General features: G+C 41.3%; 2 protein-coding genes, 1 non-coding gene and 1 pseudogene across 3 annotated transcripts; all 4 read right to left on the reverse strand.

Moving 5' to 3' along the window:
• Positions 1–3,194: 3,194 nt before the first annotated feature.
• On the reverse strand, positions 3,195–39,756 carry ERP27 (endoplasmic reticulum protein 27). The gene is made up of 7 exons (XM_058282355.1): positions 39,663–39,756; positions 39,198–39,298; positions 37,332–37,469; positions 19,146–19,262; positions 14,739–14,864; positions 12,898–13,095; positions 3,195–3,329 (listed from the first exon to the last, which is right to left on the reverse strand). The coding sequence occupies exons 1-7, from the start codon at positions 39,754–39,756 to the stop codon at positions 3,195–3,197; spliced, it is 909 nt and encodes a 302-aa protein (XP_058138338.1).
• A 2,117-nt stretch (positions 39,757–41,873) lies between these two features.
• On the reverse strand, positions 41,874–59,754 carry ARHGDIB (Rho GDP dissociation inhibitor beta). Its single transcript, XM_004460311.4, has 6 exons — positions 59,679–59,754; positions 50,396–50,579; positions 49,640–49,723; positions 47,400–47,476; positions 44,339–44,402; positions 41,874–42,573 (listed from the first exon to the last, which is right to left on the reverse strand). The coding sequence occupies exons 2-6, from the start codon at positions 50,571–50,573 to the stop codon at positions 42,374–42,376; spliced, it is 603 nt and encodes a 200-aa protein (XP_004460368.1). The 5' UTR covers positions 50,574–50,579; positions 59,679–59,754; the 3' UTR covers positions 41,874–42,373.
• Positions 47,949–48,057, reverse strand: LOC111764599 (U6 spliceosomal RNA). Its single transcript, XR_002797173.1, has one exon. It is a non-coding gene; the product is annotated as a U6 spliceosomal RNA (small nuclear RNA).
• Positions 59,755–71,081: 11,327 nt separating the features above from the next.
• On the reverse strand, positions 71,082–71,859 carry LOC111764590 (phosphatidylinositol N-acetylglucosaminyltransferase subunit C-like; annotated as a pseudogene).
• Between the last annotated feature and the right edge of the window lie 230 nt (positions 71,860–72,089).

Genomic DNA, 72,089 nt, shown 5'->3' on the forward strand with positions numbered 1-72,089 from the left:
TGTTTTCAATGTAGAAAACAGATTGGACAGGGGCAAGAGTTGATGCAGTGAGTTCAGTTAGGAACCATTGCAGTAGCCCGGGTTTGAGGTGATGGCAGCACAAACTAAGATAACGTGGATGAGGTAGTTTAAGGAAGAGGGATAGGAGACTTATTTAGGAGGTTAGTGAACTAAGGAACCTAAGGGCAAAGGTCTGGGGTCAAGAATGGTCCTTTGTTTCTGGACTGACAATTGGTGCTAATCTAACACAGGACACAATTTGCAGGGAGAAATGCAAGGATGTATAGTGAGTTGAGCTGTTTTTGAGATATCTAGATAGAAATATAGAGTAAGGGGTTAAAGTTCAGTGTCTGAAATTCAGAGCAGGGATCAGAATTGGAAATACAAATTTGGGCATCCTCAGCCCATATCAATAAAACATTTTTATTTTTTAAAATAAATGGTACATCTTCCCCTAAATCTCCCTGCACAGAGCCAACTATTTTGAATTCAGAGATGAATGAAAGATACGAGTTCTTAGAAGTAAGTGACTGAATGATTGTCATTTTCTTGTCTTTTTTTTTTTTTTTTAAGATTTATTTATTTATTCCACCCACCCCCACCTCGTTGTCTGCTCTCTGTGTCCATTCACTGTGTGTTCTTCTGTGCCTGCCTGTATTCTTATTAGGCGGCTCTGGGAACTGATCTTGGTACCTTCTGGGGTGGGAGATAGGTGATAACTCTCTTTTGCCACTTCAGCCCCTAGTTCTGGAATGTCTTCTCATTTTCTCTCCTCTGTGTCTCTTGTTGCATTATCTTGCTGTGCCAGCTCTCTCTGTCGGCCAGCATGTCTGCATGGGGTGGCATTTCTGTGCTGGGTGGCACTGACACACAGGATGGCACTCCCCCGCAGGATGGCATTCCCGCACGGGCCGGCACTCCACGTGGTCCAGCTTGCCCTCACCAGGAGGCCCTGGGCATCGAACTCTGAACCTCCCATATAGTAGACAGGAACCCAACTGATTGAGCCACATCCATTTTCCAATTGTCATTTTCTATTGCTTACTTTTTTACTCCTACAGTGAGTAATAATAAAAACAAGTAATATATTGCACAATCTCAACCAAATTTAGATATATATGGAGAGAGTTTAAGCCATATAAGTCCATTGTGACTTGCAGAAAGTTGGCCATCAAAATGTTTTTTTTTGAGCAACTCACACTACAAATATTGTTAATACTTTTTTAAAGATGGATTTTATTTGACTACATTGTAAGAAACATGACTGTGACCATAAATACTTGTATCTTCCTCTTTAAGAGGACAAGCCTCTTTCACCTTGGATAGGCTGACTTTGGCTCCATACCCAGTTTAGTGACCTAGCATAACCTCACACCCAGAGTCTCAATCCGTCACTTAGTCCTTGGTGGACCCTGTGCCTTCTCAGCTAATATAATTTGGCAGACACGAAGTGTTTTATGAGAAAGGCAATGTGGAAAGAACACTGTAATTTTGCAAAAGATTTGCCAATGTTTTTAACTACTCACCTTCTCAACTACCCTGCTTCAGGCAAATACATTTACAAATATCTTGTATTTTCCACATCTTTTTCCATTTCCTCTCTAGAGACTAAAGAAGACTTGGCATGGATCCTAGACTTCATGGGATCAGGGTGAGTAGTCATCTGGAGGGACCAGAAAGAGATACAAGTTAAGGAGCAAGTTCAAATTATTGCCAAGGAAGAGAGTCAAGGAATAGAACTAGAGGAACAATGTTATAGGTTGGGTCCCCGTGTAGAGTGTGAGGCTGAAGTCAGGAAATTTGGCAAGAGGTCAAAAATTGAGATCAGCAATACTTCTCCAGGCCAAGAAGCATACAGAATGTGGAGAAAAGATCCAAAATATAGCCCTGAATAAAGCACGGGTGTCAGAAGTTTCTTTTAATGGGGTTGGAAAGGTGGGGCGCTGTAAAAGGCTGAGGATGGTCTCAGACACCTGGGCCCCTTTGCTTTGGACCACTCCATTCCTTTGGAATGCTCTTCCTCTCCTTTGCCTACCCAAAGCCTTTCAATTTTCCATGACTTGTGTCTTGAGTGACCTCAGCTAGAGTATAATCAATTGGCCTGAGAACAATTTGAGTAAAAGTAAGTTGTTCAGCCTTGTAATTTGGTCAGTTTTATAATCTATTTCATAGTTACAATGCCAAATCACTATAGTTTGTTTTAGGAGGTAAATGTTGCAAACTTTAATAGGTTTTTAAGCGTTTTGCCCCTCTTCCCCAAAAGTTTTAGATAATTTTCCTTTTCTTTGGCTTTTGCAAAATTTCAAATTGACTTCTAGGAAATAATGCCTGAAATGTATTAATTTGTACTTTTCAGTTTACACGTTTATTGCTTATGGACCCACTTGAAATTAGAAATGTTATATTGTTTTATCTACTTTGTAAGGCTAATAATGATAATTATAATAATAATGTCTACTATTTTTTAAGTGCCATTATATTCCTGATGCTTCACCTATGTTATTTCTAATTTTCTTAAAAAACCTTTTAGGTATGTGTGTTATCTCCATTTTAGGCGAGAAAAGTTAACTTGCTCAAAGATAGACCCAGCTAATGCTGGGGTTGATATCGTAAGTCAGCTTTGAGCTCTTTCCAGTACCCCAAATTGCTGTGAAATGTCTGTTGATTTGATTAACCTGAATTTTTGGTTGTACATTTTATGTCCCTGTCCCCTAGAGCTTCTATGACCAGCTCCAGAGCAAGAGTACACAGGAGTCACTCAGTGAGAGAAAAAGAAACTCACTAGAGAAGGCCGAGGCCCACGCCTGCATGTCCATCTTTCTCATGAGAAAAGCTCTAGTTTCTTCTTTTTTTAGTTTTCATTTTTCTTCTTTTTTGTCTTAACTCTTCTTTATCTTTCTCTGGTTCACAAATATATTTATATATTTGTTTAAGGTTACTAGGGTTCCTTAAGTTATGCTTCAATCCTTTCTTCCATTTTCTTAATGTAATTTTCCATCAGTAAATGCCTGGTCTAATCCACACCTACAATTTTCTGAAGACTTTTTTTAGATAATTAGCAAAATTCTAAAAAGTTAATCTGTTCAGAGCACGCTAATTTGAACCAAAATTAGTAGGTTCCAGCAAATTCATTACCTGGAATCCATTAAGCTAATTTTCTAACCTGACAAGCTATGCAGAGTCACTTGAATAGATCAGATCCAGTGCTGCGGCTTAAGGCCCTGCTTGCTGTCCTCCAACGCCGTGCTCAACATCTCCTCTAGGCCCCAGGCGGTGCCTGTGCTTTCTATTACTCGCTCCACGTGTGCACTTTTTCTGATCACTATGAACTAGGTGGCAAACAAAACAAAACAAAACAAAGCTAATGAGAACAGATTTTTGGATGTATCCTAGAGATATTTAAACTTGAGTTCCAAGTATATCCTAAATTAATAGCGCTAGTAAGATATGATCAAGTCTATATTAGCCATCGTCTGAACAGTGTGCTAGGGAGCCTGGAGGCCGGAGGAAGGCTCCAGAGAGCCGTGATGAGGGGTTGCCAAGTGGAGAGAGTGGGGTGGGTATTCTAGGTAGAATAAATAGCTTGTGCTTAGCACAGAGCAGAAAAAAGGAAAAACAAAGAAAGCTTGTGAAGTGTGTGAACTCTGACCACTTCAGGATATTCCTCAATATAATAATTGCTGCTTGCTATGTGCCAAGGGCAGTTCTAAGTGCTTAACTTTTATGTTATTTCATTTAATCTTCACAATAAACCTGTGAAGTTAGTTCTATTATTATTCCCGTTTTACATTGCGGAAACTGAGGCGAGAAGAAATCAGAATTTTGCCAAAGTTCCCTTGAGCAACTAGAAGGAGAATCAGGCTGTCTGGCGCAGCCCTGTGCGTCCGCCATGTTACATTGCCACCTGCCGTGGTTTCTCTGAGAGCGTATTAGAGAACAAGAGAACATTCTTCTTGGAGGCCCCTGGGATACTTCACTAATTATAACCTGCTATATTTACTAGCACGTCACAAAGTCCCCTGAGGAGAAATGAAGGAGACATACCCAAAAGGAAAGGGGAACCCTAAAAGGTGGAAGGAAGAGGACTGAAAACAAACTCGACCTGGATTTGGTCAAAGAGCCAAATACCCTGTTGGGACAGGAAGCGAGGAGGGCCACCATCCTTAATTAAAGCTGGAGGGGCAGCGAGTGCCAAAAAACATGGAATGTAAGGTTCAGACAAAAATGTGCCAGACTTCATAAAGGAGGATAAAAGATCCTACCAGGGTTCAGGTAATTAATTTCTGTCATCTTCATCTTGAATTACGGTTAGCTGACTTTAAGAACTTCTTGTATTCTTGGCTTTATTTTTCATGAAAGGGTCAGGTTTCCTGCTTGGATATGGGGAACCCTGGATTCCAAGGGCTTTTGGGAGCAGGATTGTGAAGAAAGAGTGAAAAGGGAGCTAGGAGGAGGATGTTTATTTTTAATAAACAGACCCTGCCCTAACTTCCTGAACTAAAATCAGTCTAGACCTGTTTTTTCCATTTTACACAATGTCCGCAACAACAGAATAAATATATTAAACCCAAACAAACTGGGGGTTGAGTTTTGGCACAGAAAGTCAGACAGAAATAGAGTCAGCTGCTTTTGAATGGAGTCCAGTGACTGATTTACAAATCAGTGGTAGACCAGGGCTGCACTGGCCTGAGCTGAACCAAAGTCATTTTCATTATGAGCAGACAATGGAGAGGCAAACTGGCCTGATGCCCAGACTGAGCTAGTCAGTCTATCAGCTCTGCCTCCTTTTCCTTACATTTTTAAAACTCAAAATGTCAAGAGTTGGAAAGAACCCTGATAATCATTTTTCCCATCACCTTATTTTGTGTGGAGGAAAATGGACTCAGAGAAGGTCACTGCCTCTGACCCCGCCCCGCTCCCATTCCTGACATTAGAACAACAAATCACAGCGTTGTCAGACAGCACTGTATAAACGGGAGGGTCAATTTTAGCCCCTATGGATTGGGAAAATAAATGTGCAAACAATTCAATTTGTACATGCTGGAGCATAAAGTCACACAGCCAACTCTTTATTAATGGGTGACCTCTGTGCCTGGGGATTTCCCAGCTTTCTCCCTTCTTCTTCTAAGCCAGTAGCTCTTAAACTTTTCTGTTCCATGGACCCCTTAGCCAGTCAGGTGAAAACCACGGACCCCTTACCAAGTCCACACTGTGCAAGAATAATGATTTTCTAAATTTCTGTTCAAGCTCACGGGCCCCTCCTTGAGAGCCCCTGGCTAAGTTGTATTAGGCTGCCTTAAGTGATGTTGGGACATCGAGTCACAGGGTGTGGGTGGAGGACTTGTGCACAGGAGTTTCTGAGTCGAGTCCAGAGCCAGTGTGTGTTTTTATATTTCAGAATGGTTTTCATTTCTCATTTCATTTTAGTCCTATATTTCTGAGGGGATAGAAAGTTAAAACTAACTCGATTTCACAGGTAGGGAAACTGAGACTTAGTAACATTCTCAAGATAACATGCTGAATTCAATGGGGGATGACAGGGTTAAAATCCAAATATCCTTTCTCATTTCAGTTTTCCTGACAGCACGCCATACTATACCACTACTCCCTTCTGCCGCCCATAATATGAATTGGAGGCAGTGTACGATAAATGGACTACTGAATGGCAATATGCTCCTACATTCACTTTTACAAACAATGCCTCTAGTTAATTTCTTCAGCATGCTGGGCTAACTTTGTAGACATATAGCATTTGGAACCACGACAGTCGCATCTTCTCTGGATATCACTGTTTTTTAATTGAACTCTCCAAGGATACACGAAAGAGATAGATTCTTTCACAAGCCTCTTTGTGATGACCTTTTCTCTATTCCTGATTCTTATAGTGGCCAATCATTTTTCCTATAAGAAAGTGTAAGACCAAGTGTCTTAAGTAAACCAAATCTTTGAATAGCTTTTTAAGTGTTGAACAGAGAAATAATAGGTCTCATGGGGGGAGAGCTGCTTGGAGTCATTACTTTTTCCTTAGGAGATTTCTTTGCTCCATTGAAGTTTCTTCGTTTTCATCCAACTGTGATCACTTTGCTCAGATTTTAGAGGTTCAGTCCCTCTATAGCAACACCTAAAACCTTGTATCTTGCAGGATATTTGAGTGTTTGTTTATTTAAGGAGTGTGATCCTTATAGAAACATAGTCAGGAATTTATAGAGGTGCATGAGAAATGAATATGAGTTCCACAAATAGAAACTGGTTTTGCTGTGGTTTGGGTTCTATTGTTTTTGGTAACTAAGAACCGTAACTAATAGATGGCCTCTTCCAAATACATCTCTTTTAATATCCTGCTTGATGATTATCATAGCTTTCCTCCTTCATCCGTCAGTTCTCTAGCAAAAAAGCCCTTCTAAGTTTATCTCTGAAATTTCTATTTCTGTTTGGAATTTGAAATATTGTGTCTAAAACCAGACATTTTGAAAACTATGTGGCAATCATGCTTTGTGGACTTGAACGTTAGAGAAATGGCTCTGCTAAGTTATAATTAGAATCACACAGACTGGAAAATGGTGACTTTTCCCTTGAGAAAGTTCTGCTGAACTTAATGCATCAGAATATTCTGTAGTTTATTGATTGGAAAATGAGAAGGTAGAAGGAGCTCTAGAGGATCATAAACTGATAACAGCCATTTTAACACCTGGTCTAGCTGGCATTATTATGTCCAATTAACCCATATTCAACAGCTACCATTCTTTTTCAAATACCAACTGTCCTCAACAGAACAATTATTCTCTAACCCTTTACCTCTCACCTTATAAATCAACATCATGTTATTGGAATTACCATTCTTACATTTCACAATTATGTAAATTCCAACCACAAACCACCGTGTCCTCCGGTGAACACCTACCATTTCCACTTGTTGACTGACCTAGCCTTCTCCAGCCCTGGGGTGTCATTAGTGGTGTTAAAGGAAAAGAGCATGAGGAGTGAATAGAATGAGCCCATCCAAGAGAGGCTGCAGATCTAAGGATTTTTTCATAAGTAATTATTTCCCATTTTTTTCTCTGGCATTTTCCCAAAGTTTGGTGGAATCAGGTTTACATTGACCACAAAGGAGTATACTTTGGGACCAATAAGATTCTGTTGATCATGGTGGAAAGGGTAGGGATTGCAGGACAGACATGGAACTTATGTCCAATGTGTATCACTTCCTCCAGATACCTCCTTCCCTTGATACTCCCCTTTGTGTTCAGCCCTGATGTTATAACTCAATTTGCCTCAACATTTCTCCCATGTAGTGGCCTGGAGCAATAATCTAGGAAGAAATGGAGATGGAGAAAGAGTGAAATTAGAGGCCATGGGTTGGTGGAAGAGTAGGAAAGGATAGACCAGGGGTGAGTCATTATTAGCAAGAAGAAGGAAGAGCCAGAAGGTGTGACAAGGAGCAAGTGGAGATAGAAAAGTAAGGCACCATCAAATTCTGAACATGAAGGAAAAAATATTTAACAACAGGCTCCATTAAATTTTTCTTGGTGTAAATAAACATTGTCGTAAGCATTTAGAGTTAAATCTATTGGTTTTTACTCAATCAAATTACTGTTCAAATCTTCACTTTCTCTTTATTGAGTATACATTATCCATGTCATTAAAACATTTGAGTATCTACTAAATGTATTAAAAATTCAGACTATTCTACAAATGCCAATGAATTTCATGTTTGTCCTACACTGGGGAACCAGATGGTGGAGTCAGCATTATGCTTTGTGTGGTCTGATATCTTTCCAGGTACACCCTTCCCCTGAGGTAGATGCTCAAAAAATACTTGATGAAGGAATGAATGAGAGTATGACTGTGAGAATGAATATTCTTGAACTGCCCCTGTCTGCTTTTATCTTTGTGTGAAGACAGCATAGTCATATGTTCTCCCCTCATCCCAACCCAATGAGGCTGCTACATACTTTATTTGATAATAAATACACCCTTTCCTCTTTTGCATAGCATTGGTGCAGTGATTAGGGTAGCTTGAAAGAAGACACTGTCCAAGGCAGGTATACTGGATTCTATCAGGGACCCCACCCTCTAGAACAGAAGGACTCTCTCCCCAGCTGCAACCCAGAGATTGTTCTCTGCTGCAGCAAGCCATCTTGACCAAGATCAAGGCCCCCTTCTGGGTACAGCCCATACTAAATGATAACTGTGGGAGTGTAAAGACCCGGTCCCCATTCTCCAATCTGGGACGATTCTGCAATGATATCTCAGCACCAACTCTCCCGATGGGATAATGAGTCTTTGTGATGTGTGCACCACAGTCCAACTTCTCTTTCTGCCCAATCCTGCTTCCTTTATTCCTTGTCAGGTTTGTGTGTGTGTGTGTGTGTGTGTGTGTGTGTGTGTGTGTGAGAGATTTTTATAAAGGGTATTTATTTGGGGTAGAAGCTTATAGTTACCAGACCATAATACATAAATTACTTCCCTAATCAAGTCTGTTGCCCTGTGTTGGTGCAAGATGGCTGCTGACATATGCAAGGGTTCGCGCTTCCTGGGTTCCTCTCTTCCTGGGGCTTATTTCTCTCCAGTCACAGCTGCTCTACTCTCTCCACCAGGGCAGCTGTAGACTATCAGGCAAACGTCTAATCTCTCTTCCTGGGGCCTCTGCCATGTCTAATCCTTCTCTCCACTCCTCTGTGTGCTTACTTTCTGGGCTCCAGCATTAAAACTCCAACCTCCCTTCTCTGCAGTGTAGTTTCTCTCCCGCATCAGGTTTTGAATCCAAGAACATTCTCCAACTAACTTCCTGCAAAGAAATTCAGTCTTCTTTGTGAGAAACAGGACCTATAACACAGCATACTGTTAACTTTAAAAATCTTACCTCACTGTAGCTAGGATTATGTTGAATCTAATCTATTTTACCTTGCTCTAGTGTAGGCTATCACCATGTTACCATGTTAAAATCAGAGGGCCTGACGTAGAAATGGAATACTGCTATTAAATCTCAGTGCAATTGTTTAGAATATTGACTTTTCAGACCCTCTAGAATTAACTTAACCCATGAATCTTTCATCACCTTTAGGCTTCCACTCCAAGTGTTACATATATTTAATCGCCCAGCCCATAAAATCAATGACCTTTGGTTTCAGAAGGGAAAGATTAAGAATGACATACTGGCCTATCTTAGAAATGATTTAAAGGAGAGTGCGTTTCCTCTAAATTTACAGAGATATAATTTTACAATTCATTTGTTTTTCTAATTTCCTCCCAAGGTTCAAAACTCAAAAGATGTCATGATTAACTTCCTCTTTTTTCTTCTCCATAGGTCTCTCCAAGTAAAAGTTCTGCAAAGAGAAGCTTGGGTGAAATTCACCCCAATTCTTGTTTTATTTTTCTCTTTTTAGAAAACCAGATACTTTGACAAGGTGACATAAATATGGCCGGTTCCAAACTCAGCTGTGAAACAAAGTTTGTCCATGATAATCTTCTTCCCTTCTGTGGTAAACTCTTTGCCTTTGTGGCTGTCCCTCCGCCAACTCTGGGACCTTCTAAGCCTCCTGACAACCTCCTGTCCACCTCCTGCACAGCATCCCATTTCCCCTTTATCCAGATTTCCCTGTTCTGCTGCTCTTTTCCATGGCCTTGACCAGACTGGTGGCTTACCACGTTGCCTGTCATTACTACAACGAAAACTTCCCTGTTCTGAAGCTCATCGCCCAAGGCCAAGTATACTCTGCCTCTTAAGAGGCAGTTTTTGCATGACACACTAGTAGTTGGTTAATAAGTTTTGGAATGAATGAATGAATGAATGAATGAATGAGTGAACAAACTACTCTCTGATAACATACCATTTAGCACCTATGCAGTTCCTGCCACCCCAACTGGAAGAGAGTGTAAACTACAACATGAATTATAATCCATGCTGTGTAGCAATGTTCCAAATGTACTCATCAAATGCAATGAATGTATCACACTAATGAAAGAAGTTGTCAATGTGGGAGGAGAGTGGGGTGTTGGGAGTAGGATATATGGGAACCTCTTATATTTTTTACTGTAACATTTTATGTGATTTATGTATCATTTTTTAAAAAGGTGTATGTATATTAACAGGGGCCTGATGAAGATGGCAAATAGGTGAGCTGGGAGAGAAACCCCATGCTAGGTGGGTGTTATAGTTATCTCAAATAGTTCTCCAGTCTCCAGTGGGTGGTCTCCTGTGCTAATTCATTTCAGAAAGACCTTGAAGGCAGCCCCTTTTTACTATAAGTTCCAATAATAAGAGAAGTGACTGTTACCTAGAAGAGGTAGTACAGTAGTAAGTAAATAAAGAACACATAAGGACCAACCTTGACCTAATATGTGTGATCACTCTGGATTCTGCAGAAGTTTGTAATACTAGGTCTAATCTATAGTGAATGGATGAGAACTGTTAGAAACTCTTTCTTTCTGAAAAAGTTCTATTCTTTGGTCATGAGTCCCCAGAGATATAAGAAATAGGAGTGGCCATGAAGAAGATAGGCAAAAATATCTGGCAGATTTAGAGAACTAAAGCTGAGAAGTAATAATTCAATTAAATAAATGTGAGAAACAACTATATAAGCACATGATACATAATAATAATAATCTGCTATGGAATATCATCAAGCAACAAAATGTACTGCAAAAATATTAAGACTTATGTGGTCAATGTTGATTATAGTTACTGAGGTGAATGATTTGAGTAAAATAATTGAAAAATCAACTCAGTTTTGAACACAAAATTGTTCCTGGAAATTTACCCTGTAGCATTTACCAAATCACTACAATGGTTTGGGGTGGGAGTCCTACTATCATACTCAAGAAAGAGGGAAGAGAAAGAATAAAGAAGTGAATCAAAGGGTTTGGAAACACGGAACTGATAAAGGATTGGATTATGAGTATGGAGTAAAGAAGATTGCATAAGGGGGCCTAAGAACAAAGAGTTGGAGGCATCATTTGGGGATGGTGACTGGTAATTTTAAGAACTTCCACGGAGGATGGGTGAGAAGAAACACACATGCATGGCTGGGGAACAGGAAACATTTCCTGAGTGTAAACATCCACAGCTCTGGCTTACGTGACCCCAGTAGGGCTTTTGGGGGATGCCTGCCCTAGGAGCATTTCTCAGCCTCCAGCAAGAAGCCTTTTGCGTGGTTTAAAGCAGCTCTGTGGAGGGACGGGGTGGCTTCCTCAGGTCTCGTGCTCCTGAGAAGCAAACCTTACACTGCTGCTTTCACAGTCTTCCTGCCAGCTGCTGCCTCCAGCTCAGAGACTGTGGAGTTTTCCCCACAGAAGGGAACAACCGAGCCTTTCACCCTCTGTGCTTTACTTGGACAGGTCTCTGGGGTGCCTCTGTGGTCTTTCAGCTCTTCACCACTTGGGCACTTTCCTTCTGAGCCAAGGGCCTCTTGGGAACAATATAGCATCTGTGTGCTGACAGTAACAGCCTGTGGGCCAGAGTCCCTGGGCCAAACCTCGCCCCCGGTCCACGTGGGCTGAATTATACACCTCACCTGCAAAGAGCCACGGTTCAGGCAGCCCCAACCCACCACGGCACCAAGTGGCCCCTCCTCCTACCCACGCCCCAACCTTTTACCCAACTCGATTCCCAGTGCCTTTGCCACATTTACACCAGTCCTAGTGTCGGATAGCCCCTACCACCACCCATCCCACCCACGGAGGGGACAATAACACGTGAGTGGCTTACGGCCTGATACTAAACACTGAAGGGTGAGGCACATGCTGCTTAGTTGAGCAACCGGGTATTTACAAAAAGGTTGGTCTACCAAGAGATGCCAGTCCTTTCCTATGACATGATTGCCTTTATTTATTACGCAGGGCATTGATTTACATGAGGAGTTGGGAACGCTAAACAAACAGGGAGTTTTTACGTGGTCCGTTTCTGCTGAGGTTAGTCACTTGGAAACATCATTTGACTTCTGGCAAGAAGACCCAATTCCAGATGCTGTTTGAACCCATTCTTTTGTTCCTGACTTCGAGTCAGAGAGGGGTCATGTGCTTATGAAACAGCAGAGTTTCAACCCTTAAGTGGCTCTAAAAGAGCAGAAACTATGTTGTGTGTTAAGTCTTGCCCAGCATACTAATTCAATATTAAATGACAAACTAGCACGCTCTCTCTCTAGGAATGTCTCTGCTTCATAGAAGTATCACAAGTATTTATCTTAAAGCCTCCATCCAGGGCTTATAGCAAGCCCTACTCAGTATGAATGCATAAGAGAAAATTGGTGGGTGGTGGGACATGAAAGGAAATGTAAAGGAAAGGAGAAGGAAAGAGAGCAATGCAGATTTTCAGGAAGCAAAATGGGCATGTCTATGTGTGTGCGGTTGGAAGCCCTGGTGATCCTGTTGGTTAGTGTCTCTGAGGCTTGAGTTGCCCCTTTCTATTCAGCATACAGTAGCTATTTGGTAGTATGCAGATGTGTCAGGGAGAAATCAGAGTTCCACCTTCGGAGCCTTGTCTTCTGGTTCATGGTTTTCTCCCTGAAAAACATCATGACTCATATTAAGAGTTGGAGCCCATTCTGTTTTAGCAAACTAAGCTTCCCCTAGAACCCTTAAATCTATCTTCAATTTTCATCTCATGAACTCTTTTATATGGAATTTGATTGGTTACCATAAATGCCCTAAATTCGATTTCACTATCCTATGGTGACATCTAAAAGTTAGCTCCTTTGAATATGCAAGACCTTTTAAAAAATGCTTTCCTATTTCTAATCTCATGACTATAACCTAATAAGCATCCTGATCACCACATCCTCACGTACCATTGATTTTAGTCAAATCCAGAGCCCAGAGAATTCTTAAACAACGGGAAATAAAAGGGACAGAGAGAGGAAGAAAGCCATTCTCGCTTTACCTGCATAGTCTCACACTTACCAATCGTTTTCCTTCTAGGAATCCATAACAGAAGTTTTGCACATTCTCTACTGAAATGTCTGCTACGGGCAATGTATCCCACTCCTCATCTACAGTGCGGTAAATTGCCAAAGCTGGCATTTGAGATGCCTTTAGGTTGAAAAATGATACCACCTTCTCATTTTCCTTCAAACTGCTGTCCACCAGAATAAAAAGAATCTGCAGATGGAGAAAGTTGAAAGAGAAAGTTCTATCAGAAATTCAGGATATTAATAGGTACCTTATGATTGTTGAAGTTTATACCAATTGAATGTATGGTCTGTGTCATACAATTTAAATCTCAATTGAGTTAAAAAGAATTTCATATTGTTTTGTGTTGCTTTGGTGTTTTATCCCACTGATCAGATTCCTTTAATTGTTTTCAATTTTGTAGAAAAATGCAAACATCACCTTTATTGTTAATATTTACACTTGGTTTTGTAAACAAAATTGGCAAAAAGTTCTAAGAGTTTTTATACATATTTATAAAAATTTCGAGAATATGATCCTTACCACTTCTGAAAAGTATACATTTTTTAAAGACTAAAAGCCAATAAATGTAGAAGTGGAAGAGGAAGACAAAAACATTGACAACAGATTATTTGAATTTTCTTCTTCCCAGATAATCTATAATATCACACGTGCTACTTACTGTTTTTGGTATAGCCTGTGAAACCCAAAAATTCTGATTTTTCTCCACTAGTCTAAAATAAGCCCAGTAAAGGGTGTACCAGTCAGCTACAGATTCTGTCATCTTCTTGTGCAGTAAGAAACTCAGTTCTTCTCTTAACTGATTTCACATTTGGTTCCAGGTTTTCTTTTTTATTTCTTCCCAATAATATTTTTACTTTCCAGTGGATTTTACCAGAAAGTAAACTATCCATATTTTGGATGTACATCCATTTGTTTCCATGTGAGGCTTAAGAGACGTAGATTCATTTAATTTTAAGAACATAGAATTGGAAAAGACTTTGGTGATTCTCTAGGAGAGGAAATATTGCCTAATGGTTTAAAGCAGGGATTTAGTTGTAGATCCCTCCTCTGGCACTTTCTAGCTGTGTGATTTTGGGTGCATTATTCAACCTCTGAAGACTCAGTTTTCTCCTTGGTAAAATGGGCTTTCTTGGGAGAGTATTAAATGAGATGATGCATTTAATTTTTTAGCAGTTTTTGGCATATATTAATTGCTTTGTAAATGTAAACTATTTTATATTATTAAGTCATCTGTAAACTTTGTACAATGTGGAAGATCATCCACATTCAGAATACTTTCAATGTTAGGGAACCAACCACCAAAAAAGGCAGCTTCTTTAAATTATTTGACAATTCTCATCATTAGAAAGGTCTATAATTCAATTCAGTAGCCTTGAAGTGGTGGAAGCCTTACAATTTCAATAATAGAAAGTAGAACTATATGTAATAGGGAAGGGACAGAAATGAACATTTGTGGAACTCAGGCAAAGGCATCAGGCACTTGATCAATATTTTATGTGAGAAACAAGGTCAGTCGTCTAATAATCCAACAAATTGTGGCAAGGTAAAAAAAAAATATGACTAAAAGGTGATTTTTATTTTTAGTATTTTTGGTCTCTCCACCAATCAATGCAAAAAAAAAAAATAGGCTCATCACTGAGTAAGATATGATTATACAGACCTTTAATAGCACAAGAAACACCTTTAAGTTCAAATCAGAGCAATGTGCTTATTATGTCCCAGATCTTGTTTTGAACTCTCTTAAGCCTACATATTCCCCTAATTTCTCTCTACTTCCCTGGCCTTGTCTTCTGTTTCCTAGTGTTCTGGTGGGGAGAGTTCAGACTCACCTTCCCCTGGAAGAGCTTAGCTGCCTTCCAGTATCTGTGCATGCTTTCTTCATACTCCTGGGAAGCCTTGTTCATCATCAGGAGAAGATGAATCTGAATCATGCTGTTGAATAGGCCAATCACAGTCTGGAAAATTGAAACATCTTGTCAGGAGAGAGAGAGAGAAAGAGCAAGTGAGAGACAGTGAGAGAGAAAGAGAGAGAGAGAATGCAAGAGGGGCATTAGTTGCAACCCAGTGAATGGGTAGACTAAACAGAAGTGAGAGCTGCCCACCTTCACCGCATATGGTAACAGCCTCCAGGATGGCTCTCAGGAGGCCTCACCTTCTAGTTTTCATGCTACTGTGTAGTCCCCTTGCATACGCAATAGGGCTTATCAGAGCAAGCAATAGGAAATTGCAGAAATGACAGTGTGACTTCCAAGATTAGGTCATAAAAGACATTGTGGGGCAAGTGGATTTGGCCCAATGGATAGGGCATCCGCCTACCACATGGGAGGTCCAGGGTTCAAACACAGGGCCTCCTGACCTTGTGGTGAGCTGGTCCATGCGCAGTGCTGATGCTTGCAAGGAGTGCCGTGCCATGCAGGGGTGTCCCCCGTGTAGAGGAGCCCCACGTGCAAGGAGTGCGCCCCTTAAGGAAAGCTGCCCAGTGTGAGAAAGGTGCAGCCTGCCCAGGAGTGGCGTCACACACATGGAGAACTGACACAGCAAGATGACACAACAAAAAAAGACACAGATTCTGGGTGCCACTGACAACAATACAAGGGGACACAGAAGGACACACAACAAATAGACACAGAGCGCAGACAACTGGGGGGGGGAGGGGAGGGGAGAGAGAGAAAAAAAGACATTGTGGCTTTTGCCCTGCCCTCTCTGGGTCACTCACTGTGGGGAAAGCCAGCCTCAATGTATGGCACTCAAGCACCCCTGTTTATCCATGTGCAGGGCTAACTAACAGCCACCACCACCTTGCCAGCCAAGTCCATTAGCCTTCCTGGAAGCAGGTCCTCCAGGGCCATCAAGGCATGAGATGACTGTAGCCCTGGCCAACAACTCAATGGCAACATCGAGAGATTGAAGACCAAGAGCACCCAATCAACCACTCCTGATTGCCTGACCCACAAGAATGGTGTGATCATGAGTGTGTTCTGTTTTAAGCAGCAGAGTTTGGGGATAATTTGTTATGCAGCAATAGACAGAATCACTAATATACCATGCAACACATTAGTCACTGTTTTCCAACTCCTCTTAATGTTGGAAGACCAGTTGGCTAGGCTTTCCTACATATTGCTAGTGCATGCTTACGGAGTGATTACCATGTGCCAGACACTGTTTTCAGCACTTTATATCTACTGATTAATGTAATCCTCAAAGTCCCAGCTTTACAAATAAGGATTTGAGGAACAGACTAATTAATTCTCTACAAATCACACAAGTAATAAGTATTATAAGTAATAGGGCTGGGATTTAGTCCAAGCAGAGTCTATGCTCTTTAACAGGATGTGCTGCTCATTTATAGCAAATGGCAAAGCTCCATCTAAAGAAATCCAGCCCTGAACATGGTTGCATTGTCTGCCTCAGCGATAAGATGGACTCTTTGGGAGACCAGAAGAATTGCCATTTCTTTCTGAGTTAGAGAAGATGATTTCCAAGGTAGTTGTCAATGGCTGAGGGGAATAGGACAGGTGCCAGCCAAAGTGAGGAGGAGAGAAGGCAAAACTGTGGCTACTGGCTCCCTTCATTTCACTGTTCTGACGTAGTCTTGCAAATCTAATTTGAACAAGTCCCATTCCCTTTGCCACTCCTTTCTAAACACAGGAATCATTGTTGTAAAAATGGCATGTACACAGGAGAATATCATGGGTTGACGAGTCATGGGGCAGAGTCCCAAGATGGTGGAAAGAGGAGCATCCAGGCTGGAGCCTTCCTAAAGCCACCTGCAGCTCTGCAGGGATTCTCCAGCTCTATGGGCTGCAGAGGGCCAAAATGTAGACAAGGCTCTCATGGCTTTCTCCTTGGAGTTCAAAACCAAATCTTTCTTAGATTTTAAATTTGGGAGATTGGATGACAAGTAATTGACCCTTATTTTATTAGATGCTGGTACTTAAGTTTTGAGCATGTGTCCCACTCTCTTAGAGTAGAGATAGAGGATAAATCTTGGGAAGAGGCAGGCATATGAGCTAAGGATTCAATAGTACAGTTCTAGCAGAAGGGATTGGACATAGCAAGTGGGATTACTTTAATACCAACAGAGACAGCCTGGTTATTCTCCCTGAAATGAAGTATTGTATTTGTGCATTAAAAGTGGGTGACAAGCCAAGCCCATGACTGTGGTTTTCTGCCCAGTTGCTACTAGTGTCAACCGCTCATAGCAGCAGATGAGAAACAGGGATAGTAGTATGGGCAGCTCTTCAGTTAGAAAAATATTATTTCAAAGAAAGGAAAAAGTCATAATAAAAATTAAACTTGCTTCTATAAAAAAATTCTAACCTAATTTCCTCTTGATGTGATTTGCCTTCACTACTACTGTGGAATTTTAAAATATATGTATCATTGTCCTATAAGATAAAAGATGGACCAAGCAAAAGAACTCAGGAAGGCCCCGTCTTTGCCCTGCTTAGCCAGTCTGCAGGACTCCAGGACAACAGGGCCACGAGCCCAGGACCATGAGATCGTCTTTTCTGGTCCCACCTATCCTCCTGGCAGCTCCATAGGTACAGGACCAAAATGACGCTGGTCTAGGAGAAGAACTTTCTCAGTTACTGCTGCCAAAACCCCAGAGGTGTAGGTGGTGGACTCTTAGCAGAAGTGAAAATGGAGTCACCACTCCCCAGAGACAAACATGGTGCAAGAGGTGGAGAGGATTTTAGTCAACAGGAAGAGGGGTGTTTTCCACTGGAGTCCTGTGGGGCAATGGAAAAACCACAGGATTCAGTCAGAATGACCAGTCGTGAAAACAGCAGGGACAAGCACATGGGACGATCTCTGAAGCTGAAATTGCTCTTGGTCATATGAACTCCCGTTTCCTCTCCTGTATAATGAGCAGTTAAATTCTCTGCCTTAAATTATGCCTTTCCTACCCATATTGTTTGACTCTAAATAAGTGGCTCCTAAGTTTTGCTGCATGTGTAAATCATGAGAAGCTAATACTTGATCACTCTAATGATTTGAGTCAGGGAAAAGAAAAGGAAGGTCATGTAAGAGAACTCAGTGGCTGTAGAGTGTCAGAGAAGCAGAATACCATGAGGAGAGGTGGCCCAACACTTTCACCCAGCCGCATGGTAAACCGGAGCAAGGCAACCCTGGTTCAGGGCTGAGCACCCTGGGGTTCTAGGCCTGTGTTAAAGTGTGGTTTGCAGGGGGGCCAGGCCAGGAACTGCTTGTTATAGCAAGGTAAGTACAGAAAATGGGAACACGCGGTTAGACACGAATAGAAATTTGACATCACTGAGACATCCAAGTGTGATGAGTGGGCTTGAATTTTTAAAATTTCATTTTTGAAATGTTTATTGTGTTTTACTAAAGTACTTGTCACTGATGCTTTAAAGTAAATGCAGGGAAGCGGATTTGGCCTAATGGATAGGGTGTCCGCCTACCACATGGGAGGTCCGCGGTTCAAACCCCAGGCCTCCTTGACCCGTGTGGAGCTGGCCTATGCGCAGTGCTGATGCACGCAAGGAGCATCCTGCCATGCAGGGGTGTCCCCCGTGTAGGGGAGCCCCACGTGCAAGGAGTGCGCCCCGTAAGGAGAGCCGCCCAGTGAGAAAGAAAGTGCAGCCTGCCCAAGAATGGCGCCGCACACACGGAGAGCTGACACAACAAGATGATGCAACAAAAAGAGACACAGATTCCCCGTGCCGCTGATAAGGATAGAAGTGGTCACAGAAAAACACACAGTGAATGGACACAGAGAGCAGACAACTTGGGGGGGGGGGGGCGGATAGAGAGGGGAGAGAAATAAATAAAAAAAGTAAATCTTAAAAATATAATAAAGTAAATGAAAAATGAACAAACAAACAACAAATGAACCTTCAGCACAGATTGCAGTCTAGTTTGAGAAGCATGGTCTCAAGGGACATGTAAGTCACATTTGCCTTCAGTAAAGGCAGCAAAACTGTCCCTGAAGTTTTTGAATCTGTCCCTTAACTTTGCAGCCTGACTTTCTTACCAGTCTTGTGATGGGTCATCTAAGTCTCAGTTTTTTTTGTTGAATAGGGCAAGTCTATCAGTCTTAAAGGGCTGCGTAAGGATGGTAACAAACAACGCACTAGGTGTTCATTCATTGGCAGTTACTGTCATTATTGCTCAAAGGATCAGAGCTCTGGGAGGAATGGATCTCTGCCATGAAGACAAGAACTCTCTGTGACACAGGGACTTCAGGGGCTGGACACAGGGCTATTGCTTACCACAGAGTTGTACTCTGTCACCAGGTGGAGGTTGTTGATCTCAATGAACCGGCTTAATTTGCTGGCATCCATGATTTCAATGTCCTCGTTCTCTAAATCCAGTTGTTCATTATCCACCTGGGTCACACAAAAGGGATAAAATAGTTCTGCCTTTATTCATTCATTGACAAATATTTCCAGATTCTACCACGTGCCAGGCACTGACTAAATCTCCAAAGCCAGAAAGGTAAATATGAAATATTCTCTACCCTCAAGGAAACTACAGTCCCATGGCACACAGCCACGTGGACAGAAACAGGGGAGTCACAGGCTGAAATGTCCCCTAAGGAAGAGCAGAAAGGCTTCCAGGAGGAGGTAATGCCTGAAAACCACCTAAGATTGTCAGATGAATGTGCAAGGGGAGGGGGTTTTAAAATATTTGCAAGGGTAAAAAGATGTGAATGAGAGGCCCCCTTGTGGAAACTGCAATCGGTTCACTGTGACGACAGCCAAGGATAAGTGAGGGTAGCAGAGAGACAAAGTTGGGGGCAAGTGGTGGCAAACTCTCCAAGGCTGCATGTACATGATTGTTTGTAACTTCACAACTTCTGTAATAAAAATAAACTTAAAAAAAAAAAAGCCAAAGATATGCTATGGTCCAGTTAGTGGTAATAGTGTTGTGATATTATCTCATAATCTGTGAAGCCGTTTGATATGGTTATGAATTCCAAAAATAGATATCAGATTATGTTTGTAATCTGATCTGTACCTGTGCATGACTGAGTTATGATTAGGGCGTTGCAAATCATGGCATGGCAAAGAACAGAGTTGACCGTTTTTGATGTTGGAGCTTGATGCCAAAAACTTAAGGTGGAGCCCCGGGAAGTCAGCACATAGAGGAAAGAGAAGCCAGCTCCAGGAAGAAAGGAACCTTGAACCAGAGAAAAGCAAGCCCCAGGAACACAGGAACCCAGGAAGCCTGAACCCTCACAGACATTGGCAGCCATCTTGTTCCAAATAGATATTGGTGAGGGAAGTAACTTATGCTTTATGGCCTGGTATCTGTAAGCTCCTACCCCCAAAAAATACCCTTTATAAAACCAACTAATTTCTGGTATTTTGCATCAGCACCCCTTTGGCTGACTAATACAATCTGTAACAAATGTTCCACAATGGTGTGGTGCGGCGGTGAAGGGGTGTTGTATAGAATTCTATACATGTGCACAATTGTTTCGTAAGTTCACAACGTGCATAATAAAAATATATTTAAAAAAAAAAAGATATTTGAAACCAAAGCAAGGAGATGTAACTCTAACCTGAGGGCAAGGGGAACCATTAACGTGATCAGATTTGGGTTTCATTTATGTAACCTTTAAATGTGAAGTAAAGCACATGTAGAGAAAAGCACAAAATGAAAATAAAAGCTCAGTAACTTATCACAGAGCAAACATCTGTGGAACCAACACCTAAGTAAAGAAATAAAATATTGCCACAACCCTGAAAACCCCCTTCTAACTGATGATTTATTCGTTTTCACCAAGGGTAATCATCCTGACTTTCATGATAATCATTTTTATCCTTTCCTTGACAGCTTGACCACTTAAAGATACACTCCTTAATGATATACTTGCCTTATCTGTTTTTAAAACATTATGTAAATGGAAACAATATACTTTTTGTACCTGTCTCATTCTTTTGCTTGACATTTTGTTTACAAGAGTAATCCATGCTATTGCACATGAAGTTGTAGTTTGCTCATTTCCTTGCTGCATGGTATTCCACAGTATGAATATGGTACAATTTATTTACTCATTCTCCTATTGATGGACATTTAGGTTAGTGTTTCCAGTTTCTGGCTATTGAAATAATGCTAAAATGAACTCTTGTTTGTGTCTCCTGGTACACATGTGCATTTGTATCTGTTCTGCAGGCCATATACCTAGGACAGGAATTTTTTTGCTTACAGGGTATATGTATTTTCAACTAGCAGATAATGCCAAGGTATTTTCCAAAGTGAGTAATAATGCCACTCTCCTACTGGTACTGTCAGAAAGACCCCACTGCTCCGCATCCTTGCTAACACCTGGTACTGTCTGCCATTTTCATTTTACTCATCTGGGTGGCTATGCGGTGGTACCTCACGGTGATTTTAATTGCATTTCCCCAACTGGCTGCTTGTGTACCCTCTTTTATGAAGTGTCTATTCAAGTCACTTGCCTTTTTTCCTATTGAGTTGTCTGTCTTTTTCTGACTGATCTGCAGGCCTTTTAAAATATTCTGGATATGAGCCCTTTGCACTATATTACATAGGTTTTCTCCCTGGGTTCTGGCCTTCTCATGGTGACTGCTTATGAACAGAAGGTAATTTCAGTGTATGTAGTCAAGTTGATCAATTGTTCCTGTATGGTGTACAGTGTTTTGTTTTGTTTTTGTTTTGTCTAGGAAAATCCTTGTCTATCCCAAGGTCGTAAAGATATTCTCTTACCTTATCTCCTGGAAGTTTTATTATTTTGTCTTCCATATTATATTCTTGAACCCACCTGATACCGAGGTTTTTTTTTTTGCTACTTAAAATGGATACTTAGATCCTCGATTTTTAGCATTTACTTTTCTCCAAAATATGCACTAAAATCCATACATTTCTCCCTAAGAAGGCTATAATTGCATCCATAATTTTGATATGTAGTATTGTTATCGTTTGGTTTGAAACATTTTCTAATTTTAATTATTTCTTGCCTAACCAACTGGTCATTTAGAAATGTATTTCTTAATTTTAAAATGTAAGGAGATTTTCTGGTTATATTTCTAGTTTAGTTTCTACATTTTATTTACATCATTTAACTTCTGCATATGCACATATGTTCTAGAAAATTAAGCAGTTTTGAATACAGTATTCCATGTAGTACATCCAGTCAACCTTTATAATTCACATTTTCTATATTCTTACTGAATCTTTTTATTAGCTTATTCTATGAAGAGAGGAGAGCTAAAATCCACCAGGACATTTTAATTGAGTTTACCCTCTTTCAATGCATTCTCTTTCCCTCCCCAAGACATACAGGAAATGACAGTTATGTGTTTTGATTCTAAATCTTACAATACCTTATTATTATTTGTTATATATACATTTATATTTATGCATGTACTTACCTTTTAGCTTCTACTCATTCCTTCCTGCATTTTAAAAAAATTTATTGAAATTTATCACTCATATATAAACATACATAAACAATAAGTGTATGATAGTTGTGAACTTACAAAACAAACATATATAACATCAAATAAACATGTATAACATCTCACCCTACCACCAATAACTTGCATTGTTTTTAAATTTTTTAACTAATGATTAAAGAGCACTGTCAAAATATTACTATTAAACAAAGTAGTTTTCCCCTAACCAATCCAATTGCTATTATCTTTATATCATTTATATATGAACATACATGAACAATTAAGTGTATAGTAAAAGTTGTGAACTTACAAAGCAAACATGCATAACATCATACAGGGGTCCCATACATCAACCCTCCACCAACACCATGTATTGTCATGAAACATTTGTTACAAACTATGAAAGAACACTGTCAAAATCTTACTACTAATCATAGTTCTTATCTTACATTTGGTGTGTTTTTCCCCCAACCCTCCCTATTATTTTTTAAATATATTTTTTTATGACAGAAGTTGTAAACTTAAAAAAACAATCATGCTCATGTGCAGAATTCCCAAACAACACCCCTCCATCAACACACCACACTGTGGTATGTCATTTGCTACAGATAAAATAATATTTTCTGTTTGTTATCATGTCCATAGTGTACATTTGGCTCACATTTTCCATATTGCCTCAGTATCAACACAGTACATCTTTTGCATAGATGCAAGAATACTATATTATTACTATTAACCACAGTCCATAGGTCACTCCAGCTGTATTTTTCCCATGCTTCTTTACATTCCCATCACCCTGCAGTAGTGATATACATTTGTTCTAGCTAACAAAGGACACTCTTGCATCTGTACCATCAACCACAGTTCTCACCCACCTCTTGGTTTACTGTGCTATCCAGTTCCTAGATTATTCTTAAGCATTCTGTCAGTTGGCATTTACATAACTAGACTATCATTTTCAGTCACATCCCCATTTATAAACTACCTGTTACTCACTGTGTGTTACCATCCACTCTATACATTTCCACAATTTTACAGTAAAACTAATTAAAACTTCTACATACATTAAACATCAGTAGTCTACTCAGTCCTCCTCTTCTCTTTTTAAGAATCGACCACCTACCACTAGGTCTTGAAGATATTTTTCAATAATTTCTTCTAGAAGTTTTATGGTTCTTGCTTTTATTTTTAGTTTTTTTTATCCATTTTGAGTTAGTTTTTGGAAAAGGTGTGAGACAGGGGTCCTCTTTCCTTCTTTCAGCTATGGATATCCAATTTTTTCAGCACCATTTGTTGAATGGATTGTTCTGCCCAAGTTGTGTGAGTTTGACAGGCTAGTCAACAATCACTTGACCATACATGTGAGGGTCTGTTTCTGAACCAAAAATTGGTTCCATTGGTCTATTGTGTCTGTCTTTAGGCCAGTACCATGTTGTTTTTACCACTATAGGTAGGTATTATGATTTAAAGTCTGGAGATGAGGGTTCATATTTCCTTTTTATGATGTTTCTGGCTATTCAGGACTCCTTTACCCTTCCAAATAAATTTAATGATCATGTTTTCATTTTTTTTCTTTAATGCTGGTGTTATTTTTATTGGAATTGCACCAAATCTGTATATCAATTTGAGTAGAATTGACATCTTAATGATGTTTAGTCTTCTAATCCATGAGCATGAAATGTTCTTCCAGTTATTTAGGGGGTTAGGGTTTTTTTATTTGTTTTAACATTGAGTTGCAGTTTTCTGAATACAAGTGCTTTACATCATTGGTTAAGTTTATTCCTAACTATTTGAGTTTTATCTTTCATATTTTATTTTTACCACTCTTTTGACACTTTTAGTTACTTTTATTGATATAATCTTCATTTCTAGACTCTCTTCCAGGCCCTTCTCTCCTATCTTTTCTTTTAGGCTTGAGCACACCCTTTAGTATTTCCTGAAAACCTGGTCTCTTGCTTAGAAATTGTCTTTTTTGAAAGACAGTCTTGCTGGATATAAGATTCTTGGCTGGAAGTTTTTCTCTTGTAGTATCTTAAATATATCAGACCACTGTCTTCTTGCCTCCATAGTTTCTAGTGAGAAATCAGCACTTAATCTCATTGGATATCCCTTATATGTTATGCATTGCTTTCCTCTTGCTGCTCTCAGAATTCTCTCTTTGTCTTTGGCCTTTGACATTCTGATGATTATGTGTCTTGGAGTTGGTTTATTTGGATTTTTTTGGATGGGAGTATGTTGTGCTTCTTGGACAGGGATATCTATGTCCTTTAATAGGTTTGGGAAATTTTCTACCGTTATTTCTTTAAATATTCCTTCTGCCCCTTTTCTCTTCTCTTCTCCTTCTGGGACACCCATGACATGTATGTTTGCATGCCTTTTGCTGTCATTTAGTTCCCTGAGACCTTCTTCAATTTTTTCCATTCTTTTCTTCATCTGTTCTTTTGTATGTTCACTTTCAGAGGCCATTTCTTCAAGCTCACCAATCCTTTCTTCTGCCTCCTCAAATCTGCTATTCTATGATTCCAATGGTTTTTAAATTTCATTGATTGCACCTTTCATTCCCATAAGATCTGCTATTTTTCTATGTATGCTTTCAAATTCTTCTTTGTGCTCATCCAATGTCTTCGTAATATCCTTAATCTCTTTAGCCATCTCATTGAATTTATTACGGATATTTATTTGAACATCTATGATTATTTGTCTCAACTCCTTTATGTCATCTGAGGCTTATCTTGTTCCTTTAACTGGACCACAGCTTCCTGTTTCTTGGTGTGGATTGTAATTTTTTGTTGGTGTCTTGGCATCTGTCTTACTAGAGTATTTATCCTGGGTGCAGTTTTTCTCTTTAGTTTAGGGCTTCCTGCCCTTTTTCCCTTGCTGGTTGTGCAGTAGGAGCCAAGCATGTAGTTAGTGCTATAAATTACAGAGGCTCAAGCTGCCCTCATTGCACCAGGGACCAATGAAGCTTCTTCCAACTTTCTCCTTTTCCAGGGGTAGGGACAGGGTCACAGCTATGTGGAGTAATCCACATGCAGGCCTAGACTGTAGTTGCCCAGAGAGACTGATGAAGCTTCACATCCCTTTTTCCCCCAGGGATGGAGCTGCAGGTGTGCGCAGCAATCTATGCAGTGCGGGTCCAAGATGACCACAGTTGCCCTGCTAGACTTCTGATTTTCAGTCTATGGCAGCCTAAATTACCTGCAGTTACCTGTATAGGCTGGTGCAGGGCTCCTCAGCCTCCTCCCTGCCAGAGGCGGGGTTGAAGCCTAGGCGGGCTGCAGGCTGATCTGCATGGAAGAAACTGGTTCCTGCCCACACTGACACTGAGAGTTTCAATCAGCCCAGCCTCCCCTCAGCCTAGGGGTGGAGTCAGAATGGTGGCTACTGGCCTCTTTCTGACTTGGGCTGGTTCACAACCCCTGTTCCCAGGGTTATCTCTTAGGAATCCAAGTCTACCAATCTGTAGCTGAAATCGGCAGCCAACCGTCTCCTCTTCCCCTGTTTCTGGGAAATGGAACTTCCAATTCCTGTCACAGGGCAGCTCCTGGGGTGACTTGTGCCACCAGAGTAAGATAATCACCGGCCTCCACAGCTTGGCTGGTAATTTCCCAGAGAGGCTGGTGCAGGTCCCCACAGCTTCCTCCCTGCTGGAGGAGGCCCTGGGGCCTAGGCTAGAGCTGCAATATGACCTGGATGGGAAGAAGCCAGTCCCCACCAGCACTGGAATTCTCAGTTCCCCCGCTTCCCCTAGTGCCAGGCACGGAGTTAAGATGGCAGCCCCCGGCCTCTTTCTGACCTGGACAGGCTCAAACCTTAGCTGTTCTCAGGATCATACTGCAGCCCACTGAATTTCCTCATCAGTAGCTGAAATTGGTGCCCAACCGTCTCTTCCTCCCCTGTTTTGGGGAAGTGGAGCTTTCAATTCCAGCCACGGAGCAGCTCCCGAGGGGGCTTGTGCTTCCAGTGGAGGATGGGCACTGGCCTTCGCGGCGTGGAGCGCTCTACTTAGGAGTCTTCTCTGCAGACGGGCAGTTTCCTCCTTCCACTCCATCAAAGACGTTGCAGGATGCTCTTCTGGTCCCCTGGAGCCCCCAAACAGGTGCTTCAGCAGCTCCAGAGAGCTCTGGGTGTTTGCTAACTGCCCTGTAGCAGGAGCTGCCTCAAGGAGCGCCTTACTCTGCCGCCATCTTGCTGGTTGTCCCCTTCCTGTATTTTTAAGCTTCTCTCTAGCACTTGCTTCCTTTTGCCAAAAGAGCACCTTTTAGTATATCCTTTAGCATGAGTTAATCTGTTAACTCTCAGTGTTGGTTATTTTAAATGCCTTTATCTCATCTTTATTTATGAAAGCTATTTTTGATGGTGTAGCGTTCTAAGTCAGAACTGAGAAAGTGTTAAGTCAGAACACTTTCCGTGCTTTAGAGATAAAATTTTTTTGTAGTCTGGATTCCACTATTTCTATTCATGCCAGCTGTCAATCCTAGTGCACCTCTGAGATTACTTTGAGGGAAATCTGTTCTTTTCTCTGACTTCTTTTAAGATTTTGTCCTTTTATTTGTGTTTCAATTATTATACTATGACATGACTAATGGTGGTTTTTGTTTTTTTTTTTTGTCTTGCTTGGAGTTTGTAGGATTTCTTGGATGTACAACTTGATGTCCTTCTATAGTTGGGAAATTTTCCAGCCATTATCTCTTTAAATATTTCCTCTATTCCATTCCATTTCTCTTGTCATTTCAAAAAAAATTTTTAAGGGAGGGAACTTTTTTCCCCTTTCTTTTTATTTCTTTTTATTTATTTGTTCTGCCCCATCCCCCAGATGACTCCCTCCTCTGTCTGCTCACTGTGTCTGCTTGTTTTCTCTAGGAGGCACTGGGAACTGAACCCAGGACCTTTTCTGTGGGAGGCAAGTACCCAACTGTCTGAGCCACATCCGTTCTCTGCTGGTTGCAGCGTCTGCTCGTCGCAGTGACTGCTGGTTGCGGTGTCTGCTTATCTTCTTTATGATGTACTGGGAACCAGACTGGGGACCTCCCGTGGGGGAGGCGGGTGCCCAACTGCTTGAGCCACGTCCACTCCCTCAATTTTTTATGTTAGGTCTTCTCATATAATCTTACCTCTTCTCTCTATTTTCCAAACTGTTTTTCTTTTCATGATATGTTCTGGATAGTTTCTTCTGACCTGTGTTAAAGAAGCTAATTTTGCTTCAGCTAAATTTAATTTGATGATGAATCCATCTATTGGGCTTTTAATTTCATTACTCTGCTTTTAGTTCCAAAATTTTTATTTGGTTCTTTTTCAAATCTTTTATTTTTAGGTAGCTCCTAGTTCTCTTATAAAATTTTCTATCTTTTCATTTATCTCCTTGAGTATAGTAAGCAAAATTTTAACCACCTGTATGGTAGTTCCAACAGTTGGAGCCCTTGTGACCTGTCCCAATGTTCATTACTTCTGCTGGTTCTCTCTTTCTCTCTCTCCACTTATTTTTAATTTAATTTTTATAATTATATATAATTATATATGTGTGTGCATGTGTGTACATGCACATATATATGTGTATACATATTATGTGTATATAATCATCCTAATCCAATTCCAAGGATTGGGGTTATTTGAATTTGTGCTGCATGCCTTGTGAGGGCTGATCTACTTATGGCTTATCCTTTTTTTAGGGCGCAGCTCTTTAGGGTCTACATGGGGGCAAAGGATGTTTTACTAGATCCACCTTTCAGTCCTCCTTGCAGGCCCTGGCCTCCAATATTTATTTTTCTGGACCCTTGAGGCTGTCAAAAATGCTGATAAACTTCACAGGCTCTCAGCTGTCTCTAGAACTGGCAAACCCTCCCACAGATGAAAAGCAGCATCAAATGCAGCATTCATCTTTTTAGGCATTCATCTTTTTAGGTTTCCATCTTCTTTTAGATTTTTTTTTTTTTTTTTTTTTTTTTTTGAGGTACTGGGGCTGGAGATTGAACTCGGGACCAAACTTGGGAACTCCCATGTACGAAGCAGGTGCTCAGCTACTTGTGCCACATCTGCTCCCTTCTTCTTGATCTGAACATTCTTCCCACTCTTGGTAGCTTTACTAATGCCTTCAGACAATTTTTTTTTTTTGTCCAGGCATTTTTAGCTATCATTGTTGGAAGGGTTTGTCTAATTGCCTTGTCTATTATCTCAGATTTGCACTGTAGAACAATCCACCATACTCAGCTGTATTAAAGATAGGATTTCATATCACCAGTCACTGCTTCTAGAGCTTCCCATTACTCTCCCCTAATCTACCCATGCCCGTAAAGACACACCTGTGCCGTAAAGACACAAGATTATGCCACCATCACCAATGACTTTTCCTACAATAGAATGACCAGGGTCAGCTCTTGAACAATTTTGCATTTCCTAAAACACCTTGGAACACTTTTGAGACCCTTTGCCACCAGCCCTTGGACACCTCCTTAGCCCTTTCCCTACATGTACTATTCATCTATTCCTCCTAATCAGGTCCTGCCCTGGATCAGAACCATCCTACTCTCTCCAAGATCCTGATACTTTCTCCAGTCTGCTTGGCAAAAGCTAAGATGAGTCTCATTAGGTAAGTTATGTAAGAGGGGATTCAGGCACAGGGAAATTAAAATTATTAACTTTAAGACTCCAAAATTGCTCATTACTGTCATCCACATGGGGACTTCTAGTGTCTGTTTTTTACTTCTTTTGTTTATCATGGGTTAATTAAAAGCAATGTAGGGAAGCGGATGTGGCTCAAGTGATAGGGTCTTTGCCTACCATATGGGAGGACCTGGGTTCGATCCTTGGGACCTCCTGGTGAAAAAGAAGAGATAGCATGCCTGCACAGCGAGCCGGTACCCATGGGGTGAGCCAGTGCCCACGCAAGTGTGTCATGCAGCAAGATGATGAAGCAAAAAAAGAGAGATGAAGGGGAGAGTCAAGGTGAAGCAGAGCAGAGACCAGGAACTAAGGTGGTACAATTGACAGGGAACCTCTCTCCACATCAGAGGTCCCCAGGATGGAATCCTGGTGAATCCTAGAGGAGAAAGACAAGAAGAGAAGACAAAAAGAGAAATAGATACAGAAGATCACACAGTGAATGGACATAGACAGTAAAAACAGCAGGGTAGGGGGAGGGGAGGGGAAGAAAAAAATAATAAAATAAAAGCAATGTAGACCGCCAAACAGCCCAAAGCACCCCTTATAGTTAATATGGTTAATTCTGGATATATCTAGTCATTCTCAGTGCAGAGAAAACTCAGGCCCAGAAGTGCTGACATTCGGGTGGATGGCAGTGCAAGCCCTCCTTTTTTAGGCTGTTTTAGATAGAATTTAAATTCATGAAATATATCAATGCTAAGGTACAGAAAATGTTTGTATTTCCAAAAAGAGTTTGGAAAACAAATCCATCAAACCCTAGGATGCTTTAAACTGTGAATTCCTTTTATATATTTAATTGTTTTAAAAGCCACCAAGTTCTGAACAGAAAGCTGGTGGCAGAAATATGAAAGTAAGAGAAAAAGTCTTTGCAAACTCCTTGCCCACCCTTTTACCCTCCCCTGCCTGCCAAATTAATAAAAATGAGTAGAGAGCTAAAATGGAAGATACAAAAAACTGGTAGTTGCTGTTTTTCAGGAACTCTGCTGCTGTTAAATACCTGGTTTGCCAGCTCTCACATCTCCTTCATACCTAAAGCTTTGCTATTGCAATTATCAAGATCATCATTATAATCACAGCAGGACCCTTTTAATATTAATATGTGTAAATGTTTCCTGATTATTTTTCTGGAGCTTGTGCCTGAGCTGACATAGCTGAGTCTGAGCCAGGAGCCCCCTCCCTCTGCTCTTTTTTCCAGGCAGTCCCTCACATTTCCCAGAAACAGGAAGAACAGGAAATGCCAGCTGCTCCAGGTGCTTCTGCATTTTAAAAATGCAGAAGATTTTTTTCCCTTCTGCATGATGTGGGTCACACTACTTCTCCCAACCTTAGTTTCTGCGTATAAAAAGTGGGATCAATAATGGTATCAACCTCTTAGGGATTTTTTTGAGGATTAAATTAGGTAAAATACAGAAAACATTGCGTTTGGGCAATCTACAAGGCTAAACACACAGAGTACTTAAAATAAGGTTAAATGTACAGGTCATATGAAGAGCTGGCAGTAAGGCTGAGCAGAAGGAGAAGATTTTAACTGGTGATAGCATTCTTTAAGAAGCAAAGAGCTTTTTAATAAAAACCACACTCCAACAGTCTGCCCAGTTTGTTGTGCTTCTCTCAATGAAACATGCCTGATTATTTCATTAGTTCTTAAACTAATAAACTCTGGAGCATTCATGTATAGGGTTCCTGGAAATGACATTTCAACAGGAAATTGCCGTCTTGTAAAGGGAATTATTTTCATAAGGAATTGGAATGGAAATATGACCCTAGAACCAAGAGTTGAGGGGAAATTTTTAAAATACATTTTTCCAGTTTTTGGAAAGAATTTCACTTAAGAGAGCATATTAGTTTTCTTCTCAAGAAAGAGACACCAGGAAGAAAAAGAAAGAAACAGAAAATCAGAAGGGTGGTCATCTAAAAACGTAAGTTTGAGGTTCCCCAAGAATATCTAAGTGAATTATTTTGTACTGTAGAAAGTATACCAAGCGATCTAACCACTCCTTTCTGTTCATTGGTATTTCAGCAATATTCTGTTAGAATTCCTATGGCTTTTTCTAATTTATAACCCAGGTTTTCATAAAATGTGTTGCAATTGTCTTGGTTTAGACCCTTGTATTGAAATACCTTGGATGACCATAAGAAATGCTTTGCTGCTCAAATGTCCTCATATCCCTAGGTTGATTTGTTTCATAAGATGATTAGCCTACCATGTGTTTCTTAGATACAATCTTTAGATAAAAATGTTTACTAAATTGTCATTTAACTTCTTGTATTTCATATCAGTTTCACATCCTAATTCATGCCTGATTCTCCAGCAGAGTACATTTCTCATAACAAGCACTCAATAAACGCTTATTGTAAAACAAATGAAAGAATGCCTCTACTGTGTTTCTGTTGTTATCCCACTGGGTCAAAGTTAGGCTAATTATATATTTTAAAATAAAAATGATTGAGAAAGCCCAAAGCAGAGTAAACATTCAAATAAGAGCTGCACTTCCATTTTAGTCCAGACTCACGGTTTATCCAACTTGGCACTTGACAAGAGTTCTGGAAGGTACAGAGGGCCTTTTGGCAATCATTCTTACAAAGGGCAGGCAGTGTCCTCAGACACAACTTACAGTTTTATGAATTTTCCCTAACTGCTTCTTTGTTTTGTTTTTAATTATTTTAAAATGTCTTTCTATTTTGAAATAATTTTAGATTTGCAAAAGAGAGGTCTTCCTGTCTCCTCAGTCTATCCCAATCTGTGACAGTTTCTCAGTCTCTCTTTGTTTTTCATGACCTTGATACTTTTGAAGAGTACCTATCAGGAATTTTGTGGAATGTCCCTGTTTGCTCATGATTAGACTGGGTTATAAATTTTGGGGGAAGAATAACAGTGATGGAACAACCTTATCACATGACATCAGGACTACATATCAACATGCCTTATCACTGGTGAGGTTAACCTTGACCGCTAGGGTAAGACAGCCCTTGCCAGGTCTCTCCACTGTAAAATTACTAATTTCCCCTTCCTATACTCTATTCTTTGGAAATGAGTCAGTCTAGCCTACACTCAAGCGGAGGGAGAAGCTGGAGGGTTTTAAGATAGGCAGTGACAAGAAAGGATTGGAGAAACAAATGTGGAATACCCTCCGCTAAGTTTGTGCAGACTAGGAGCTGATAGCCCAGTCAAAGTTATCTATGTTGAAAAAATGGCTGTCTGCATTTCTTCTTGATTATTCCCTTGGTTATCTTTAAGATGACTCTCATAACATGTAGGACTTTGCCCTGACTCAGATGTACCGCTTGGCAGGGCTTCTGGGGAGGCAGGAATGCCCTGTGCCCCGGTGACAGCCCCGACAGGCTGCTCTCTGTGCCCCTGCCACACACACCCCCCGGGGGCCTATTAAGGTGCCTGCTGCTTTTGACCCCTGGCCGCCGTGGGCAGGGCAAGCAGAGGGTATGGCTAGTGTGGTCTAGGTGTGTTTGGAGCTGGGCGGGGCAGGATATGGAAAGCAGAGCATATCCCAAGGGGAGATAGAAAGAGGTAGTAAGGCTATAAATATAAATGAGATACCGTGCAACATCACCTATTAGAAAGGAGGTGTAATGCCACAAAAGTAGACGCTTAAAGTTGATTAAAATGGGAAATTTTGTTACACACACATACATATATATATGTTACCACATTAAAAAAAATAAAATAAAAAGGAGCAGGTGGAGAATGTCCACATGTATTGTTAATGGAAAAAGCTTTGTGCAGTATGATCCCTTGTATGGTTTTAGAGATGGAGGATGATAACTAGAACCTAATTTGTTTAATGAATGAATAATATATACCGTAAGGTTAAACTAAGAACGGGAATATGGTGAGTTTTATGTTACTGTTGTATTACTGTTCGTAACAATCATGTTCTTTTAAAAGAAGATAATTTGGTTTAAAAAATATATTTTAAAAAATTTAGTACCACCTTGCTCCCTTTCTCCTAAATCTTCCAGTGGTTGTTCTTGGTGTGCCAGCTTGGTCTGGGTGGTGAATAGTTGATACTGGTGCATTCGTAGGTCCTTAGTAGATGCTTTGGGTAGCCCCACACTCTCTAAAAAGAGCAGAAGAACTAAATGGCATAAATTCCTAGACTGGCCTCCCTTTTCTCTTCTTGGGAATTGTGCTGTCACAGGCAAGTGCCTAACTGCTTTTGATATCAGTTATATTATTGGCCTGTACTACTTTTGGAGAGGAATGTTTCCATAAGTATAGCATTTGCTGGCTTCTTATTGTGCCAGCATTTCAAGCATCTAATAATATCGATTCATTTTCATCCCATTACTTGTTTCACTTGTCATTTATTCAGTTTATCACCAGATATGTTCTCATTGCAAATTCTTTAAGTCTAAATTCCAAAACTGCCTTGCCAAAATACACAATACCTAGATTAAATCTTGAGAAGTAACTCCGGAGTTTGATCAAATTATGACAGAGGGATGGGGGATAGTTTAGGAGAAAATATGAGAAAGAAAACGTTAGGGTATGGGTAGTTAGAGTAGATAGAATCTAGGGGTAAAACACAAAAGTGTTCTTCAGGATTAAGTGCTTTAGAGAGTCACTATATAGGAGAAAGCACATGCTTTATTTATAGTAGAGGAGAAAATGTATGCTTTGTTTATAGTAGAGGAGCAAGCTTATTGATATAGTATAGGAGAAAGCAGCATCTGGATGTGAATCAGGCATCTGCTACTTAATAGATATGAAACTTTGGACAACTGACTTGATCTCATGGAACTTCTGTTTCCTTATTGATAATGCATGGGTGATAATTATTATTCCATTGGATTCTTGTGAGAAGTAAATGGTAGAACATCGTAAAACACCCAGCATCATGCTTATCATAAACTAGGCACTAAGAACTAAGACACAGAACTATAGATCTAGTAATGCATTTGTAACAGACTCATGTTTCTCACTATAAAGTAGAATAGTTCTGATAGTTGTTCCTTTTTAGAAAAAATCATGCCCAACTCCTGAATAATAATCCTTTTAAAACATGTAGTAACCTTGTGAAAGTGTAAACTAAAAAAAAAAATGTTTATCTAAAAGCTGGCAAGACATAAGTTGAGCCTCTCCTGGACCTGCCAGTGAATCAGGGAAGGAACCGATGTGTTTGTGTTTGGACAGCACACAAATAACCTTGTCCGCAGAGGTCTCAGGAGTTCATCCCGAGTGGGTCTGTAACTAGTGGAAAACAACAAATGCTAAGGAGGAAGGGTGAGCTGCTCTGAGAAGTCACCAAACGGGCTTCATAAAGAATAAATTGCTGAAAGGGGACTTAGATATTATGGGGCAGGTGGAAGGAATTGTTTTGCTTGCAATTGTAGATACTCCTTGTTTTTTTGGAATGGAACTTGTCCATCATCATCATTTTGTCAGTTGTCCAGGGCAGCCTGAAGAACTGGAGAGTGGGAATTGCTGTAATTCTGCTGGGATCCAGGGTTCACTGGCATAAAACAATCCAAATGTAAACTATATACTCTGGTTAGCAGCAATGCTTAAACTGGGCTCATCAATTATCACAAATGTACCACACTAATGTAAGATGTTAATAACAGGGAAACTATGTGTGTGTGTGTGTGTGGGGGGGCAGTTATTTGGGAATTCCTTAAAGTTTTGGGGAATTTTTCCATAAATCTAAAACTTCTCTAAAAATAAAGTTTATTATTAAAAAAAATAAATAAATACCTTGAAAAGCTCATGGTTTAATGGGTTAATAAGTGAGACAGACACATAAATATATGATTTGCACTATAAGCTGATAAATGAAAAGAGAGCTATGGAGGCACAGAGGAATATTTAGGACAATTTGGTGACTCTATGAGACTTTTTGAAGGATAGGATGCCTGAACTGGTCCACTGAAATATAAATAGGAGTTAGCTGAGTAATATCTTGGTGAAAGGAGGCAGTTGGGAATGGTGGCATTGTAGGCAGAGGGATTAGCCTGGGAAAATTCATAGAAAAGTGTCACCATGCTGCATATAGAGAACGATAAGTAGTTGGGTTTTGTAAGACTAAAGCTTAGGGTGGGAACTGTGTGGAAAAGTGACTAGAGAAGCAGGTAGTGGCCATGTCATGAAATAGTTTATATGTAAAACTAAATATCTTGGATTTGATCGTGCAAGCAGTGGGCATATTGAAGAGTTTTTAAGAAGGGAGTACCATGGTCAAATTTCCATGTTAAATCCATCCTTGTGATCCCAGTCTAAAAATTGGTTAGGAAGTAATGAAGAAAGCTCTATTAGGAGGCTATTGAAATTGCTTATGCCAAAGATGCAAAGAGACTAGATGAGGAATGAAGTAGAAAGAGAGGATGAGAATATGGATTCAACAAAATAGGAAGTACAATTGGCAGAAATTAGACTTAGGACATTAGTGTTTCGGGGGGCAGGTGTAGCTCTGTGGTTGAGCGCCTGCTTCCCATATACAAGGTCACAGGTTCAATTCCTGGTACCTCCTAAAAAATATAGTGTTTCAGAGCAAGAAATATGATTTAGTGAGTACTGATGAATAATTCAGTTTTGAACATAAGTCTTCTGAACATAAGAGCTTATGAGGATATACAAATGGTGCATTTGAATCATGAGAAAGTCCAGGCTAGAAGTAAAATAGTCTAAACCCTAAGCATAGCATGAAAGGCAAATATGAGAAAAGACTTAAAGAATATTAATTGATCTATTCATATATTCATCTATACAAGAGACATTTATTTAGCACCTACTACAGGATAAGCAGTGTGCTAGGATCTGTGTATACAGCAGGGAACAAAATAGTCTCTGCCTTCGCAGAGTGTGGCTTCCATAATCTGGATTGGGAAGAGCATTGGATCAGGCCATAGTGTAGGTGGAGAAAAGATGATCTCAAAGCCTAAGGAAGAGGAAGACCAGATAAAGAAGGGTCCTAGAAGCCAGGGGAAGAAAACATTAAGGAGGAAGGAGTGGTCGGCAATTTCAGAGATGTCCTCCAGGAAAATAAGCCCTAAAAAGTTTTCATTGGATTTGGCAATATAAAAGCCATTGCTGATCTTGATGAAAAACAGTTTTAATGGAGTGATGGGGGCATAAACTAGAAAGCAGTGTATTTAGGAAATTCAAGGAAGTTGGAGATATGAGTGTAAAAGATATTTGGATGAGAAAGGGAAGAGAGAGATGAGGGGAAGGACTCTTGGTCCAGAAATCTTAAAAGCTTTATCTTCTGCCCCAATTTCTTATTTCTGGTAAATTCTGGACATCTTTGCCTTGATATTCCATCAATAGCATAAACTCAACAACCAATTAAAGCATTAGAAATCCCTGTTTCTATGAATGGTTTTGAACTTGGTCTCCTTTCCTTAATTTTGATATCTACTCATTGCAGATTCTGCTTTTCCTTTAATTTCTACTGCGACCTCTCTACTACAGATGCTTAGTACATCCCATGGGGTCTATTTTGTTAAATGAATGAAAGTTCTCCCTACTTCTTGTTTTTTTGCTTGACCATCACTACCAGAAAAATCCTGCTGAAAAAAAAATCATGTTTATGCTATTCTGATGATCTAAAGATTTTAGGGGTGCTCCAGTGCCAACCAAATTAAATGCAAACCCATTAAGCTGGTATTAAAGTTCTCCACAATGTGGCTCTAATACGGCTTGCCTGTCTTGTAGTCATTACCCCCTACATGTACTCTGGGATTCAGTTGAATTGTCTCGATCACTCTTTCTAAGTTAAGTTCAATTTTTCCCCCTTCTTGGCCATGAATTATCCACTTCGTTCAAATTGTATATGGCCTTTACATCCTAGTTCACTTGTCTCTGCCAAGAAGGTGTTTTTTTGTTTTGTTTTGTTTTTTTACAGAATTCCCACACTGCTTTCACCTTTGCAATTCTTAGAACAGTTTAACCATAGTGACTCTTTTGTTGTATATTATGCATACAGAACTTGAATATTCTGCTTGAAGTTGCTGCTATATTTTAAGATCGATGAGTTCTCTTCCTGTAGGGGAGGCCTAAGCATAGACTTGAAGGTGTAAAGGATATACATTTTTAGAGTGGAAAATGACCTTATTGATGATATAGTCTAACCCTTCTATTTTATTGGTGAAAGAATTAAAACTAAGAAATATTAAGTGACTTTCTCAAAGTCTTATGGCTGGTCCATTTCAAAGCTGTGCTACAAATCCAATCTCCTGGGTCTCCCTCCAGTACTCTTTCCATTTCATTAAGGACCTGTGTGGAAAGCTTGAGTTGAATTATGCTTGTCAACAATATTCCTGTATTTGGCACCATCATTAGGGTTAAAGACAGAGTTCTTTCCAGTCTCACAAGTTGGTGATTCCACAACTGAAGGAAAACCTGCCCATCCAACCTACCAGACGGAAGAGGGAGATGGTGTTTCCACTGATGTTGTAGTGGCTCAGAACCACGGAATCGGTGCTGATGCCAAACGACACGTCGTGGAATTTCTCCACCACGCTGTGAAATATGGACACTGCTGGTATTTCTAAATCCTAAAAAAAGAGGGAGAACATCAAAAAGAAGCAGAATAGGGAAGAGAAATGTGCTCGCTCATGCCAGAAACCATAGACTTGATTTAGTGTCCAGTGAAACAACATTTATGCCCAAGAATGCAGGCTATGTTTGCAGTGGCATTCCTGAGTTTTCCAGGCAGTGTGGGGTAGTAGGAGCTACCAAAACTGTGGCACTCATGTCTGGGCTTATGATGGAGCTCCCCAGCAGCTCAGAGGGGCCACAGAGTCACGGGGGCCTGGAGAGCTGGGAGGCAGTTATTGACGTGACTGGGGAGGGGGTCTTTGGGGAAACCAGTGATGGTGAATGGGGAAATGCAAAAATGATGAATGGAGGCTGTCAAAAAATAAAAAGTAAAGAAGAAAGAATCAATGAAATTAAAATGGGAAACTTAAAAAAAGTCTTATTAACAAGGTTTGTTCGGGATGTGGAGGAACAGTTCCCCCTCCTTCCACCGTTCACTAGCTTGTCTGTTGTACTGCCCAAGAAGATACTGTTTGCTCTTTGCTCTGACCCTACAACCCAGACCTGCAGGGCGGGAGAAGGAAAGTCCCTCTGAATGATGATTCCTGTCCTTCTATAGCAGCCTAGCAAGGCTGCCCCCTGCTGCACAGGAACCTCTGCCCACAGCAGCTCCAGGCAACAAACAGGAAGGAACAGATCGTCCCTGCTACCTCCTGGGGCTGAGGGAGGAGATGTGCAAAGAGAAAAGAAGATGGCTAGTCTCGCGTCTGCAGTCAAGCAGAGGGAGTTTGTTCCTTGTCCATCTGAAAGGGTGTGTCGAGTTCATTCGAGGTACGAGCGATTGTTCATCAAGGCTTTCTTTCTTTTATTCTGCTCCTTCAAATGGACTTGCACATGGATCAAATGATGGCATCTGGTGGCTACTTAAATTACTGCAGACTCCAGTTCCCCTCTCCTGCCTCTCCCTGCCTTTCTGGGGGTGGCTGTCTACAGCTCAAATCTCTCATCACTGAGAACTGTGTTCGCAGCTTTCCTCCCCCATTTGCTTCTCGTAGCCGTTATTCCAGCTGTGTACACAGAATGGCCAGGGTGATGGTAAGTCGGATTAAAGAACAGAAACAGACAAGAAGGACTGCAGTGAGGGCTTTTGATCAGCTTGAGAACTGCTAGATGCTACCCCCAGAGAAAGCTGAAATCGATGGAAGGATGGCCTCTCATCCTGGCTGCCTTTATTAGCAGGCAGCCAGGCTGCACAATGCAGCTTAACACCGTCAATATACAAAACGTCGTCCTCTTTCTACATATCATAGCAGGCAAAGGGAAGGAAAGAGGGACCACATCTGACCGCAGGTGTGTCTTTGCAGTAGGCAGAGGCAACTACTGACTAATGCTAGAGGGCTTCAGCATGAAAAGTGTTGCCTGGAGGATAAAAGTTGGGCTCACTCTGACCCCTGCCTCAGCACATCTGGATACTGCCTTAAGCATCGGTACCTCCAAAGATGAGGAGATCCAGCTTTAGAAATTCAGAACGTTTGGACAAAATATAAGAAAGAGATAATTCCTAGACTGGGGATGTTTTTAAATGGAAAGGACCCACTGACAAACTGAAAGCAGGCTCCATGCTCATGCACGTTTGCCCACCTGTTCCTAAGGCAGTGTCACCTGGCTAGGAGCTGCCATGGCTCCCTTGAGATAGGACACTTCTGGCTCTTTGGAGCAATAGCGAGTGGCCTATCTAGACTAACCTGGAAGAAGCCTATGACAGCCACCTCAGCAGCAGCAATGAATTCCACAGCTTCTTGAACACCTGTGAGCCGCACAGGTTCCTGAACAGCACTGGAACCGTCTAGAAGGAGGGAGAGAGAGAGAGGCAGAGGTCGTGGGGTGCTGAGGGAGAGAAGAAGCAGCTAAAAATAACGAGGGCATCGGTACCTTTTCTCTTCATACCAAGGCCAAGGAGATCACTTATCTAGGGGTGCTTCTAGCCCTCCAAGGCTTTTATTCACTAACATATGGCGGGTGACCCCAGATTATGGCCTTTCTCCGAAGGATGACAGACTTCTCTCCTCTCCACTAGGCAACATGGGCCTTTACTCAGAATTTTCTGGAAAATTTTCTAGGTTCAGAGGAAAATTATCTACTGCCATGTTCCCTCCCCTTCTCCTAACTCCATTCTCACCCCATGGTCACGCAGGTGTTTCTTCTTTTACCTGGGGATGCCTGAACTTCTACAGCAACTTCTGAGGGCAGCCCCCAGGTGAGGAGGAAGAAGAGAAACAAGCCTCTGGACTGGCCAGTTTCCATTGTTCTTCTCCCGCTCCGGCTCCAGCCCTGGGCTTTGCGTTTGGGACGGTCCTCTCTGGAGTTAAGTGACCGTGCTGTTGTTAGTGCTTGGGGAACTTCACAGCTGGCTCCAGGGAGACCTTCAACTTCTGAGATAAAAGACTCATGCTCAGAAGAGAACCAACCACAAAAACCACACCGGTCAAGTAAATGAAGTAGCACCTGCTCCATGCCAAGTACTGACCTGATCACCAGTGGTGCAGAGGTAGTTGTGCTCTGATCCAGCCTCTCTCTAAATTTAGGGTTTTAATGGGAGAGGCAGTCAGATAAACAGCCCATTTAAATATAAATTAGAAAAGAGAAACTAAAAGAGTGTGATGAGAGCACAGACTGGTTTAGGAAAATCATGGGGTTCGGTGAAGATTTTCTTCCTGCAGGGATGTCCCAGCAGAGCTCTGATTGAATATGGTTTTGCCAGGCAACCCAAGGTGGTGCGGTAAAGTGGGCTTTACTCCACTTTCCATGTGGAGTAAAGAGTTTGAGCCCAAGCACAGAGGTGCCAGTGTGATTGTGTGAAAGAATTGTATGTAACTGAATATTACACAAAAGGAGGAAAAGGCAAATGCAGCCAGACAGGCTTCCCAGGACCAGATCACAGCAGGCCTCAGCATAGGAGCTTCAATTTTATTCTGTAGGTCATGGGCACTGTCTTAGTTTACCAGAGCTGCTATGACAAATACCATGTGCTGAATTGGCTTACACTACAAAAATAATAAGCCAATAAGCTCTTGGTTTTAGAGCCCAGAAGTCCCAAATCAAGGTATCAGCAAGGCCATGCTTTCTCTCAGAATCTATAGCCTTCTAGTGAAGACTTGCTGACTCCTTGGGTTTCCTTGACTTGCACCTCTGCTTCTGTGACATGGCAAGGCCCTTGGTCTCCTCCTTTGGTTTTCTTTGATTTCTGGCCTCTACATTCTGACTTTCCAGTTTTCTCATTTCTACACACTGACTGCATCTGAATGTCTTCTCTTTCTAAGGCCTCTGATAATACAGATTCGGACACACCTTGATTCAATTTGGCCACATCTTAATTAGCAATAACATCTCTGAAAGGTCTTGTTTACAAATAGGTGCCCATGTACAGGGACACGGTTGGGATTTAAAAACATATCTTTTGTTGGGATAATATGACTCAGTCTACTGTAGGATCCCACTGAAAGGTCTTCAGCAGGAGAGTGATAGTGTCTGATTTTTCCCACAGATGCCTGTGAGAAATCCAAGTGAGATTCCTTTTGTAACTTTTTAAAATTTTTGTTTATTTTGACTTTTAAAGAAGCTTATGATTACATAAATGTTACATCAAAAATATAGGGGATTCCCATACACCCTACCTTCTCCCTTCCCACATTTCCCCATATTAACAATGTCCTTCATTAGTGTGGTAGATTTGTTACAATTGATGAACACATATTGAAGCATTGTACTAACCAAGGACTATAGTTTACATTATAGTTTACACTTTGCCCTGCACAATGTTATTGGTTTTGACAAAATGCATAATGGCTTATATCTGTCATTGCAATGTCATGCAGGACAATTCCAATGTCCCCAAAATGCCCCCGTGCTGTACCTATTTTTCCCTGTCCTTCCCCTCTGAACCTCTGGTGGCTACTGCCTTTATATCAATGATGCAAGTTTTTCCATTACTAAAATAATCATAAATATCCTTCAGTCCACCTTATGTTTTCACCTTATGTTTGTTCATTCCTCGATTTTGAGGATTTGGGATGGTGATGCCCACCCTGTCTCCAACTGAGAGAGGGTTTAGATCCCATGGGCTGATGGATAGAACTGTACTGCTTGCAGTTGCAGAGATTCTTTATATATAGGTTTCAAGCCTGGAAGCAACTTCTCTATGGTAGTACTGAAAAATGGGATTTTTTCTGAATGCATATTCTGAATGCTCATTCTTCATTGAACTGGAACGGGGGGACAATCTGTTCCTAATGATATAAATCCATACTCCACTATGTCCCCCACTCCCAACCCCTCTAAGGGAACTCACAAGTGTGAATCTCATCAGTTACCATATTTGTTTGAAGGCAGAAAGCAGGAAAATGAGGGTCTCAGGCAAAATATACAGCTATTGTTTTATTCTTACTCTGTTACACTGTTTATAGTGTCTCCCACAAAAGAAGAACCCCAACTGGCAGGGAATGTGATTAGGTCTGTCATTGAGCCAGCAGCAACCACAGAAGAATCTGAGGATAGGAATGAACTATTATAACCTATGGGAGAAGGATTGTTAGTAATAGTTTGTCCATTTCCTGGCCTCTAGTTGCTCAAATGGGAATAAGAAAGGGACACATTCAATGATTGTACATTGGGATGGAGAACTTTGAAGATCTGATTCTGATAGGGGACCAGACAGAGTAGGTGGGGTGTAAGTCTAGCTTTTAACCTCTTGTGCTAGGTACCACCGTAAAAGGCAGTGTGGGATAAGACGTATCCATAAGAGAATGTGGGGACTGTTGGAGAAGGGGCCCAGCTGTGAACAGAGAACAGGGACAAGGGACAAATATGACTGAGAGGGCTCTTCCAGGTGGCGAGGAGTGGGGACAGGGATAGGCAGATATGCTCATTCTGTCCACTCCTTCTTAATGGACAGTTTCCATTCCCAGGTCAGGTGGTCATACTTGTCATCGTCGGTGAAGAAGGACTTGATGTGGTAAGTGCCTCGGGCAAGCATGCCCTTTGGAGCCTCCTCAGTTGGAGTCAGGAACTCATACTCCTCTGGCCGAGGCCCATAGCTGCCAACCATAAATGTTGCTTTATCCACTAGGAGAAAAGAAAAAAGGTCATTAGGGCAAGAGTCTGATAGAGGAAAACAAACCCTGCAAACTAGAGTCTGAGGTATAGTTTACAGTGATCAAGGCCAAAATTGGTAATTTCCAAGCCTGGCTATATCAGATTTAGCTGGGACACCTTTTTTTTTTTTTTTACATTTTTATTGGGGTGCTTTTTAAATAATAGTTTTCTTTGTCCTGGCTCTAAAGACTATGGGTAAGTAATCTGACATGGTTTCCAAGAACCAATGTTTTTAAAAGACACCACAGCAGATTCTGAGTATTGGGAGGGTTGGGGAATCAGTGCCTTAGATCAGTGGGGATCAGGCTCTTTTTTCATGGATCATACCATCAAAACTGCAAAACTGGTTGAGATCAGAAATTTGGGCTAAGCACTGTAACAAAGTCATAAAACATCTTGAGCCTCAGTTTCATACTCTTATCTAACGAACTTTAGAGATGTTCTACCTACAAAACTATCCTTCTATGAACAAATCAATTGTGGAGAGAGAAAGTAACAGTTGGTAATCAGAAGGAGCAGAATTAGAGGAGGTAAAAACTAGATGGAAGGGGAAAACCAATAAATTAGTAAAAGAAATAAAAAAGTGAATTAGGACAAATTGCTAAAACAGCCAACACAATTTATATAGAGATAAATCATTAGGATATATATTAAGACTAGTTGAGTTTTTGGAAAGTATGACTAAAAGTAAACAGATAGGCAAGTAGCACAGAATTGGCTTTTAAGTGTTATTAATAAGTTTAAAGAAACAGCTATAGATGCATCTTCTTGCCCAAGGGAAACAACAGCCTCTATGCTCAAAGAAAAAAGTACTTTGAACTATTTTTTCACAAGACTGGATATTGGGAAAGCCAAAGAAGATCATTCAGTCCAACAATCTTCTCTTAGATTTAAATGGAGTGACTCTTAATGTTGTACATATAGACCAGACAATTACTTCCCTATCCTTTGTTTATTACATTGGTGGGACTGGCTTATCAGCATTCCTGTTTCAGAACTCTGAGGCAGGGAAGAAACACATCAGCTTCTCACTTCTCATTTCTCCCTCCCATGGTAATGGAAGAACAGGCAGGTTTCTACGGCATGTTTAGTTTATATATTACTTTGTACAGAACAAATGCAGATTAAATAGGGTTGTTATAGTATTTGTTTCAATTAGATAGTTTTCTCAATCCTAGAAGAAGTATTTTTCCTATTTCTTTGGTAGGAAATCAAACACTGACCTCCCACTCCCACCCCTCACCTCCCACCTACAACATATACCACTGGTCAGGTCTTTCTCATTTTGGATTTCTCTGATAAATCCAAATGAATTTTTCCATCCTCTAATTCTGCTCATACTGATCACCAACAGTTACGTTATCTCTCCCCAATTTATTTGTTCATAGAAGGACTGTTTTGTAAGTAGAACATCCTTAAAATTCATTAGAACTTTCATACCCATCAAATGATTTTTCAGAACGTTTTTAAAGTATTTTTATGTACTTTTTTATCCAAACTTATCTTGGTTACCTTCCTCCTTTCTGAATCCCATAAGCTGATGGCTGACCCAAGTCTGAAACAAGCTTCTGAATGTTATGTCTAGGTCAGAAGTATACACATGCCCTTTCCTGTGGAGGCTCAACAGTTTTTATCAGTTTCTTACTGGGTCTATAATGAAAACTTATTAGTGACCCAAAATTTAAGGATTGGTGAGAAGCAGAGTTGGAACAGTGAAAAGTATAGGGCCCCTTACCTTTCACGCCAGACCGATAGGTGTGCTGAACATATTTCAGGCCGGATACAATATCCTTGTTCACCTGTAGGTGAGAAGGACCCAAGTAACTCAGATTAAAGAGGGCCCTTCCTTTTCCCTGGTCTTCTGTATTGATCCTGCCTAGTGGAATCTTCTCTGAGGAGGAAAGAACTGAAGATTTAGTTCAGAATAAGCGTTCCTATACTCTTTTGGGGTGCTTGTGAGACAGGGATTGGAGATCCCAGACCTCAACATTGCCAATACAGATTCAATTATATGACGCTATGTTTTTTATTGTTTGGGAGAGAGGAGTAGTTAATTAAAACATTTTCGTACTCCTCCTCATAGCATTTCTCCTTCTTTTTGGAATGATCTTGAACCACCCCTCCCTCATACCACTGACCAGGAGACTCTCCTTGTCTTAGGAAAGGTTACAAAAGTACCAATGGAAAATGTTATGCAACTATCTGAAAAACATAACCTGGGAAACGATCCATCCAGCATATGAAAAACAAACAAGGAGAGAACTCGAAATGGGAAAGCAAGCCAAGGAGGTGCAACATAACTGAGGCTGGAGTCTTAAGGTGAAGAGGTGGCCTCATGAAAACGTCCTTCTCCATACATAAATAAAGGGAGAAAGCCATACGTGTGTGGCAAGCACTTTGGGTACTTGTCATTTTTCAGATGTTGTCTGAGAACATGCCACTTTCCTAAGCATTTCAAAGAAAATTCACTGGAGCAGAATAAAAAATATATACAGCCCCCAAACTTTGTTTTTCTATGATTCATGATTCATTTCACCTGGAACTGAACTGGGCTCTCCATCTACACAAACAAATTAAAGTGGAGATTCTGTCATCCACTGGATGACTTGGTTATCTGTCACCTCCTCTCCTGTGTTGATCCTGCCTACCTGAGTTCACCAATATGAAGAATTAAAGCATCTTCATGTAATTTCATTCCAAAAAGTGATTACCTCTCTCCCTCCCCCTTTTGGATGCAATGATGAAAACAATCTGTCAGTGCTATATTTCTTTTTATCGGTAGTGAAGTGGCATAGCAGTGAGCACCTCCACTCACTAAAGTCTGTAGTATGAACTTATCTGAAAGCAGACAGAATGCAAACAGCCTCATAGAAGCCTAAACTTTCTAACTCTGACTTCCAGATTTAGCTCCTAGGAGTAGGGAAAACGAATGCATCTTTTGAGAAATCCCTAATCTGGTCCCTTGGGCCTAGCAGGCAATGGTGGTCTGGTGGAATAAAGACCTAAGGACCGGATGGTTGGAGAGATGGCCATATGGTCTTGGAAACATGGCATCTCCCATTTTTCCACCACTCCACAGAGTGTCCATTTAATATATAAACACTTGGGATGGGGAAGAAAAAGGATGAGAATTCATAATATCCTCTTTCTCTGTCCACATGCACTTCCCCATTGTTTCTTCCACTCCAGGAGGAAGAAACCTTGGGGCATAAATGAAAGTGAGAGGAAGGGAAATTAGACATAATTCGTTCTCTTGGGAGATAGAGAAAGGGGGAGAGAATAAAAGAACCGTCCCAGGCTGAGCTTTTAGAAGGAGACCTGTGAAATTTTGGCAGAAAAAGGAAAGAACACTGGAGAGCAACTAAGAGAGAGATACAGGAAGAGAATTTTAGGATGTGCTGCTGGTGTTAGAAATGTATACTTATAACAAATGCTGCCAGTAAAAATTTAAATTGCTTTTGAATTCTTTTCAATTTTTGCCCTGGCATTTCTTCAAACTGTAGCTCCACGCTGGGCCGGTTTACCAAATAGTTCAATTTTATGGGGGTTACACAAAGAAAGTGCTCTTTCTCCTTTTAGAGATAAGGTCCAAAACTCTGAAGTGGAGGGAACCTGAATGCCTCTTCTGTGCCCTCATTTCCATCACCCTACTACATAACACTGAACATCCAGCTCCTGCACTATTGCCTTGTTCCTCATCCTCCCTCCCAAAACAGAAGCCCGTGCTTCAGCCCATTCCTTCTCATCTTTTTAATATAAAAATGGTGTCATGTTTCATTTGAGAAAAACTGGCTTACTAGATTGACAAATTAAATGCAGTAGCATTATTAATTGGACTGATATGCAACCCTTTGTTGGAATATTTGGACATGATGCCTTCCTAAACTTCCAGGTACTTTAGTAAAAAATAGGACAGAAACCAAATGAGTGAACCAGTGCCTATTGGTGTAGTGCCTGTGAAATATTTCCAAAATGCAGTTATTTTGAGGCATATTTATATGTGGTAGGGAATGACTGTCCGTGACCTCTGAATCACCTGCACCTAGTAGAATAGGCAGTTGGGGACTTCCTTGGTGGAGCCCAGGTCCTGGAGGGTAGGGGTCAGTGGGATGATGGGCAACCAAGGCAAACACCAATAATTCAGAACAAACAGTGCAAACAGTTTCAAAGTCAAGGCTTTCTTTCTCCTTCATTTTGGCTGCTCATTGGGGTATGATTCATTATTCACAAATGTCAGTTTGTTTCCTATTTAATTTTGCCCTTGCCTTCTCCTCCACTATAACTGCAATTGTCAGTTACCAAAGACCGCACTCCCTGGGTTTTTATAAATATCGAACAATTAGAACTAAGGCCCTATCTGTTCTATTTTATTTTCCTATTAATTGAGTCTTTCATTTATCATTTCTCAATATATATTTATTAAGTATCTACCATTTATAAGGTTTTGTGTGAAATACCGGAGGAAGGGTATATAATCCTCCCTACCTGGAGGACCTTAGGCTGGATAAGAAGGAAATGATGCAAATGGTACAACAGAAGGCAGTGTGTGTCTCACAGAGAGAGGAATTCACTGCCGTCAGTGGTCAGTGGAAAGGTCAGGTGAGGGTCCTGGCTGGGAGAAGGCATGCAGCAAGACTCAATGAGTGGAGCTCGGAGTTGGGGAGACAACATGCCAGATGCAGGGAGGGAAAAAAAGAAACAAATAATTGCAAACATGATAATGTGAGAAATTTAGTCTCTGATGATAGGAAAGATTTATACTTTATAAAAGCAAACACACAAGGTAAGATACTTACTTTGAAGTTAATTTTGATTTTATATCCAATACCTTCCTTTAGCACAAAAGTTTCTTCTTTGAGGGCTTGAAGGTCCCCTGTAAAGGAGAATTAGAAAGAGTTTATTCTCTGCAGAAGAAGATACATAGGGGCCCTGGGGAAACTTGAACTCCAGATCCCTTCAATGGTCCTATCAGAGCAACGTGGTACATAGGCCCCTCAAATCAAGGAGGATCTGAGATGAGTCCCTGCACACATGCCAACCTGAAACGCCACAAACCTTACTGCTCAGATACAAAAGCTATGTGACAGAGGTTTTCCCCCCAAATTTGATGACAATCCTAAAAATATAGAAGACATTACCAGTAATGAGTTATGGAGATTTAAAAAAATGTTTTCTAATTGTCAATAATAAAGCAAGTTTTAATCAATCATACTAGAAAAAAGTCTGGATCACATTCTTATTCTCCCTGCTGAAAATGATATTATGATATATTATGAAAATTATGTTATGATATATATGTCATAAAATGAAGAGGTGGTTAAAGAATCCCCCCCCCAAAAAAAGAGAAATATAAGAAAAATATGCCAGGTTTTTGCGTGTCATCCTTGTGCAGGGACCATGCTAATCTTCTCTGTATCGTTCCAGTTTTAGTAAATGTGCTGCTGAAGCAAGCACAGGAGTGCCAGGTTTTTGTTTCTATAGATTTGGTGATGCTTGTGGAATTTTCTCGCTCTTAAAATTTATTTTTGATTCATTTGATCATTCTAAATAAATATTCACTTTTGTACTTAATTGGTATTTGCAATTTAATATTATTTTTCTTAAGGAGCATCACCTAAACTATAAGAGATTCAGGTTCCATAATACCTGGTTCTGCCTCAATTCCTGCCTCCTGCCTAGGGTGATAGCAGGCTTCTTCTTCTCTCCATCTGACCCTGTGTTATTTGACATTCTGGTGTGTGTGTGTGGTGCTTCATGCACACAGTTGGTATCAGCGTTGGTATTTCTGGGATTCACCTCACTAGCTTCTTTGTGAGGGGAAACTGAATTTGAGTTTCTTTCTGCTGGGACAGGGGACAGAGACCAAATTTCCCCTGTGATATCACAAAGCTCTTCTAAGGAGCAAAGATGGCCTTCGGTGCTAATTTGGACCTAATCTTGCAAACTGACAGTTGCACCTGGTAACATTACACAATTTCATACAGGAAGAGGTTTGAGTCCTTGAGAGAGAGGGAAGGAGGTGTGTGGGGGGTGGGGAGACTCTCTTCTGGAGAGATGCTGGGCTTTGAGGGCACAGTTGACTGTGAAGTGTGCTCTAATGAGTTCAGCTGAACAGGAAGTATGTCTTCTCAGCCTCTGATTTCCTCCCTCTGACAAAAAGCCCATATAAGGTAAAGAGTGGATGTGTCCCGTGAGAGAGGAACTACCTTGCTGCTAAGAGCCTGCTATTCTAGAACCGTCCATCCCTCTGTCTCACAGAACACAATTTCTGAATTTGGTAATACACTTTTTTTTTTTTTTTTTTGCTACAGGCCTTGATCAGACGGTAAAACAAGTTAACCTTGCCTCCAATGCCCCTGATCTCCTGGCTCTGTGTCCCTTTTCTCAACCCCCCCCCCTCAGATGCCCATTGCCCCCATAATCCCTACCTTCCCAACCTCTCCCCATCTCTTCAAGACCTAAGTTGCAGGAAAGGACTTGAACCTTGGCCACAAAAAAGTGAAAGTGGTTAATGACCTCCTAATTTTTTCACAGGGGAAAGGTGCTTATTTAAGGACTAGAGTTTTAAGCTACAGTAATAAGGGTCTAACAGCATTATCCTGAAGGTCTTAGGTTGCTCCTTGTCTTCAGGTAAGTTCTGTGGCTGATATAAGAGCAATATTCTGTCTGATATCTAGACTATATAAATATATCTCTCTTACAATTCCAGAAGCATACTGCTTGCCACTTAATATTTCCATCAATGGATTTTTTATGTGAACAGTAATTCTTCTACAATCATATGGAGATCTGAAGTTAATACAATACAAGTAAATACATCAAGTGCTTACCCTTGCACTCCATTCAACTCAGTAGACCGAGGGCGGGCTCTTCACTGAGCATGGTAATGTAGAGGGCACCCTGAGAGCCATCTTTTGTGGCACCAGCACGAATACCCCTGGGATTCACCTTACTAGGGTTTCCTTCTGCAGGGTCAGGGGGCAGAGACCACATTTTCCCTCAGGTCCCTCTGAGCAGAAGAAATGTGTCCACTTACCAGTGAGGTCCATAGTGATTGGTGCTGGGGCCGAATCACAAACCAGGGAAAGACGGGTCACAGAAACATTTGGGGCCGTGGGGTCTGCAGGATTCAAAAGAGAATGTAAGTGCAGGGAAGAGACACGTCTGTGTAGGGCGTGTGTGTTGTGTGTGTGTGTACGTTTCAAGTAGGAGAGAGAACATAAAAGTAAAGGAGACATATCTGTCTGGAGTAGACATAGAAAAGGAAGTGGCAGATTCACCACACTCCATCATGGTGGCCTTACAAAGTAGAGTGATACTATTCCAGACTCTAGCTCTTGTGGGTTCATCTTAACGATAACAGCAACCGTTCCCTGAGTGGCCCCGGGGTAAGGCACTGTGCTAGATGGATACAGCCTGTGTATATCTTTGGGCCATGTCTTGCTCTGCCATTGTGTACTTGGAAGCGCTGGATGGCTAGTGAAAGAGTGAGGAGAGAAGAAAGAGAAAACGCGAGAGCTGATAGAGAGGAGGAACTACGATTCTTCATGTTTGCCCTGATTTCTTTCTCAGTCCTCCTTGTGTGCTATTTCTGTCCATTTCATTACCAACCAGCACTTTCTTTCCAAAGAAAGCTGACTAATTATATAGTCCAGACATTTGTTCAGCATATATGGATTTTGTCTCTCTTGACTCGGGGAACAATTAGCACCCTTTCCTTTGCACGCTGTCCTGAGTTGCTGTAACGGATGCCTTATCTGGGGCCTTCCAGCGGCCCCTTCCCCGTACACACCTGCTACCACAGGACCATCCCCCAGGAGCGTTTTCTTGTACTTGGTTAGACTTTCATCATCCTTGTCCATCTCCTGCAGCTCTTGCAGAGACTTCTGGGGTGGGGGCTTGTAATTGAGCTTGCTGTCCAGCTCATCCTCATCCTCCTCCACGTGTGGCTCTGGGGTCTTTTCAGTCATTTTGATCTATGTCAGAGAGAGAGGGCAGTCCATTAGCCAGAAGTCAGGGGATGTGAAGGATTTTTGTTCAGCTTCTGTAAGCACCACCCTTGCCCTAAAGGAGTTCCTTAATCTTTAGTGATTTTTAAGCAGCTTTTCTTTAATTCAACCTTATTATTATTTTTTTTTTTAAAGATTTTTTTAAAAAATTTATTTAATTTCCCCCCCTCCCCTGGTTGTCTGTTCTTGGTGTCTATTTGCTGCGTCTTGTTTCTTTGTCCGCTTCTGTTGTCGTCAGCGGCACGGGAAGTGTGGGCGGCGCCATTCCTGGGCAGGCTGCTCTTTCTTTTCACGCTGGGCGGCTTTCCTCACGGGCGCACTCCTTGCGCGTGGGGCTCCCCCACGCGGGGGACACCCTTGCGTGGCACGGCACTCCTTGCGCTCATCAGCACTGCGCATGGCCAGCTCCACACGGGTCAAGGAGGCCCGGGGTTTGAACTGTGGACCTCCCATATGGTAGACGGACGCCCTAACCACTGGGCCAAAGTCCGTTTCCCCAACCTTATTATTTTTCATGAAATAAGAATGTAATGTATTCCAGTCATTTATAAGACCTGTCTGAGTTTTTCTGTGCTGTGATGAGTATCTTCAATTCACTGAATAAAACTGAAAAGAAATAACTCATTTGTGAATCATATGTTACAAGTGAAGCAACATAGCCCAAGCAATTCCGAACAATGAACCAATAGCCCCAGTTCAAAGAATTATAGAAATGATCACAGTCCTCCAAATCCAGCTAGCCATGCTAGTGCCAAAATTCTCATCATGCACAATCCCAGTTATGATGGTTTAAAGAGGCAGGCAAAGTACCAGCTAAAGAAATGATTATATTCTTTCCATTAACTGAATCCTTCCCTGAACTCCTGTCACATCTAAAAGGTGACTCATGCAAAATTGTAGACCTCTGTGATACCTGCCTGGAGCATCTGCATGGCTCACCTAGAACACAGCTGATACTTCCTCGAGGGCAGGTGCTAGGCTTTGTATTTCTGTTGAATCCTCTGTGATGCTTGGCATAGTTCAGGCACTTTATAAATATCCATAGACTGGTTTTTTTGATTCTACACCTAAAGAGCTTCTGTTCTTTTGAAATGCCACAAAATAGCAAAAGGCTCTTTAAATTTCTTGTTCTAGACGAAATTGCGAAGTAGAAATTTGTCTTTAGTACCCTTTCTAGACCTACTCCCACTTTGCCCCTCCCTCCTCCCTTCTCCTTCCTTTCCAAAATGACCTTATTATGCTCAAAGGCCCCACCTGGGCACACCCTGGAGTCTGCTTTCTTCCACCATCGTCTACGTTTACTTGTTCTGTGCTAATATGTAGAGTGGATATTTAATAAAATTATTAACATTAAAGTGTTAATGACCAAATAAGAGATTCATAAATTATCCCTTCCTAGCACATATGTAACTATAGAGCTTCAGAGCTGAAATGAACCTTAGGGGTGATAGACCCTAACCTTCATTTTATTGGTGAAAAAATTTGAGACCCAGTGCTTAAGAGAATTGCCCAAGTTCACCCAGCTAGATGAGACACAAAGTCCTAACCAAGAAGAATTCTCCAGTGGAAAAATTTCAGGCATGGTGGCTGGAAACAGTGGAGATATTTAGATAAGGAGGTCATTTTCTGATTCCTCTCTGTTCTAACTTGAGGGTAACACTTCCCTGCCTTTGGGCAAGGTCCTATTGCTTCTAAATGACACAACTCTAAGATTGTATCTATCACATCTCATCCTGAGTGACTCTGCAAACCTCTAGAAAGTTCCCAGAGAATGAAGATATCTCTGGCCAGAATCGAGCTGTGGTTTTGAGTTTGTGTTGATTCATTGGCAACAGGAATAAAAATAATTTGGAAGTGAAGCCAAACAAAAGTAATTTTAACGAAACAATTGAAAAATATGCTCTCTCTTGGCTCATCATTCCTCCTTTGACTAAACAATAAACCAAACACTACGAACTTTGCCCAACTTTAATACCAGAACTGCATGTCATGTCCAGGTCCACTTTCTGTACAGGAAGGAAACATATAGATCTGCTCCTATGGCAGCTTTTAGCACAGCTGCAGAACCACCACCATTCAAAGTTAGACACTAGAGACCACCAATAAACACAGACTAACACAATGCATATTCCAAACAACACTCAGGACAAGCGAATGAACTGGACAGATAAAAACAAAGGATGCAGCGAGTGGATGTTGCAGGTTGTGGGTAGTATCAGGACAATTATTAAAGGGCAGATGAAGATTAATCAGATGAGACAGAGTCTCATCCGGTGACATCCAGGAGTCTGACCAGATACCTAGGGTGGAGACCATGTAACAAAGCTGAAGACAGAGCCTCAAGAAGGCTATCCACAACGAGAGCATCCCGATACCCATGGACAGGCCTTTCTGGAGAGTCACGGCTTGAAGCCTGCCTGTCAGATGATACCTTCACACCCAGCACTGGCGGAAGATGATTTCAATAGCCTACAGGGGGTTGTGACTTCTCCACCTCAAATCATGATTCTGAAAGGAGACTCCGTGTGTGTGTGTGTGTGTGTGTGTGTGTGTGTGTGAGAGAGAGAGAGACAGAGAGAGAGAGAGAAACTGTTCTAGGATAGCATTTGCCAAAATCTAACTGTGTGACTATTGGCAAGTCAAATTTATTTATCATCTAGATCTTGGCCTTTTCATTTGTAATACTGAAGTCTTAATGTCAGTTCTAAATTTCCCCGGTGCCTTGCAAACAGGTATAGTAATTATTCCATAAAAATGAGGCACAAATTTACTGAAAGACACAGAAGAGCAGAGGCTAACATGGGATGACTGTATGAAATTGTTGCTGTCAAGAGGAAGAAATTCAGGACCGCAATAATATAATTTGGTCTAATTATAGCATAGGGAGAAGAGATACTGGGCCAGATGACCCCAAACCAGCTCACTGTGGAAAGCTGATTAGAAAATACTGAAACAGTAATAATGTAGCAAAATAAAGAACTGAGAAAAGCAGTCTTCAGGGAAGCCTCTTAAAGTAAAATTAAGTTCACAGGATTTTGTTGATCACCTATGTGATACAGTGGCACATACGGGTATTTAAATTTCTCTCCAAAGCGGAGGTGGGCCTGGAAGTTGGGCAATCTCGCCATCCGAAAAAGGCCCTGCTTGTTTGGCTGATGATTCTTAATTTCTTTGGAGGTTACCAGTCTCTTTAAAAATCTGATAAAAGCCAGGATCCTTCTCCCAAAGTAAAAATCAATAAGCCCGTAAAACTCTGCATACCGGTCTGGGTGTCCATGGGACTCCTGAAATGCCTCACAGACTATATGGGAGATCTGGATTTCCAGATTAAGAATATGACCTAGAGATTCTAACTTCCCTGGAATGTGAAGTAGAGTTGAGTGTTAAAGAAGAAGCCTGTCCAGATCAATGACTCAACTTAGCTTGAAGCTAAAGGTCATTCCCAGTTATCCAAAACTTTAGCTATGAAAAAGCAGAAGATACAGGTTACATCTGTATCTGAGGGACTGTAACCAGGAAGACTGGCCGGAGAGCAAAGATCCACAGCGAGAAGCTCTTTAGGGGAACAATCTATTTGATTTTGGGTACTTATCTCTTCACCGAATTAGGACTCAGAGGCATGGGTTTGGTCTGGCTTTGCTACTAACTGGTTGTGAGCCCTTGAACAAATGTTTTAACTACCCTGGATCTTACTCTCCTCACCTTGCGGGGTGGTGGTGGTGGTGGTAAGAGGTTAGAACAGACTAGATGCTTTCCTTTTCTCTGGTTTCTTTCTGCATATTTCTCCACATGTCTCACTGCAATCCCATGTCAGCAAGGTTGACAGACATTCTTATTTCACCAGTGTATGTAAGAGAACACCCATCTCCGTGCTTTATCATTTAAAATTTGTGTGAATTCCCAAGATAGGCTACATTTTAAATTTCACAATTTATCTCTGGATAACTTCAGATTCTCCCTAAAGCTCAACCATAAATTGTTGGTATTGTGTGACATTGAATTCTCAAACTATGGGTGTGTGTGTGTATATTTAACCACATGCCTCTTCAACAGTTAGTCAATTTTCTTTTTTTCCTCCCATTTTACGGGTACTTGCTGAAGTGAGAATAAGAATTTCATGGAAATCCTATAGTCCACAACCCCATCATCTAAAGTAAAAATAACTTATATTGATTATAATAGTCTTAACTTATAATACAGAGTGCTGTGTGAAGATTAGCTCCTTTATTCCTTACAACAACCTTATGAGGCAGGTGCTATTATCATTATCTTTTACGGATTAGGCTACCAAAGCTCAGTTTAGGTAATTTGCCCAAGGAGACACATCGTGTAAGAGGCAGAATCAATGTCTGGCCCAGGTTGTCTGATAGCAAAGCCTGAGCTGTTAGGTGCGCTGCTCTGTTGCTTCACCTGTCTTGATGAAGAAGAAACACCGTAATTATGGGAGGCGTTAATCATGCTAGGAATCTACCAGGGGAGCGCAGGCAGAGGTAACTACTTTTTTGCATGCTCTGCAGGAACAGCTTTAGCAAAGCAGGGAAGTGTCATCTAAAGAGAGTTTCAGTGCAACTCTGCCCCTAACCGTGGTACCTTGCGCAAGTCGCTTAACCTCTCCAGGCCCCAGTTTCCTCCTCTCAAAATAGGATGAGTTGCATTAGAAGCTCTCTGAGGCCCTTTGTTAATTCAGTGACTAATGCACTCTAATTTAAAGACATCTGTGAAATGAGAAAGGAAAAGAGGAAGTGGAGGAGGGGTTGGAGAGAACACAGTCTATTAGCATACACCATTCTGTCTGGGCTTTTCTCGCCTCGCTCTCCTTGCTGCTCACCCACTCTGCCACAAAGAGTAGGGTTTTTTTGTTTGTTTGTTCTTTGCACAGGAAAGGTAACATGGAGAATTTAGCAATTATATATTTAACAAAGTTCCTGTTGACTTTGTACCTGTCAGGCCCCAAAGCACCAGTGGCTTTTCTCCTAGCTTACTACTCCCATATCCCTATTTTCTGCTTCACAGATGCATTTTCACAGGGGAACCCTCACACCCACAGGCCTGCTATCCAGCCAAACAGTATCAAATATTAGACGTGTTGAGGCTCCATTAAAATACCAAATTAAATTAGCATGGTTACTCACGGCATGCATGGGGTGTAACACAAACCAGTGCATTCTCTTGTAAATTTTCAAGGCACTGACCATGAAATATACGTAAGGACTGAAGCTAATCTCGGGATCAAGCAGAATTGTCTGCTTTATGAATGCCATTCTGAATGAGTTGAGGGCAAGAAAAAAATGAAACTCCTGAGTTTAGAAGAAACGTATCACCTGGTTATTTCAGAGAGAGGTGATCTTCATGTCTGATAGAATACGGACTTTGAAGTCAGATGGACCTGGGATTCAAACTTCGTTCTGCATTTAACTTATTTTAGGACTTATTGACCTCACTGATACCAGTTTTACTACCAGTAAGTGCAAATAACAATCCTGTGTGGGGCTCAACGCTTGACGAAGACATATCAAAAGTGCTAGGACTATCCTGGCCCCATATACTAGGACACCATAGGAGATGTCTGATAAATACCCATCTACCCTCGTCTCCCTCCCCTGCCCAAGTGCTGTCTGTCTCGTGTCCTCAGCCTCCCTCCAACCAGGGAACTGACTGTCCAGGTGACAAATGCCTTTTCCCCTGGATTTGCAGTGTTGACTCTATCCACAAAACTTCCTTCTCAAAAATAGATTTTGTTTCTTTGAGGAGCATGGAAGGGACAAGAAGTTCTGGGAATGGCCAAGATGGTTTATAAACTGAATCAACCTTAAAATGGGACTATAACTATTATATTTCTTTAAAACACTTCCACATAAACAATTTAATTTTAGGTTCTATTTATTGCTCTCTTGCCTTATTGAAGTCAAAGGTCAGTCTGTGTGTGATGAAAAATGACAGTGGACACAGGCACAGCTAATAGAGAGAATTCTCTCTGGCTCTGCAGCAAAAATACCGTGGAAACTGAATTGATGTCCCAAAGCTGGAGATGCTAGATTATGTAACTAGACACATAGACCACGTGAATGAGGTTGAAGGGGGGGAGAGAGAGAGAGAGAAAGAGAGAGAGAGAGAAAGTACCCCAGAAATGGGGGGTTTCCATCAGAGAAGTACCTGTGTAAGCATCAGCATTTCTCTCTCTCCTCTGTCTTCTCCACTTTTGCTGACTGAGGCCCTACTTTCCCCAAATCTGGGGATGTAAGTCTAGAACAGTTTGGGCCATCTCTGAAAGACTGCCAATATTTCAGAGCTGGTCAAGGATTTGCGGCTGCTTTGCTGCCTTCCTGCTGATTGGCTCAGCTGGGGATTCTAGGTTTATCCCTCAGGACACCGGAAGTCTCCTTCTTCTGGAGTCTCCCTTGGTCTCTCAGCATTCCTGAGCAACATGGAGGAAGCAGCAGGTGCTCCCTGGATTTCTCAGGGCTGCTCTCTACTTATGGAGGTCCTCCATCCTACCACTTCAGCCCCATGGAGAACATCCCATCTTCAGAAATGCATAGTAGAACCAGATCAGTGCCTGAGAGGAGTATCTTGTTATACAATAAACATTAGATCGTATAATCAATCCAGAGGAGGGTACAAATCGCTAGAAGCAGAGTTCTTTAGCATTTCCCTTGGTGAAAGAAATGGCATACCATTTCTTTCCTACCTGTGTATCCATAGCATATGCTTCTAACTCCGCTTCATAAGAAATAGGTGTGGGGGGTGGGGTGGGCATTCAGTGGCTCCACTACACCTTTCTGAGTGCCCTCCTTGTGAAGTCACTGTGCTAGGTACTTTCACAAATATTTTAAATAATCCTCAAAGGAAAAAAAAATGCTACAATAACTGAATACATTCACAGAAGTTTAAAATTAAGCATGAAGAATTAGAAGACGAAGGCAATTTTTATGACCATCTATGTTCAGAGAAGTGAAACCTCTAAGGAAGTCCTAGTAAGTTTTACCAGCTCTGGCTGTGGAAATTGAAGTGTCACACAGCACAGAGCCCTTCGGCAAATGTCTATGGAATGGATGAATGTTGCCGAAGTTCCAGGAGTGACACGAGACTCGTCCCTCTCTATGCCAGGGTCGACTCTAAGTGGCCGAAACACTGACTGGGGAACAAGGACACTTAGAATGTGGGATTAAAGCAAACTTTTTCCATGGGACATTTCCTAATATGGGGCTCTGAGGCATTGGTGCTGCTGGTTTGTTTTGTGTCAGTATGGCTTTAGACACATTGTTTAGCAGTTCTGGCCTCGGTGTCCTCCTCCTGTCCTTTTAGGGTTAAAGTTGATATGTTTCTAATATCAGGCCTAACACATAAAAAACACTCAACTAACATTGTTTCTCTTTTCCTATCCACTTAGCTTTTTTTGCTCCCAGGGCTTCTCTCTTCCTGCTAGATGACATTTGCAATATAGCGTGCTCCCATAAATTGGCGGGGGCTCTCACCTTGTCCCCAGAAGGACTTTGCTGTGCTGAACTTCTACCTAAAACAGTAAGTTGACATTGCTCCGAGTATATTTCCCTGGGGACACACTCATGCATTCCCAAACAAGTATTGGCCAATGTCTAGCACCTGGGTCAGCCATTTTTATTGGGCTCTGGCATGATTACCGGACATGTGTTAGATCTATGCAACATGGGTGAAGAGCTAACTCTTCTCTCAGAAGTCCCCAAGTCTCAAAAGAGAAGATGAGCTGATGAATGAGCTAATGCTGGGTGTGGGAGGGAAATTTTGTTTCAGAACAAAGCAATGGCAAAGATTAATGATGCCTGCCTGTGAATTAGCCACCCCCGCCCCGGGCCAACACAGACTTCTTGCCTTCTCCTGATCTCTCCTACAGTGTGCATGTGACGTGTCCACCCTGATTTCACTGGCTCTCCATCTCTGTGTGAAGGGCACCATGGGGATCCACATGGGAGAGGAGTCTGCCTTCCCTCACCTCGAAAGGATGACCTGCCCAGGGCTTATCAGACCCACGCCCCAAGTTATCCTACGTCCAGGGTTTAGCTAAATATGCATTTATAACACATGCTCACTGGTATGCTTTCTAAAAGTAAAGAAGGTACTTGAGGTCATGTCTAGTCTAAAACCCTTTTCCGGATGCAGGTATTGATCTTTCATGGGTCAAATTCAGACCATGACATTTTAAAGACCCACTGACCAGGTGTCTTAGCTGAGCCCACATGGATTTTTCTAGAACCTGTCCCTTTAATAAATTGTTTGGTGTCTTCCATGTTCACTTTCAGTGCTCTCAGATATAAAGTGCTATTCTTAGGCAACAACAGTGACTATCTTTCTGCCCAGTTCACTGTGGGAATTTAATTCACAGGTTTTTTTTTTTTTTTTTTTATTTGTTAGTGGTGGAAATCCTATCACTGTAGGGCTGATGAGCAAATAACAGTGTGTTCCACCAAACTTTCCCTTTGACTGAGAAATTCCATTGTACTCTGAGGGAGTACATTTCTCTTATATCACCAGAAAATTCTTTAGTGGAAAACAGTTTAATGTTTGACAGATCTGAACCCCCTTCTTTTTTTTTTTTTTCTTTTCAACCAGTCTCTTCAAGCATACTTAAAAACAGGAAACCACACATCTCCACCCCAGCATCAGTCGGCCAGTCACCAACACAGTCCACATCAGTTTGGATGTAGAAACTTTTTCCTTCTGAGTTTGGCCAAATGCCTGTTCCTACCTTGTAGGAAACCCTTCCGGGGGCTCCCCAGTGGTTATTCTCATAGCCTTTCTCCAGGGCATTCGGGATCTCCCCTCCTGGGCTGCCACACTCTCTCCTTCATCTCCTGGCTGTCGACCCTGAGTCATTGCTTCCATTCCCTGCTCGGACTTCCCCTTCTATGCAGAATTGTTCCAGCAGCCTCCTTGGCGCTTTTTTATCATAAAATTGCTTTAAAGAAGCAGCCACCCCCCCTCCAGCCCCTCAAAGCAAAACAAAATTGTAGAGGGTCTGTAGCCTAGCCCAGAGATTGCCTGCATTGCTCTGTGCCTGCAGCCTCACCCACCCAAGGTATTTCAACTTACATTCCGTGGTTCTCGTGTCTGCTGGGGTGCCTCTGTCTCCCAACACTGACTTCTCAGTACTGGCAGTTAAAACAGGAAGGAAGTTAGAGAAAAAAATGTTTTAAACCTACTTGAAAAGGAAACCCTGGGCTGTCTCAAATCCTGTTCCTCTGCATTGCATATCTCTGATCAGCCAACTCTGAGCAGCGTTCTTGTCAGTTAAAGGCACATGGGGGAGCTTGCGGGCCCATCTCACCATGGATATGCATGAAAATATGTACAAGGGTAGAGAGCTCAGAGCCATGAGGACCGCATATAACTGCACAGACAGGTCTCACCATCAAGTCTTTCCACTGCATAAGCTGACTGAGGCAAGCAGTAGCAGTGCGTTTGCGTTGGCTTTCCTTTGTACCTCTAACTTCTGTTCCTATTTGGTTCCTGTCAGCTTCTTTATCAGCCAGATGTGTAGAAAGTTTGCTGGCACGGAATGCAGAATGCTAAGAAATTATGAATGTTAACTGCATACACTTGGTCCTAAATATAAGAATTTGTCATCCAACAGATTTCTGTTGTCTTGTTGGGTATAATTTCAATATGTAGTTCCATATTGCACCACACTTAAGTGTTGTTTGTTGTAGTACTCATTAATATTTCTTTTAAGTCGAAAAAGAAAAGCTAAAACACTGCCTTTGATTAAATGTAGGAATGCAGATTGAGAATTAAAGTATGAATTCAGTCTTCTAACTCAGAATTTGTGACAATTTAACAAATTCTAAAATTGACTTTGTACCATATTTGAGGAAATGTTTGCGAAATAATTTAAATAGGAACACATTACAGAGGTCACATTTAAACTATTTGAACAACTTTTTAAGCATCCAAGCTACATTTATTCTATACATTTCCATAGCTGCTGCCAGTAATAAACATTTATTTACACTAATAGTCCAACATGTGGGTAGCTGATTAATTGAGCATATATATTTGGACACATAGATATTTGTTCAATTTTCACCTAATTTAATGCATTTTCTTCACTTCAATTTGTAAATTGATGCCACAGGTTATATCTTATCCTTAGAGTCAATGGAACTATGTGATCCAGAGAATGGTGCTGTGTGGGAGTATGGGCACACTGAAGAGATTAATCTAGAAAAAGTTATAAAGTAAAACAATGGATGAGTAAATTTGTAAAAATACTAAAACCCAAACCCAGATTTAGTCCATGAATTTCAATATAATAAAAATATAGCAAAGTAGATGAGTTTATTATAAAAAGCAAATATTACTTTACAAGGAAGATGGTAAATTTTGAATATCTGTACCCCCAAGAGAGGCACATAGACTCACTCAATGATATTTGTTGAGTGCCACTTTTATTCCCGAACCTATTCTAAGCACTGGGGATACATCAGGAGACAAAGACAAAAAAGCCCTGCTCTCTTGTGGACCTTATGTTCCAGTGGGGAGACACAATTAAAAATTAACATAGACAAAATCAACTAATGGAACAAGAAGGTTTTAAAAATTAGGAATTGCAAATGCCTGGTCTACACGTCACCACCTGTCTGTCATACTTCCAGGGCAGACATCACTAGTCAAACATGGCATTTTGTTTCTGCTGAGCCTGATGGGTCAATTTTTTCTTAATGTGATTCTTTAAGCGCAGACATTAGATGGTCTGGGAACTCCTAAAAAGTATGCGTAAAATCAGTGTGTCTGTGTGCAGTGCGTGTTTATAAGGGGAAGAGAGAGAATCCATAACTTTCATCAAATTCTCAAAGGTATCTATGACCTCAAAAGGATTAAGAAGGACTGATTTTGCTCCTCTCTTTCATATCCACAGGCTTTCAGTAAGTTGGATGACAATGGCAATGTCCTCTTAAAATATCTTTTAGCATCACAGTCATGGCCAGGGAACTACACCAAATTACCATTTTTTGCATGCTTCGGTTACAGTTCATTATTCATATAATGAGAAAGCTGAGATTAAGAGATTCCTTTAACAGGAGACAGAGGCAGACACTGCTTGTAGTCCATGCTGATAAAGAGGCTCCATTCCCCTTATCTAAGCTTCTGCAAATGTAAGACAACGCCCCGCCTGGTGGTAAGAAGGCTCTTGCTCGAAGGATGCGAGCCCTGAAGTGCCAAATGAAATCAACAGAACTTGGAAATGTGCATCAGAATTTCCAGAAAAATGATCAAAACTTTAAAGTATTTTCTGACTTCTCCTTGCTGTTATGAGGATATGACTGGACGGCAAATCTTCCATGGGATGGTACTTTTTCCATGAGCCTGAAAAAGTAGCAAATGACTGCTGACTGTTGAGACTCTTTTTTGTTGTTGTTGTTCTGCACAGACATATTTCCTGGAGGCTGCAAGTAAAGATAAATTCTCATTAAGGCTTTTGGCCCCAAAGGCTGTCCATCCTGAAGCGTATCCACATAGCACGAGCAGCAGCCTGAGGTGGATCAGAGCTCCGGCTCTGGAGTCAGGCAGGCATGTGAGCACAGTCTTTTCTTAGCAGTGTGTCCTTGGTTTTTTCATCTGTATGAGAATGATCCTTCAGCACTGCTGGAAGGTTCGGAAGCAACATATGAAAACGTATAGAGAAGCGTGCCTAGCTGGGAGTAAATACTTCATATATGGTCCAGGCTAAGGAAATCATCACCATCATCATCTTTGTCGCATCACATTTTGATCCCTATAATGCAGAACAAATATTAGAATGACTTAAGAGAGTCCTTTTCATCTAAATGTTCATATTTGGCCCATATGTATCTCAAATATTAACTTCTCCTCCTTTCCAGCACTGAGCCAGGATAAACTTATTGTTTTTCTAAACCCTAGATGTTGCATTGTTTGTACAATACAGTTAAGTTCTTAGTAAACATTGCCTTCTATGGTCAAGTGATTATTTTCTGAATATTAGACTTATTTCTCCACTCAAATATAGAATACTTGAGGAAAGGGCAGTTTCTTATATATATTGTATTCCTTGATGCATGATTCTTGACTGAATCGTGCATGGATTTGAGTAAAGTTCTGCAGAAATACATCTGTCTAAATTCAAAAGAGATGCCTACATTTTGCCTGCAACTCTGCTTCCTTCCTCTATGAGTGTTGCCTTGGGGAAGAAAGAGTGAGAGGATGGAAGGGAAATTATGTCAGCAAGGGTCATGAAGACCATCTTTTTCTTTTTCTTCTTTTCTTCGTATATATATATATACACACATACATACATATATATATGACAAATAGACACACAGTAGTCAGGATTTCACAGCATTGGCATGAAGGCACATTTATTAATTGAACATTTATTCATACCTTGTCATATTCTAGGACCTGTGCACAGGTACAGAGATAAACAAGACATACTCCCAGCTCTCAAGTTGCTTACAAGGTAATGGGAGAAATAGAAATAAACTTTTTGTGAGCATAGGAAAGGAAATATATATGGGGTATTGCGAGAGCACAAAGTAAGGGAATCAAGGATGGCTTCCTGGAGAAAGTGACTACGGTAGTCAGTCTTGAAGTATACTGGGTGCTGAGATGATGTGGGGAGGGTTGGGAAAGGAGGAGAAGGCATTTGAGGTAGAGGGAAAGCACAAGCAAAGGCCCAACATCCAAAACTGGTGTGCTATGAGCAGGGACTCATCAGGAAGCAGTTCAAGTTTGCTGGACCACAAAGTGCACATTACAAAGGCTGGGGGAATGTGCCTGCAGGTGGGCAAGTGCAGGTCCAGCTCACAGTGAACTTCTTATCCCATGTTAATAAGGAACTTGACCTTGAGCCTATCAATGATGGAGTCCACTGAAAGTAAAGGAGGGACATGATAAGGGTGTATTTTACAGAGTTTACTCTGGTAGTTGTGTGAATGGATTTGATGGGGAAGGAATCAGTTAGGAAACTATCTAAACTTGAACTAGAGTACTCCTAATAGAGGTAGACAAAAGTGGTCAGATTTGAAAAGTATTTAGGTGAAATGGGCATGATTTGGTAATGAGATGTGAAACATGAGGATGAGGCCGCATGAGCAATTACAGATTGCCAGGAGGATTTCTGCTAGGAGGACTGGATCCTTGGTGGAGCTACTCATGGAGATAGAGAATATAAAAGAAGGACTAGATATATTGAGGAAAAATCACGACTTGAACTTGCGCATACTGAATGCTGAGACTGAGAAATTGGCGCCATTTCTAGGTGGTAGTTCTGACAGAGAGTAAGGTCTATAAGCTTGGATTTCATTGCTTGCCTAGTGATTTGTGTATTATCAGTCTATGGTTTAGGTGGTTTAACCCAAAGTGGAAACTCCTTACCAACAGATCGGGATTGACTGAGAGCTTGTTAGAAATTAAAATTCTCAGGCCCAAGTAGATTGTGATATATACTGTATCACAATCTCTGCTTGGGGCCATGAATCTATGTTTTAACAAGATCTGGGGATAAGTTCGAGAAACACCGATTTAAACTGATTAAACACAGAAAAACTGATTAAACATTGATGTAAATGGATGAGATAACCCAGCAAGAGTGTGATAAGAGTTGTCCACACATGGGAAAATCCTGTTAGCTCTCTTTTCAATATATAACCTGACGACTACTTCATATTTCCTCTCTGCTACCCCCCGGCTTCCCATCATTGTGCCTCTTCTGGCCTTCTACAACAGCCTCCTATGTGTTTCTCACTTGCGTGGTAGACTCTCTAGCAGTCTATTCTCACAGCAGTCAGAATGAATTCATACTCATGATCACATCTTTCCTTAGCTCTCACACCTCTAGGGAAATTTCATCAGTTTTAGAATAAAATAAAAGCATTTATGGTTGTTAGCAGAATTCTGTGGGTTCTGGGCTTCTAGGTTCTTGGGTATGTTGCATAAGAGAGTTTAAAGACATGCCATAGGTAGGCAAGGGAGTAAAGAGTTTATTAAGAAACAAGAAAAGAAACAGTACACAATTCAAAACATGGATGGCAGGATAAGTTGCTCATGTGGGGCCCTGTGTGAGGTCTTTTAAGTCCTTTCCTCCTTCCCTTTCCTAATGTTGGGGAGGGGTCCCAGCTGTTTGCTGTTCTGATTGATTCTCTTATAATCCCTGCCTGTTAGCTCTCAGGGGACCAATGGGAGGTCTATTTGGAGTTATCTGGGGCTTCCTCTTGACCCCAGAAGGAGTTCCAAATGGGACCTCGTGGCCAGGGTCTTACAGGGTTTTCCAGCTTTGTTCTTTTTTTCTTTATTTCCCCCTCCCCCTTGTGGCTTTTTGCTTGCTGTCTGCTCTCTTTGTCCATTCACTGTGTAGTCTTCTGTGTCAGTATTGTTTTTTATTTTTATTTCCCCTCCCCCCTTGTGGCTTGCTTGCTGTCTGCTCTCTGTGTCCATTTGCTGTGTGCTCTTCTGTGTTTTTTGCTTTTCTCCCTTTTTTTTTTTTTTGTTACATCACCTTGCTGAGTGAGCTGTGTGTGGCACCTGCAGGCTCAGCAGCACCCCACGGTGATTGGGGCTGGGCAGCTCTCTGCAGCGTGCGGGTGAGCCCGCCTTCACAAGCAGGCCCAGGGACACGAACCCAGGGCCTCCCATATGGTAGACAGGAGCCCAGCTGATTGAGCCACAGCCGCTTCCCCCAGCTTTGTTCTTTGGTAGGTTTCTGGGTGGGGTCTCACAGCCATGTTTTCTGCCAGGTCTGCCAGTTCTTCCCTCTTTTTCCTATACTAACCTGTGGGAAAATAATTACCTGTTCCTTATTGTAAATGTTGTACCTGTTCTATCGTAGATGTTGCAGTTGTTCCTTATTGTAGATGATGCAGTTGTTCCCTGTTATTGTAGATGATGTTGCAGTTCAGATAGCAAACAGCTGCTTTGGAGTTCCTAATAAATATGTGGAAACTAGGGAGGAGGCTCTCAGTGCCAGAAGCTGTCAGTCCCCTGGTCCCATCTTTTTCTCCTCTCTTGTGTGTCTCTCTCTGTCCTTTTATTTCTGTAAGTTCTGTGTTGCCTTCCCTTCGAGCCAACCTATCGCTGAGCTGATCACAGCACTAACCTGCCTCAACTCCCCCCTCAGAGTTTGTAGCCTTATTCTTAAGGACAAGCTAAAGGGCAATGACCATTCTTTTGTAGCTGCTTCCTGCCTGAAAGAGGGTAAAACCCTCTTGCTATTCTGTTGTGGTTGAGGGAAGACAGGCCTGGCACCATGGTTGGAACTGGTTGAAATTCCCACATGACAAATATCTTGTTCTGGAAGGCATGGATTCTAGAATAACAAACTTAGTTAGAATTTAACATACATGGTCCTAGGAAAATAATAGGGAAGATGGTGGGCCCGCCATGACAGACTGGACATGAGAGTGAGAAAGACCAGATGCCTTCAGAGGCTTCCTCTTCCCAAAGTTGATGGGAAACAGCATTCTTACTCGAGTTCTTTTCTGCTATTGTTTAACTCTAGGGAGATATTGTAGTAGATCTGCTGGGTTTGGTATGATTTGCCAACCCCAGTTTCCAAAGTGGTGGTTATGTCTAGGACAGTTAGGAAAGGTATGAGGAGAGGCACTGCCCTAGATGAAAACTCACAAAGACAGTATAGGCAACGACAAGACAAGCATATGGCAAGCTAGTACTATAACAATAATACTCGAGAGAACCATTCTTTTATTTTAGATGCAAAATGAATTATATTTACCAGGACTTTTAACATGTTCAACATCCCTCTGCATATGATCTAGAATAAAAGAGATATTTTATTTATGAGGTATATAGGTACAGTACTTAATACTAATCAATGCACAAGTTCCTTTTTAAGTTGCAGTCAATTGATCTGAGCCCCAGGTTCACAATTCCATACATGTTGTCTCCATGGGAGCAGGCCATAATGTCAGTTGTGTGTGTTAAAGTTCTACTAATATCCCTCTGTAATTATTCCTCCACTTGGCACGCCCTTCACATAGCCAGTATGCTGCAGTAATGCTGATTCTAGAGAAGGGCTAGGAAAGTAGACCCCAGTGTTTGACCAGCCTGGTGCACAGCACTCTTCAGCACTATGAAAGAAAGCCAGTCTGGAGGAAGTGTGCATTGTAAATCTGGCCATATTGACCCATTACTGGCTGCCACATATTCTCCATCCCTTTCAGGAGCATGTCCAGATATGGTAGATATCTTTACAGTTTGAGGGGTCATGGTGATGGACCTAGCTAATAACTCAAATGGAGACGCACTATGTGGGGTACTGAAGGCCTGGTTTGAATGCACAAGAAAGCTTGACAGTACTGAAGTCAATCTGTTAATTTTTATATACTTTATAAATACTTCCAATGCAATTTATAACTTATCAAATGAACTTAACTATTTTTAGTATTTTACTTCTACCATGATTATGTTAATTAACAGGTATTTTACTTTAGCAAAACAGGAAAAACTACTTTCTCCATTATTTTATGAAAATCTAAGATTCCCAATGGAATCATGATTATCTTTATTGTACTACCACCTTAACATGCAGATTAAGGTGGCCTCTGACAGGTTTCTGTTATGAAGTTATTTTGTGTTATCATCAATCAGTTAAACTTTCTAATTAATAATGACTTCCTGGAGTTAGTCATTTAAATCCTTCAGTTCAGAAGATGCTTTCACAAACTTCTTGTAATTAACCATAACCACAATGACTAGTTACTTTACATTCAAATAAGCTTATTAAATTATAATTAGGAACAAAAGAAATTTACCTTTTTTAAAAGTCTCGTCTTACATTCCTCATTCTGTTCTGTGAAAACTAATCATTTCACTTTAGGAGAGATTTATGTTTCATTAAACATGAACTCGCAATTTTCATTTAAAGGTTTAATACATATAATGCTGATTTATGTTATTAGTATCCTATAAACCTAGGGAGATTACACCCAAGCTAAATAAAATTGAAACAATTTAGCTTATGCAAGGAATGTTCTTTTTTCTTCCTTCACAGGAGGCTAAAACCTCACTTCTTTAATAAAATTCTAAAACTGCAAGTAACTTTAAAAGCATACTGACTGGGGAAATGGATGTGGCTCAACCAACTGGGCTCCTGTATACCTGGGCTTGATGCCCAGGGCCTCCTGGTGAGGGCAAGCTGGCCTATGTGGTGAGCTGGTCCACGCCAAGTGCTGGCCCACGCTGGAAGGCTGCCCTGTGCAGGAGTGTCCCCTGTGTGGGAATACCACCCAGCATGGGAAAGCCACCCATACAGGAGTGCTGGCTGACACTGAGAGCTGGGGCAGCAAGATGACTCAGCGGGAGACACAGAGAAGAGAAAATAAGAAGACAGAGCAGAACAGGGAGCTGAGGTGGTACAAGAGAGTGATCACCTCTCTCCCACTCCAGAAGGTCCCAGGATCAGTTCCTGGAGCCACCTAATGAGAATACAAGCAGACACAGAACACCACACAGTAAATGGACACAGAGAGCAGGAAACCGAGGGAATGGGGGCGGGGGGGGGGGGGTGGGAATAAATAAAATAAATCTTAAAAAAAAAAGCATACTGAATACTAGATTCTGGAATATGTTATAGTTGTTTAATTTGTTTTACTCATAATTTAGAAAAGATCTTTCCATAGCTTTCAAGAACTTTTCCTTTACTTACTGAAATCTGACCATTGGATTTTTAATTACTCTCATTTTAAGGCTGTTACACAAATATAGAGTTAGACACAGAAACACACTTAAGCTACTTACAATTTTCATTCTCTTACAAAATAAGTTTAATTGTAAAATTACATTTAAAAGATCTCTTTGAAGTCTAGTTCTGATTATTCTAATCTGCACTGTGACCATGCAGTTTTGCAAAAGAATTGCACTCCTTCGTTATTGGCTAGTAACCAAATTGTTGCCAACACTTTAAAATACAATCTACAACCTGTTCCTTTACTTCAGAGCTCTGCTTATTTCCCATTTTGGCTTTGACAGTCCTTGGATGAGCAGCACTAATTCCAGTAAATACTCACTGAGGTCACTGAAGTCTTGGTGAACACTGTTTTTCTCTCATGACCTGCTGCTTTTGGAATTCTAGACACTCAAGGTGGCAGGCCTCCCAATCCCCAGTCCTTGGAGGTAATAGGACTCTGGTGGCCACTGGATTGGAAGAGTGGATGTCCAACTCCGAGGGCCAAGGATTCCCACCACACAGTTATTTCCTCAAAGGTCATGGGGTCCCTCGGGGCTCTTGCCCAGACTAAGCAAATTGGAGTCCACACCTGGATAATAATGAGAGAAAGCAGGGCTAGTAACGCCAGTAAAAGTACAGGAGACAGGAGTCACAAATTTGCCTTTCCCCAGGCCATGGTAAGCAGAAGTTTCCATGAATTTGAACAGGGGAGAATAGAGTGGTTATACAGACTTCTCGTGTATTGTGTGAGGGTTGGCCTGTGTGACCAAAAGAACACGGCAGAACTGATGGTACGTCACTTCTGACGCCATGCTATAAAAGGCATTGTGCCTTCTCCCTTGGCCTCTTTTGGATCACTCATTCTGTGGGAGGGCAAGGGCCATATCATAAGGACTCTCAAGCCCCCTGTGGACTGGCCCAAATAGCAAGAAACTGAGAACTCTTGACAATGTACAGTGAGGAACTGGGGCCTCTTGCCAACAGTCACCTAAAAAAACATCTTGAAAGCAAATCTCCCAGCCCTAAGTGACCGCCCCTGCAGCCAACAGCTTGATTGCAACCTCATGAGAAAACCTGAGCAGGAACTGCCCAGCCAAGCCACTCCTGATTACTGACACCCAGAAACTGTGTGGTAACAGAGATTACTGTTTTAAGCCACTAACTGTTGGGGTCATTTGTTATTGCAAAAATAGGTAATTAATACGCTCAAGATCTGGCTCCTCACTACTACTCCAAACTAATCTCCTACCACTTAACCTTTGTTCTCTCCACTCCAGTACCCTGCTCCTCTTGCTAATGCTCACGAGAAGTAGTTTTCCATCTTAAGGATTATTATTTCTGTTGGAATTCTCTTCCCGCCATATATCTGCACCTGATTCATTTCCTTTCTTTATTGAGGGGTCTGCTCATATCACCTCCAACCATCATATTTAAAAGGGTTCCCTGTCACACTCTATCCCATTATCCTGCTGCTTTATTTTTATCCACAGCTCTTAACACCTCCTGATATATTTTGCATATATAGTTTTTCTGTTTATTATCTGTGTGATGGTTTGAATTTGCATGTAGCCGAGAAAAGTATGTATGTAAATTGAATCCATTCCTGCCATAAGTAAGATCTTTTGGTGAGTAGGATCTTAAGTAAAGATGTGACCCACCTCATTCAAAATCCTCTTACTGGAGTCCTGTATAAGAGAAGGAAATTCAAACAAATGGAAAGCCATGGAAGCAAGATGCTGGAAACATAACCTGGAAAAGAAGGAAGAGACCAGCAGATGTTGCCAGGTGCTTTGCCATGTGACAAAGGAGTTCAGGATTGCTGGCAGCCAGTTTTCAGGAAGAAGGTATCATCCTGATGATGCCTTGGTTTGGATATTTTCATGGCCTCAGAACTGTAAGTTTGTAAGCTAATAAATCCCATTGTAAAAGCCAATCCATTTCTGGTATATTGCTTTTGGCAGCCTAGCAAAGTAGAACAATTTGTTTTCTCTAGAAGAAAGTGAGCTTTTTGAGGGCAGGGACCTTGTAGTATTCACTGCTATATTCCAGAGCCTAAAGCATTACCTAACACATAGTAGACTATCAATAAATATCTATAGAACGAATGAAAAAGTATAACACACTGGGAAGTACCAGTATTCAGGACAGATGAAATAAGAGATGACCCCAAAGGAGGTAGAGAAGGAATGGTTTGAGCAGGGGAGGAAATTAATGGTATATAAGGAGAATGGAAACAGTGGTGCCAGATGACTTACGTCACCAATATTTGAACTTTGACCAAATATTTATTTGCTACTATTTTTATGGTGCTCTGGCTCCTTCTTTTGGACTTTTAAATAATGTATTTTTTAATTTTAATTTTGAAATAATTATAGATTTACAGGAAGTTTCAAAGAAAGGTACAGGGAAATTCTGTGTATGTTTCACCTGGCCTTCCACAATATTAATATGTTGCATAACTATGTCCAGTATCTACCCAGGAAACGGACATTGGTATAATCCATAGAGTTTAGCAGACTTCTCCCGTTATACACGCACTCGTGTATGTGTGTGTGTGTGTGTGGTATATCTGTGTGTGTCGTGTAGTTCTCTGCAATTCTATCATACGAGGAGCTTAATTTTAGTACACATAGGACTTTGGTGAACTTTTAATTTTGATCTTTTCTCCCTCACTCACCTCAGCATGCTACATCCAGAATGTAACTCTGCCTTCACATCTTACACTAGCTGGGAAGCTAGTATATCGGCTTGCCTAAATTAGAGAGTCTGGAAGTCCCTAACTTTTCTGAGGAACCTTATCTGAAGAAGTCTTCTTTAATTGCGGTTTTATCCCAAGGACCATGAATGTTTCCCTTCAAAAGCTGCAGGTTAATGAGGTAGAAAGGGCAGAGAGGTGAAATGGAAACTAGCAGAAGGGCAAACAGTGTGGCTTCCACCTCACTAGTGGACAGGAGCCCACCAGGGTTGAAAACTCAAATAGGAGTTTGCCCCACACATAGTTCTGCAGCACGGGTCACAGATAGGAATCTGGATGGCATACGTCATCATGATGAAGGCATGAAGTCAGGCAGACGGAGGCAAAGATGGCCATGATGAAGAAGATGAGTTGCCTAGCACCATGGGGGGCAGACGCGGCACAGGAGGTGTCAGTGCTGACAGATTCTGCCGGGGTCTTCAGCTCTGGTGAAAAACCACACACAAAGTTAATGAAGATCAGGGCACCCTTCCCTCAGTCCACAGGGTCTGCCCACTCTTCTATCTTCACCTCCTTCAAGGGGATCAAACAAAACATCAAAAAATCAGTAAAGAAGCCAGGCTAGTCCCAAAAAGCCAGTGGGGGACTGGAAGGCTCTCATCCATCTACCACAAAAAAAAACAGGCACTGCACAGCTGCTGTATCACCATACTGGTCCCAAACACCTCAGCCCAATATTGGTATTTTGGGGCATAAATGTTTTTCTGAAACTCTTCCTGGAACTCCTGATCCACATGGTTATAAGGGAAGCATTGTTGTTCACACAAGACCTGCTGCCACCTGGCCTTCTTGGTGTTAGTTACCGGCTGGTAACACATCCTTTCCCTCAAACTCAGACCAGCGCAGTCTCCCTCACAAAAGTCCATGTGGTTCTGTGTCTTCATGAAGTTTTGAAATAAGACCTCTCTGGAAATTCTGTGCTGTGCTATTGCTAATATTTAACCAACTTTACCTTGCATTTAAAGGCAACAACCCAGACTAAGCCTGCAATAGATGAGTTTGTTCTCTGACACAGGACAATGCACACAAGTTCCTACCTTTTTAGGGG

This window comes from Dasypus novemcinctus, chromosome 20, assembly GCF_030445035.2.
Source record: "Dasypus novemcinctus isolate mDasNov1 chromosome 20, mDasNov1.1.hap2, whole genome shotgun sequence".
Lineage (NCBI taxonomy): Eukaryota > Metazoa > Chordata > Mammalia > Cingulata > Dasypodidae > Dasypus > Dasypus novemcinctus.

Coding starts and splice junctions, on each gene's coding strand:
- ARHGDIB (XM_004460311.4), bottom strand. CDS start 50,573: ATGACTGAAAAGACCCCAGAGCCACACGTGGAGGAGGATGAGGATGAG. Junction 49,724..50,395: donor GGATGGTCCTGTGGTAGCAG/GTGTGTACGGGG, acceptor TGAATCCTGCAG/ACCCCACGGCCCCAAATGTT. Junction 44,403..47,399: donor AAATCAAAATTAACTTCAAA/GTAAGTATCTTA, acceptor TCTCACCTACAG/GTGAACAAGGATATTGTATC.
- ERP27 (XM_058282355.1), bottom strand. CDS start 39,756: ATGGAAACTGGCCAGTCCAGAGGCTTGTTTCTCTTCTTCCTCCTCACC. Junction 37,470..39,197: donor CTGTCATAGGCTTCTTCCAG/GTTAGTCTAGAT, acceptor CTCTTTTTTTAG/GATTTAGAAATACCAGCAGT. Junction 19,263..37,331: donor CCATCTCCCTCTTCCGTCTG/GTAGGTTGGATG, acceptor TGTGTGACCCAG/GTGGATAATGAACAACTGGA.